General features: G+C 43.6%; 1 protein-coding gene across 1 annotated transcript; it reads right to left on the reverse strand.

Moving 5' to 3' along the window:
* Nucleotides 1–25409: 25409 nt before the first annotated feature.
* On the reverse strand, nt 25410–56735 carry LOC121926904 (MAP3K12 binding inhibitory protein 1). The gene is made up of 9 exons (XM_042460285.1): nt 56538–56735; nt 45980–46099; nt 43996–44217; nt 43804–43900; nt 41373–41438; nt 40297–40446; nt 38267–38364; nt 35690–35728; nt 25410–25451 (listed from the first exon to the last, which is right to left on the reverse strand). Exons 1-9 carry the CDS (start codon nt 56667–56669, stop codon nt 25410–25412), a joined length of 966 nt encoding a protein of 321 aa, XP_042316219.1. The 5' UTR covers nt 56670–56735.
* Between the last annotated feature and the right edge of the window lie 15354 nt (nt 56736–72089).

Genomic DNA, 72089 nt, shown 5'->3' on the forward strand with positions numbered 1-72089 from the left:
TGTCCCTGTATCTGATTGCAAACATGCATTGCTTAGGGTGCACAATAACATCTTTTTTGCTGTGGTCCCAAATTTGAAATCTTCCCCCACCCTACCCCGATAACCTAGCTAAGCCCAGCATACCAGCCTTTGGGAAAGATGATTTAGAAAGAAAATAAAAGGCAAGTGTTTGATTGAAGTGTATTGCTTGGTCAGGATCCATTATGTTATGTTGGTTTGAGTATATTATGTATATTTTAAAGTTATTTGTATGTAGTGTGATTCTTAAAGCTGCTACATTTGGCACTGATTCATTGTAAGAGGCTTTGGGAAGCCAGTCCTTTTGCTTTTGTTAGGTGCAGATTATATATAATATATATTTTCACACTGCTGAAAGCTACTGTTCTGTTTTATAAGAATAGCATTTGCGTTCCTGTATATGAGATACAAAAAGCTATATGTTGTCATGTGATCTTTATTGCCCTAATTAGCACCCTTCTATCACCGTTGGATAATTTCCTCTCTGGTTTATGTCTGCTATTTACAGAAGTTTAGCATTATGTTACAGGAGTCTTAATTGTCTCATCAGTTTTACATGAGATCATTTGTAAGTATCATGCTTGGAACCTATAACATCATGCATCTGCAGTAAGTGTGCATTTATTGAGCACGTACATCTTGGAACCTCACTGAAGGGAAAAAAGACTTATACTTTACGGCAGGTCTTGAATGCACATTTACTGTGAAATAAGTGAATAATAATACTAGGTTATTTTGGAAAGTGTTCTTTTATGCAATCACTGCATTTAATACAATCACAAAATGGCAGCCCAACAGGTGGTCTTTTCATAGTGTTAAGCCACGACAATTGGAACAAAAAGGACACCAGAATCTAATGGTCTTCAGAATTTAAAAAGCTGTTCACTTCCTTTTGTGAATTTTCAGATTTAGCCATGTTCATTATTGTTGAGCCACAAATGCAGGACATTCTTTTTTGACATTTTGCCATAAATAGACATTGACTGAGGCTGACTAGCCAGCTAGTGGTTTTGTCACAGGCTAGCGGAAACGAGCCATTCAACAATGAGTAGGCACTCTTGGTTCTTAAATGGCCGGGAAAAGTACCAGGTTTGACATGCAGCAAATCTAGCAAAGTCTAGGATAACAAAAGTATATTTGACAAAGAATGACGTTTCTTTCTTTTCTTTCCTTTCTACTTTACTTTTCTTTTCTTTTTCTTCCTTCCTTTCTTTCTTTCAGTCTTTTTTTTTTTTTTTTTTTTTTTTGGTGACCAAAAGTAAGTATTTCATTCTGGCCTAATGAAGTTGTAAAGACAATTTGGTGTCACACTGACATCTCTTGAAGGTCTGGAAATATACTCAGGCATTGTGACTTGACCCATTCAAACTGCCTCCTTTGGGAGGATCCATTATTTAAACAGCAATTATGAACTTCATCTTGGGACTAGGAGGGGGAAGATTACCTCAGATCTGTTAGATTTTTAAAAGTGGAGAAAGTACCTTATTACAATGGCCATGCAAGCTATGTTTACTTTGATTCAGGGGGTCTTACTCCTAGATAAGTATATGCATAGCTGTAGTAGACACAATTTTATTTAAAAGAATGGCACAATGGATTGCCCTATAGAATCATAGAATCATAGAGTTGGAAGAGACCACTAGGGCCATCCAGTCCAACCCCCTGCCATGCAGGAAATCCAAATCAAAGCATCCCTGACAGATGGCCATCCAGCCTCTGTTTAAAGACCTCCAAGGAAGGAGACTCTATCACCCTCCGAGGGAGTGCATTCCATTGTCGAACAGCCCTTACTGTCAGGAAGTTCCTCCTAATGTTCAGGTGGAATCTCTTTTCCTGTAGCTTGCATCCATTGTTCCGGGTCCTGTTCTCTGGAGCAGCAGAAAACAAGCTTGCTCCCTCCTCAATATGACATCCTTTCAAATATTTAAACAGGGCTATCATATCACCTCTTAAACTTCTTTTCTCCAGGCTAAACATCCCCAGCTCCCTAAGTCGTTCCTCATAGGGCATGGTTTCCAGACCCTTCACCATTTTTGTCGCCCTCCTTTGGACACGCTCCAGTTTCTCAATGTCCTTTCTGAATTGTGGTGCCCAGAACTGGACACAATATTCTAGGTGGGGCCTGACCAGAGCAGAATACAGTGGCACTATTACTTCTCTTGATCTAGACACTATACTTCTATTGATGCAGCCTAAAATAGCATTGGCCTTTTTAGCTGCCGCATCACACTGTTCACTCATGTTCAACTTGTGGTCTACTTGGACTCCTAGATCCCTTTCACACGTAGTTTCATTCAGCCAGGTGTCACCTATCCTATATCTGTGCATTTTATTTTTCCGCCCTAAGTGCAATACCTTACATTTCTCTGTGTTGAATTTCATTTTGTTAGCTTTGGCCCAGCTTTCTAGTCTATTCAGGTCATTTTGAATCTTGATCCTGTCCTCTGGAGTATTAGCTATTCCCCCTAATTTGGTGTCATCTGCAAATTTGATAAGTATGCTCCCAATTCTGTCATCCAGGTCATTGATAAAGATGTTGAATAGCACTGGGCCCAGGACAGAGCCCTGTGGGACCCCACTGGTCACTTCTCTCCAGGATGAAAAGGAGCCATTGTTGAGCACCCTTTGGGTTTGGCCGGTCAACCAATTACAGATCCATGTAACAGTTCCTTTGTCTAGCCCACATTTTACCAGCTTGTTTGCAAGTATGTCATGGGAAACCTTGTCAAAGGCCTTACTGAAATCAAGATATACTATATCCACAGCATTCCCTTCATCTACCAAGCTGGTAATTTTATCAAAGAAAGAGATTAGGTTTGTCTGGCATGACTTGTTTCTCTGAAACCCATGTTGACTTTTTGTGATTATGGCATTGCCTTCTAGATGTTCACAGACTCTCTGTTTAATGAACTGCTCCAGAATCTTTCCTGGTATTGATGTCAGACTAACTGGACGATAATTGTTGGGATCCTCTTTTTTCCCCTTTTTGAAGATGGGGACAACGTTTGCCCTCCGCCAGTCTGCTGGGATCTCTCCTGTTTTCCAGGAGTTTTCAAAGATTATTGCCAATGGCTCCGATATTACTTTTGCCAGTTCTTTTAATACCCTTGGATGGAGTTCATCTGGTCCCGGAGACTTAAATTCATTTAGATTAATAAGGTGTTCCTCTACTATCTCTTTACTTATTCTGTGCTGAAATTCCCCTATTCTGTCCTCTGCTCCATTATCCTCAGGTTGAGCACCCTTTTCTTTTTCTGAGAAGACTGAGGCAAAGAAGGTGTTGCGTAATTCTGCCTTTTCTCTGTCTTCTGTTAGCATTTTGCCATCTTCTCCACGAAGTGGCCCTACTGTTTCCTTCTTCTTCTTCTTGCTGCGGACATATCCAAAAAAGCCCTTTTTATTGTTCTTAAACTCTCTAGCAAGCCTGAGTTCATTCTGTGCTTTAGCTTTTCTGACTTTACCCCTACACATGCCTGCTATTTCTTTGAATTCCTTTTTTGTGATTTCCCCCTTTTTCCATTTCTTATACATGTTCCGTTTCAAACTTAGCTCCGTTGAAAGTTCCTTAGTCATCCATCCTGGTTTCTTGAGACACCTCCCGTTTTTCTTTCTCACTGGAACTGTTTGAAATTGTGCCTTCAGTATCTCTCTTTTGAGAAACTCCCATCCGTCCTGAACTCCTTTATTTTTTAGTATTTCTGACCATGGAATCGCTCTCAATACTTCTCTAAGTTTACTGAAATCCGCTCTCCTAAAGTCTAGGATGCGTGTCTGACTATGCCTGGCTTCTCCTTTCCACTGTATTACAAACTCCAGGAGAACATGGTCACTTCCACCTAATGATCCCACCACTTGCACCCCATTAACCAAGTCATCCTTGTTGGTTAGGATCAGATCTAAAATAGCTGACCCCTTGTTGCCTCTTCCACCTTTTGGACCATGAAATTGTCTTCCAGGCAAGTGAGGAATTTGCTAGGCCTTGAGGATTTTGCTGAGTTTGACTTCCAGCAAATATCAGGATAGTTGAAGTCGTCCATCACTACTACATCTTTCTTTTCTGATTGTGTGGTCATCTGTTCTAGAAAGATATCATCCAATTCCTCAGTCTGACTTGGGGGTCTGTAGTAGACTCCCACCGTAACATCCTTGTTGTTTCTCTCCCCTTTGATTCTTATCCAGATGCTCTCCACCTGGCTTCCATGATTGATGTCCAGGATCTCTTCACTGGTGTAAATATCTCTGACATATAGTGCTATTCCTCCTCCTTTCTTATTTGGCCTATTTCTCTTAATAAGGTTATACCCCTCTATTTCCACATTCCAATCATGAGACTCATCCCACCAGGTTTCAGTGATGCCTATTATATCATATTTGCTTTGTTGTACTAGGAGTTCGAGTTCATCTTGCTTATTTCCCATGCTCTGTGCATTAGTGTAGAGACATCGCAGACCATGGTTCCCTTTTACTTGCTGCCTGTGCAAGTTTTTTTGCCTCGCACTGTTGGGTCCTTGCACTGTTTGCCTTGTCTCCTCTATGTCAGTTTGACTATTTTCGCCATCCCCTTCGCCTTCCTTAATATTGCCTCCCTTCCCCTTGGAACTCAGTTTAAAGCTCTCCTGATCAAGTTCTTGAGACTGTTGGCAAAAACATTTCTTCCAACTGGCGTGAGATGCAACCCGTCTGTTGCAAGAAGTCCCTCCTCATGGAACCGCAGCCCATGATCGAAGAATCCAAATCCTTCTCGGCGGCACCATCTGCAAAGCCAGTTGTTCACATCCGCGATTTTCCTCTCCCTTCCTGGACCATGCCCTTCAACTGGCAGAAGAGACGAGATGACAACCTGTACATCCATTCCTTTCAGCTTCCTACCAAGCGCCTCGTAATCCCTTTTGATGTTCTGAATGCTGTGTCTTGCAGTATCATTAGTTCCCACGTGGACCAAAAGGAAGGGGTATTGGTCAGAAGGCTTGACCAGTCTTGTCAGCCTCTCTGTCACATCCCGGATCTTTGCACCTGGAAGACAACACACCTCTCGAGACATCTTGTCAGGCCTACAAATCACTGCTTCTGTACCCCTCAGCAAGGAGTCCCCCACTACGACCACACGCCTCCTCCGAGGCTTAGCAGCGACTGTTCCCTCGGATGGGACTCTCAGGCTCCCCTGCTCTGTCCCTGAAGTCTGTCCATGCTGCTCTTCTTCATCCTCCTTGATAAGGGAAAGAGCTTCGAATCGATTCTCTAGCTGCAAGCTCCCCGAACAATTCCTTCTTGGCTTACTTCTCTTTGTGACATTCCTCCAGCTGTCTGCCTCCTCTGTTTGGCAAGTGACCTCTTCCACCCTAGCATCTTCCTCTGCGTGGTACTCATCCAAGATGGTTAGTTCTATTGTGTCCAGAAAGTCCTCTTGTTCCCTAATATGCTGAAGTGTAGCTACTCTGGACTCCAGCTGCTGCACTTTCTCCTCCAAGAGTGCTACCAACTTGCACTTGGTGCATGTGAAGTTGTCCACTTCTGTAGGCAAGAAGAGAAACATCCCACAAGAGTTGCAGGTGACTGCAGCAGATCCCTCGTTGTCCATACTGCAAAGTCTTTAGTAATGAATATAACGGTCAATCTACTGGGAATACTTCTTTAAAGGAATGTACTGGCTGTTATGTTACACTTAAAGGGAAGGTTCTGTTTCAATATCTGATTCTAACCTGATGCCACTTGAGCAGAGTTGCTATCTTAAATCCTTCAACAGGGTTAAATTGGTTTATCTGAGTTGTACTGAGTCCCAGATTGGTGACAATAGCAGGATATTAATCACATAAATAAATATGAAACAAGTGGCACAGATGTTGGTGAACTGATTTGTTTTGGTAAAATATTAAGCACAGCCCCAAGCATTTTCTCATAGGTACAGAATAATAACAATAATCATTCAACTTGCTGAAACCTCTCCAGTCACTCACGGATGGTTATCATCCTCTATCTTTGCAACCATAATAATATAGTGGCTGGAACTATTCCCCTATACAAAAGGTTTATATGGGTGTGGGACTTTTTAGCTTATTAAAAAAACAAGTAAGGTGCAACATGATACACATATATAAAATATATATAAAGTGAAGACCATGCATTGAAGTGCTTCCTCTCTCATCATATTAGAACTTGATGTGAAGGAGAGCCTGATTTTTAGGACATATTTTTAAAAGCTTTTATTCCACAAAGTTGACAAATGCACTTCATCCAAGAAATATTTGCCTAGCTGTCTTTGGAGGCTGTTAAAAAATGGGAGAGGATCATATGATAAATAATTATGAGCAAGGCTGAATAGCTAGACAAACTAGATGTACACATATACATCATGTTTATTTGAATGTAAAATCATACAAGCTATTATATTCTGTTTTACTATGTATGGATGTGAGAGCTGGACAGTTAAGAAAGAAGACAAGAAGAAAATCAATTCATTTGAGATGTGGTGCTGAAGAATCATAGAATCATAGAATTGGAAGAGACCGCAAGAGCCGTCCAGTCCAACCTCCTGCCATGCAGGAAATTTAAATCAAAGTATCCCTGACAGATGGCCATCCAGCCTCTGTTTAAAGACTTCTAAGGAAGGAGACTCCACTACACTCCAAGAGAAGGCTAAGGGAGGTACTTTGTTCAGTTCACATGTTTTCTGATCTGTGCAAATTTGTATCCCTTTTTGTAAAAAAAAAAAAAAATCAAAGTCAAAATTAGATTATGCTCCCAATGCAGAATTTCGTCAATCATGGTGACATTACAAACATTTAACAAGTACTTATACTGAGCTAATTGTTCCACTGTCAAACCGCCCTTACTGTCAGGAAGTTCCTCCTAATGTTGAGGTAGAATCTCTTTTCCTGTAGCTTGCATCCATTGCTCCAGGTCCTAGTCTCTTGAGCAGCAAAAAACAAGTTAACTTCCTCCTCAATATGACATCCCTTCAAGTATTTAAACATGGCTATCATATCACCTTTTAACCTTCTCTTTTCCAGGTTAAACATCAGAGTCCTGAGGATTCCATGGACAGCCAAGAAGACAAACAAATGGGTCCTGGAACAAATCAGACCAGAAATCTCCCTGACAGCCAAGATGACAAAACTTAGACCAGGGGTCGGCAACTTCCGGCCCATGGGCCGGATGCAGCCCACAGAGGCCTTTCAGCCGGCCCCTGCCTGCCCCTGCCGATTGCAGCTTTTCGCTGCTCCCGGGCGCCTCCATTTTATTTCTCAAAATGGCGGTGAAGTCTCGCGCGACCTTCCCCGCCATTTTGAAAAACAAAATGGTGGTGGCCTAGAGGCGAAGTCTCACGCGACCACAAGAAAGGTCGTGCAAGACTTCACCGCCATTGGCGGTGGCCTCTGGGAGGCCCAATGCGGCCGCGGGAGCCCTCAAAGAGGGCTCCAATGGCAGCAGCAGGCCTCTGGGAGGCCCGATGCCTTTGCTGGGGCCCTCCAAGAGGGCTCCGGCGGCAGCAGCAGCCCTCTGGGAGGCCCGTTGCCATCGCTGAAGCCCTCTTGGAGGGCCCCAGCGACGGCAAAAGGGCTGGCAAAGAGGAAGAGGCCTCCAGCGCTGGCGGCCCCCGCCGGCTTTTTTGCCGGCCTCTGATGGGGCCTGGGGCCCAGTCAGGGGCTGGCAAAGATGGGGAAGCCTCCAGCACTGGCGGTCCCCTCCAGCTTTTTGCCGGCCTCTGACGGGGCATGGGGCCCCGTCAAGAGCCGGCAAAGAGGAGGAGGCCTGGCTCCCAGAGGGTGGAAGCTCCGTCCCTGGCACGTGGCTCCACCCCCGGAGGGTGGAAGCTCCACCCCCAGCACCGCACCCCCCCCCCCCCCGGGGGGAAAAACCCCCCCCCCCCCCCCCCCCCCCCAGTTGTCTGATGGACAGCAACCCGGCCCCCTGCTCAAAAAGGTTGCCTACCCTTGATTTAGACTAGTGTACTTTGGAGCAAAGATGGAACAGCAAAAGCCCACTTTGGCTTTTCAGTAAGAACTGCTAGGAATAAAGCATATAAAACAGATATTGTGTGTGAATAAATACACCCCTTCTGTTTAAATAAGGTTACAATATAATATGCTCCTTCAGGACTATGTGTTACTGCTAAATTTATGAATTAGTTTCAGCCTTGTGGAAATACTGCTCATTTATGAATATTTCTTGAATCGTGAATTTAAACTATATGGTCACTTAATTCACTTAATTCAAGAAATGTTTGTATAATTTGTATAAAGAGGAGCTTGGTAGCAGGGTAAAAAAAAACCCAACCATCTTGAAAGTCCTTACTGTTCAAATGAGATAGGTACTGTAATTCTTTTGCTGAAGACATGAGATAATGAAAATGGCAGACTCATGAAAGGCTAAGGGAGGTACTTTGTTCAGTTCACATGTTTTCTGATCTGTGCAAATTTGTATCCTTTTTTTGTAAAAAAAAAATCAAAGTCAAAATTAGATTTTGCTCCCAGTGCAGAATTTCGTCAATCATGGTGACATTACAGACATTTAACAAGTACTTATACTGAGCCAATTGTGTTAATGAAACCATTTCAGAAATTTGACAAAAGATATACAGAGGCATCATTAGGGGATATGGGCTACATTTAGTGCCCACCAAACATCCCTTTTGCCAGAAACAGGCTGTGGCATTCACCTAAATCCCAATAAAATATTGATGTGATAGTGTGAGTGTTCATTTAAATTTTTCTTTAAAACTATGTACATGCAAATACATTTAGGCAGTACTTATGATATTGTTATTTAAAGATATAATTTTAATTGTGCGAGAGGTTTATCCCACAACCATTACCTTTACATTCAGTGATATATGAGAATTAGGATTTATGAGTAACGTTACTACAAAAAAATTTTACTAAGGATTCTGAATGGCGTGGTAAGGGTGCAGGCCAATTGCGTGTGTGTGTGAGAGAGAGAGAGAGAGAGAGAGAGAGAAAGAGAAAGAGAGAGAGAGAGAGAGAGAGAGAGAGAATGACATGGGTTACTATATAAGATGATGCCAACTCTAATGACACCACTACCCTAGTAGCCTTCTTAACAACAAGAATAACAAAAACAGAGCTTAGGAGGCATTACAGATGGTAAGGTGAACAGATCCTTTCTGCCTCTCACATTTAAGTACCTGTGCTCAGTGCTTAAATTACTGTTTTCCTTACCACATAACAAAAGAAAGCAGGGTGGCAGCGAGAGAGAAGTGGCTTTCTCTTTGCCTCTCCATATGCCATCAAAGCACTTCCATTCTCTTCCCAAGGAAGACAGCCATAAAAGTGTCTTTTCTCAGCCTGCAAAAATCTGTTTGGCAAAAGGCACACTTTTATGACCATTTCCCTTTGGAAGGAGAATGGAAGTACTATGACAGCATATGGCGAAGCAAGGACCAGGCCTCTTTTTTCTAGCTGCCTGCTAGCATTCTTTTCATGCGATGAGGCACTTAGCCAGTCTGGACAAGCAGCCAGAATGAACAAGGCAGTGCTGATCCAGAAACCAGATTTCCTTCTTTAGTTAGGCATATTGATACAAGAAGATAGAATAGGGTTAAAGATTCAAGATCATCCAGATCCAAAGTGTTGAGGGCCAGAAGCTGAAGTAGAAGGATAGCTTCTCATGAAGATTTCAACTACTGTTATTTATGTATCTGCACAGAGTTATCTGTATTTCCTCTTTGCTGACTTTTCTTGTGCCAGCTGTATTTTCATTTACTGCAGAGATGAGTCTGTAGCAGCTGATTTAGCCTGGCTGCTAGTTCAGTATTCCCTAATAACTGAACATATTGTGGAAATGGGTAAATAGGCTATAAAGAAGAAGAACAATTAGCAGACAAATATATTGATAAATAATTTACTTGTCTTCTTTGTGTGATTTCTTCACAAATCTATTTTAATCTCCTAACCAAATGAATCGTTCATGCTATTGTTATGTTCCCTTCTATTTGGCATTGAATTAAAAATCAGCACAATAATAGTATAAGCAGCATGCAAATACTTATCAACAGTAGACCATCTGTATTGGACAGAAATCTCTGCCTCAATTAGATGGTCATAAAAAGCAAAACAGATGTGGATGAATCAGTGAGGGGGGGAGCAAAACGGACTGAATGCTGATGTTTGTTGTTCACATACAGACCTTTTCAATACCCCGAGATGGGTAAATTACACTAATTAACCTGTAAAAATTAGATGATTTCTAAATAATAGGTTTTAAACAATGCCTGTTCTTTTCATTGTGGCTCTAAGTGTTTTGCCCATGACAAAGCACTGTTTCATTTGAAGATTTACAAAGGTGATTACCTAACTCATGCTCTTTTCCCTTGCCAATTATTTTCTGCCATACCCACACCCACCTTTCTGGGACAGACAACTCAGATGGCTCTGGAAACAGGAGTGAGGAAGTGAAATTTAAATATCATCTTTTGTTCTTGTGTTGGGAAAGAGTGACTCTTTTACTCTGCTGTTTTATGCATAACTTTTGCAAAGTTTACAGAATAAAGACTAAAGGGAAGATTATTTTACAAGCAAGACATGTTGCAAACTACTGTTGGATTAGGCTTTATCCCAGGCCAGATTAAAATATGCTGAGGCCCTAAACTATGTTAAATTTAAGAAACCCCATAGCATTACAAAGGAATGCTTTTGTACTTTTGTTGTACTGTTCTACAGAACCTGGTTGCTGAGTGAGGACTGAGAGAATTATTCTAGACTAATCCCACCTCTGACACCAAATGTGGGAATCTCAGTTTATATCTCACTGCTGCCTACACCAAATGTGGTTTTTCCACTCTTATGTGAGAATTCCACCCTTTATTCCACCACTGTTTACAACAAGTGTGGGGTTGTCCACTCAATCACATCAGTGCCACCAACTGTGATGATTCCTTTCAGGTAGTCTCACCACTATGGCATAAATTTGGGGTGCTTATACTTAATCCAACAAATGTGAAATCTTCCATAATGTTCACTGAAAAACCTCAGTACGAGGGCTTTCCTGATCTCCACCACTAACATACGTAAGGACTTTGGGACAGTCTAAATACCCTCAAGTTTCCTATGAGTGTTGCCATAGCCCAAATCTAGAAGGCAGCATGAAGATTTATACTGCTTTTATCCCCAACAGGGCGCCACCCTCTCATCTTCAATGCTGACACTGGAGACACTTTGTCTGAAACAAACAGAGAAAACCCCAGCACTCACTCCTCTAAACCAACTAAACACGATAACCTCAGAAATGATCTGGTATATTATAGTGTTTATAGAGTAATCTAAAATGTATATACTGTATGCATCAATATAAGACAAACTTTTAAGTACTGTAAATTGACCAGGTAATGGTATCATGAGGAACATACAGCTCACAATGTGATTATGTAATTATAGGTATATAATAAATAATTCCACAATACAGCCAATTTATCACATATCTAATCTAGCATGAAGATGAGACAATAACATACACAAGATTTGGATGGTTTAAAATAAAGAAGAATGGTATAAAAAACTAAGATGGGATGATGACAGGCTATCTGTTTCTGGGATTTTAAGTGATATGTTTCAACCCAACTTGTCTTTGTCAACCTATGTCCTTCATATATTATATTAGTCTTCTTTGTCGGTCACAGGGACTAAAAGCCTTATCACATGAGAAAGGAAAGCCGAAATGGAACAGGAGAATAGTGGCTTTCTTTGTGCCTTTTTTCATGCTGTTATAGCACTTCCATTCTCTTCCTGAAGGAGACAGCCTTATAAGTGTGTCTTTTGTCATGCTGGAAAAAGCTGTTCAACAAAAGGTATGATTTTACCACCATCTCCCTCAAGAATGAAAACAGTAGTGCTATGACAGTATGAGGAGGGGCATGGAGAAGGCTACTACTCTCCCACTCTGTTTTTGTTTTCTTTTCTCATATGATAAGGCTCTAAGTCTAAACCTATGCCATTAAACATAAATAATATATTACAGTGGTACCCCGGGTTACGAAAATAATCCGTTCCGCGGCGCCCTTCGTAACCCGAAATCTTTCGCAAGCCGAAAAAGCCATAGGCGCTAGCGCTGGAAGCCGCGATTTGGTGCGAAAAAGCGCCGAAAAGCACCAAAATTTTTTTTCGTAAGCCGAAAAAAAAAACGTAACCCGGAACAGTTTTTTTCTATAGAATTTTTTCGTATCCCGGAAATTTCGTAACGCGGTGCTTTCGTATCCCGGGGTACCACTGTATAAACGAAATCCTTCAATCACTAACTGAATGTCTAAAACCCAGCTCTGTCACAATGAAAGTGATCTCAGAGGCCAAAAATGTGTCAAAACAAAAACAAAACTTTATTTACAGATGTTAAACATAAAAGAGTAGATTGTTTAATACATAATACATGGGGCTGCCATTGTAGGGGGTGTTTGTTGTAGTTACGGTTTGGTTTTTTAACATATGTAATTTTATGTTTTTATTTTGACGTTTTAAACTGTTTTAAAAGTTTTATTGTAAAGTTTTTGAAATGTTTCTATTTCTGAGCTGCCTTGGGTCTCTTTCTGGGAGAAAGGCGGTATAAAAATAAAATAAATAATATTTATACAACAGTTGAAACACCACATTCTCTCTTCTCAGGCTAAACCAGACAATTACATGTTACGCCATTCTTTTCTCTCACTCCAACCCTTCTCCAACACTTTCCCCCCTACTCTTCTCAAACCCCAGGCTCAACAGACTCTCCACAACTTCTAACGCTGCCATTCACCCACTGTCCCATGCAAATCTCCATGAATATTCCACCAGTCAGCATCCATCTCCACTCTGTGTGCTCTTCCTCTCTCTCTCCCACCTCCCAGCAGCTACCGATCTCACACTCATACAATGAACCAAGCAACTTTTTATACACCAACTCATGATATCACAAGGATAGCTGGGAGAGCACTATTTGAGCAACAGGTGTCTTCTCAGCTTGCCTCTGTGCTGCACCATTTCCAAAACACTGTTCTTAGCTTAACAATATCTGTTACCATCTCAGAAAGAGCCCTGACACGTAGTTTTGTGAAGTACTTTATATTCTCTGCTAGAGAGTTCTAATGCTGTAGTTCCAGGGGGTGCAATAAAATTTTTGGTGATATACTTAGTCTGTTGTGGTACACAGAACTCTCAAGTGTACTCCTCTGAATTATGAAGCATTCAAGCTTTTTGGTGGAGAATTTTAAGTACCCTAAAAACCAACAGGTCATTCTCAGTCAACAATTGTGGAAAACAAGATAAGATGACAAAACATGAAAAGATGAAAAGATAGATTTCGTATAATTTCAATTTAGAAAATTAAATAAATGAAATAAAGTATACAAGAAGACTTAAGAAACTTAGTAATATTACAAAAATAATATAAGTTAATATATAATACAATAAGGAATGTATAATACAATATGACGTCTGTAATGAAGGAATGTATTTGTCAGCTTGGTTTTCTGTATTTTCATATCTGTATCAAAGTAAGTAAATAAATAAATAAAATGGAAGGGGGAAAAACAATTTGGAGGGAAGAGTTTGAGACACCTGGCTGAAGGAAAAGCTTTTAGACAACATAAGATCTTCCAGAGGACAAAAAGGACAAAATTCCTTTACTGAAAATGTGTTTCATTTTTTCAGTTGATTTTTCATCAACTAAAACCACTTCCCCACCACCCTAGACTCTGGGAGGATGCCTTACATGCCTGGCCTCTTAATGTTACAGTACACCAATCGTTGAGATGTTATGGCACGTATATTGCTGTGTATCGTTTCCTGACTGGAGCCATTTTAATGACCTGATAATGAATTTTGTTGTTAACTTATATTGAGTAATACCAATAAAAGAAAAAGATCTCTGAATTCCATAAGATAAGGTCATGACAGCAGTATCAAAGTGCTATAATTGTGCAATGCAGATCAAATAATAATTCTCCTTCCTAGTTACCATGCTGGCATGTGGTATATCTCAGCGTCATTGCCAAAATTCTTGTTTTGAGATCTCTAGTACTTTTCATGAACCAGGGCAGGGATACACAAAGTGCAATCCCTGGGACCCCAATTTGCAACGCTTCAAGACACCGGAAGCCTTCCAAACTTTCAGAAACCCCACCCCAATTAAAAATGTTTGGAGCTGTGTGGTTTTTTATCCCCAAACTGCCCTAAATAGGCCAAAACTGTGTTCCCCTCCCCAGTCTCTAACCCCTCCACATATTCCCAAACCAACTACCCCAAATGACCCTGGATGTGACTTAATTTCCAGTTATGTCATGTGAATTGGGGCAGCCTGGCAGAGCAGACACAGTGGTAAAAAAACTGTTCCTGCCCCTTCCAGACTCTCCTAGAGCAATGTCCACCTGCACAGCAGTCTGTCTTTCTGTCTTGCTAATCAGGTGAGAAATGAGTTTCCTGCATGGGATTGGGAGAAAACTATTTCAAAATTATCCTTGCCCACCGCTTTCATTTTTATTCCAGATTATTTGCTTAGCATTTAGGAGTGAAACTCTTCAGTGGTGGTGTAATTCCTTAATTAAAACCAAACAAAGAGATCACTTATGATTTATTAAGGGAAAAAATCTATTACTGTTCGAAACAATGTCAGACAGAATAGCGAATGGTTCAAATTTCCTGAACCACTCATATTTCCTGCTGGTGTGAGGGCTGTTCAGAAAGGCACTTCACTTTTTGGTTTATTTATTAAACTCCTGCACTTGGCTATAAGAAATTAGCCTCCTAGAGTTGAACCACTCCTTCCAGGGAAGAACTTGCAACAAAAACAGACATTCCAGCATAAGACAGCAAAATAAAACCAACCAATGTGTTGCATTGCCTGCTAGTTTAGTATTTGGGGAGCTTTTAGATAGTAGAAAATTGATGTGGGTTGATATGGCATGGTTTTTACAAAATATTTGCTAATTTGTGTATTTATGCAGGACATTTTTGAGAGGGAGAGTGTGTTAATCAGGAGCCTATCCCCCTGACCTGCTATAATAGCTTTAAGATGACACTTCATTCGGAGCATATATGGGAAATTAGATGTATATGGTCATTGATGTGTTTTTAAGATTTTATGATATGAGAATGTATTTTAACTAACTGTAATTTTAAATTTGTTGTTATACTCCCGCCTCGATCTGCAGGGAGAGGCGGGATATATATATAAATAAAAACTATTAGTAGTAGTAGTAGTAGTAACTGGATTTATATCCTGCCTTTCTCTGAAAAACACAACTCCAGGCAGATCCAGTAACATTAAATGAAAGCACACCATGACAAGACAGAACAAGATCAATTATTAAAACAGAATTAGACATCCAATTATTTAAAAAATTGAAAGCACAGTTTAAAAGCACTTCACTAAGAAAAGTGCAGCATCCAGCTGTTAATAAGCCCTGTCCTCAGCAGCTGGTCAGTTGCCAAACTCCTGATGTAGTTTTAAAATGCCTTTCCATTTTTTATTCTGAGAGCAAGGACAGGACCAGGCTGATTCCACTTGGTAGGGAGTTTTAGAGTTGGAGAACTGCTATAAAGAAAACCCTCTCTCAAGTTTCCAAGATGTTATACTAGCCATCCTCAACTGGAACCTGTGGATGGACTGGACTATGATTTCCATTGTTGCCAGTCAACTTGGTAGCTGGATATGATGGGAGTTGTAGTTTAATCTGTCCGGAGGATGCCAGAATGGGAAGGCTGATGAGGATTTATAGTCTTAACACATCTGGAGAGCACCAGGTTAGGGAACTTGATTATTTTACTGTGGGGGAAAAGACAATAACCAGACAGTGAGGAATAAGGGACTGAATGTCCTTTTAAACTGTACACACAGGTTACTACATAACAAGGGAAAGAGCGGACTTGTCTGTGAAACGTTCTGTCCTGAAATTCTGCAGTGTTCTTGCTATTCTGTTACAGAGATCAGAACTACCCTTCCCCTTCTCAGGTATCAAAATATACACTTGAAGCGGGAATTAGTAATTATCCTCTTCTCTCCCATCCTCTTTTCTCCCCGGAGCACTGAGTCACTTGTGTACATTCAAACAGAGGATTCCATTATATGTATCAGAGAGAGAAGAGACACTTCTAGGAGGCCTGTTTATAGATACTAACAGGAAAAGCTTCCAAGTCTGTCGTTCATAACAGTCTAAAAATGGAGAGCAGGAGGTATGCGCTGACTTAATTAGAATAGAGCACGCTAGCTGCAAAAACCCTTCATCTGCTGCTCATGGAAAAAAATTGTTGTCAGAGGTGGAAAGTTGTTGAATTTATACACTTATGAATAATAGAGTACACTCAGCCCTCCAAGTCCATGGATTCCTTATCCGTCGATTCCAGCATCCATGGCTTGAAAATATTTTTAAAAATATATAAATTCCAAAAAAATAAACCTTGGTTTTGTCATTTTATATAAGGCACAGCATTTGGTTCCACTAAGGAACCAAGTCCCAGAACAAATCCCAATGGCTATCAAGGGCCCACTGTAATCCTAACCTCCCCAGATGGCGGGGTTAGAAAGCTTTGGGGGATCTATGCTGGTAAGGAGCAGGGTGGCCTGTCCTAGAAGCCTGGTTTACTTTCATGGAAGGTGTGTATGTGTTTATAGCCAAGGACTAAAGGAGGGAAAGTGGGAGGAAAAGAGAAAAACTGGGACATTTTAAAAGAAGCTGAAAAAGTGGGATGACAGAGGATTAGTATGGACTGTCCTTGCTAAACCGGGACATTTAAACCGGCTGGATGAGGGAAAACAAACTCAGTCTGAATCCAGAGAAAATGGAAGTACTAGTGATAGGTTCCCCGGGTCCGGGTGGAGAGATTTGCCATTCTGTCCTGAACGGGGTCATGCTCCCCTTGAAGGACTCGGTTCGCAGCTTGGGCATGCTCCTGGATTTGTCGCTCCAGCTGACATCTCAGGTGGATGCGGCGGTCAGGAGCACTTGTTATCAGCTTCGGCTGATACGCCAGCTGCGTCCCTACCTGGACCGGAGGGACCTTGAAACTGTAGTACATGCTCCGGTAACCTCTCGATTGGATTTCTGTAATGCGTTCTACATGGGGCAACCCTTGTACCAAACCTGGAAGCTAGTTAGTGCAAAATATGGCAGCGAGACTGATCACTGGATGTTCCAGGTCAGACCACATAACACCTATCTTGAAAGATCTCCATTGGCTGCCTATTCGGTTCCAGGCTCAATACAAGGTGTTGGTAATGACCTATAAAGCCCTAAATGGCTTGGGCCTAGGGTACTTGGAGGACTGCCTCTCCCCATATAATCTGCCCCGCACACTCAGGTCGGCAGGGAAGAACTTAATGGAGGTCCCAACTGCACATTATGCGAGGACCTCACAACGTGCCTTTTCTACCTCGGCCCCTAGAATATGGAACAATCTCCCGGACGAGCTCCGCTCCACCACATCTTTAAATCTTTTTAAGAAGAATCTTAAGACCTTCTTCTTCTCCCAAGCCTTCCCCCCATGAGATGTCATTTTATGTTTCACCCCCTCTGTTGATGACCTTGTAATGTTTATGGATTCCCCCACTCAGCAGGCCCTGTTGTTATTATTGTGACTGTTTTTTAAATGCTGTTTTAAATGTTTTTATCTCGGTGTATTTTTATCTAAATCTGTTTGCCGCTTTGATCAATAGTTGGAAAAGCGGGATAGAAATAAACTATTATTATTATTATTATTATTATTATTATTATTATTATGTGCTGAATTCTAAATCCTCTTTTACGCTAAACAATTATAGCACTATGATTCTACTTTAACCATCATGGCCGTGAAATCCTGGGATTTATAGTCTGTTGTGGCACTAGAGCACTGACAGAGAAGGCTAAATTCTCAAAAAACTATATATCCCAGGAATCCAAAGGAAGGTACCATGGCAGTTATAATGGAATCATTGTGTTAAATTGTGCAGCCTAAAAGGGTCTGATATTTGCTGCTCCCTCACCAGCCTGAGGCAGCAGGATCTTGGTAGCTGTAGCAGATTTGAGTCCTTCATTCTGCCACCTCTGAATTAGATTGCCAGCTAATTCATGAAACAGGTTAGCTGGTCAATTGCCTACAGAGTTAACAATATTTGACAATATCACATACTCACTGTATGGGTTTTATTTATGCATGACAAAGACCTGGTCCCTTGTTATGTTGCCCGTTTTCCAAACATTTCTAATCACATTTTTGTAATCATTTTTTTTTGTACTTTATCATTTGTGGCTTCATATTTTCAGTTTATGTAGCTTTGAGGTATTTGCAAAGTCACAAGAAATTTTAAACAATCATCAAAGGTTTATTAAAATGCCTAGGGAAACATGAGAACTAAACCAGCAGTATTACTATAGGAGTTGGGGGAAACAATGCAAATCAAACATTTGGAACTTCAAAGCTTTGTTAGTCCTAATAGTGCATCGAAATGGAACAAGCTCTCGAATCTGGCAAATCACAAGCAGTAATGAATTCTATAAATGTGACAAAGCAAGACAATTAAAGACAATCTAGTCTGCAAAGAAAGTGGTTCTTGAAAGAGAGGTTCATTACTGAATCCCAACAAGCAGGGATGTAGAATTATAGAATTTTAAGAGTTGGAAGGTACCACCAGGGCCATCTGGTCTAACCCCCGCTATGCAGCAACACACAGCTAGAGCACTCCTGAAAGATGCCTATTCAACCTCTGCTTAAAGACCACCAAAAATTATGAGTCCTCCACCATCCAGATGCATTTATTTCACTGTTGAACAGCTCTTACTATAAGAAAGTTTTACTATTTAGGTGAAATCTCTTTTCTTGTAATTTGAATTCACTGTTTTGTGTTGTGGTCTTGTTAGTAGGGGAAAAAAACCTGGTTCCATCTCTACATGACATCCCTTCAGATATTTAGACAGCAATCATGTCACCTTCGTCCCTTTACTGACTGGATCGGGGCCGTGATAACCTCACACCATGGCCCTGATCTGGCCTATGGAGAGCGCAAAAGGGGGCCACAAAAAGTGGCTCCTTTTTGTGCCCTCCAAGGGGCGCCATAGCTGCAGCAGTGTGGCTTTATGATGCCCCTTTAGTGCTGCATCATGTGGATGCAGCACCAGAGGGGCATCATCATAGCATGCGCCATGTGGACTGGCGCACGCCAAAATGGCATCCTGGGGCGAGGTTAGGGCACACAGCATGCAGACACTGCATCCTAACTCTGTCCACAGACAGGCGCTTTGTGCCGGTCTGGATCAGGCCTGTCTATTAATCGTTAAACATACCTAGCTCCCTAAATTGTTCCTCATAAAGCATGGTTTCTAGACCTTTGATGATCTTGGCCACTGTTCCCTGAACACATTATAGCTTGTCAATATCCTTCTTAAACTGTAGTGCCCAGAACTGGGCAAGAATTCAAGATGAGGTCTGACAAAGATAAAATAGAATGGGACTGCAAGTATTACTTACCTTAATCTAAAGTAGACACAATACTCCTATTGATGCAGTCCAGAATTATAGTGGCTTTTTTTTTTTTTTTTTTTTTTTGGCTACTGAACAACACCATAGATTCACGTTTAACTTGTGATCTACTAATACTTCTGATCCTTTTCACATGTACTGCTTTCAAGCCAGGTATCACCCGTTCTATACTAGCGTGTTTTATCTTTTCTCCCTAGATGCAGAACTTTACATTTATCTCTGTTGAAATTCATTTTGTTAGTTGGGGTCCAGTTCTCCAATGCATCAAGGTCATTTTGAACCTTCGAACTCTATGATTCTATGATCCATTTCTGTCCTCTGAGGTATTAGCTACTCCCCCTAATTTGGTGTCATCTGCAAATTTGATAAGTACAGTGGTACCTCGGGTTACGAAATTAATTCGTTCCGCCGCCGCTTTCGTAACCCGAAAAGCCTTCGCAAGCCGAAAACCCATAGGCGCTAATGGGGAAAAGCCGCGATTTCGTGTGAAATAGCGCCGAAAAGCACCAAAATTTTCTTCGTAACCCGAAATAACCTTCGTAACCCGGAACAGTTATTTCCTATGGGATTTTTTCGTATCCCGGAAATTTCGTAACGTGGGTATTTCGTATCCCGGGGTACCACTGTATGCCTTCTATTTCATCATCTAAGCCAGTGGTTCCCAACCTTCCTAATGCCGCGACCCTTTAATACAGTTCCTCATATTGTGGTGACCCAAACCCATGAAATTATTTTCTTTGCTACTTCATAACTGTAATTAAATAGGTGTTTTCCAATGGTCTTAGGCGACACCCATGAAAGGGTCATTCGACCCCCAAAGGGGTCCTGACCCACAGGTTGGGAACCACTGATCTAAGCCATTTATAAAGATGTTAAACAACACTGAGCGCAGGAGGAAATTGAAAGCCGCTCCACTAGTCACTTCTCTCCAGGATGAAGAGCAACCATTCTAGGTTGTCTGTCAACAAGCTATAACAGATACCCTTAACCGTAACAGAATCTAGCCCACAATTAACCAATTTGTTTGCAAGAGCATTATCGAGGACCTTGCCAAAATAGCAGCAATAGCAACAGCAAGTACATTTCTACACTTTTAAGCACTCCCTAAGCAGTTTACAAAGTGTAAGCTAATTGCCTCCCACAATCTGGGTACTTATTTTAGCAACCTCAGAAGGATGCAAGCCTGAGTCGAGCTTGAGCCCTTTTGCTGCTATTGAACTCGCAACCTTATGGTTTGTGAGTGGCTGCAGTACAGGCATTTAACCACTGCACCACCATGGCTCCTTATTGAAATCAAGATAAACTACATCCAAAAGGTGATCTACGAAGCTTGTAACTCTATCAGAAAGAAAGAAAAAGTTTAGTTTGGCATGACTTGTTTTTGAGAAACCTGTACTGGCTCTTAGTAATTACAGCACTTCTTTCTAAATGTCCACACACTGTTGTGAGAGGCTGTTGTGAAGCCTCTGTTAAAAAAGTCATCCTTGAATCCCACAGTAATAAATAACTATCGGCCAGTGTCTAACCTACCATTGCTGGGCAAGGTTTTGGAACGTGTGGTGGCTTCCCAACTCCAGGGGTTTGTGGATGAAATGGATTATCTAGAACCATTTCAATCTGGTTTCAGGCCTGGCTATGAAGCAGAGACAGCCTTGATAGCCTTGGTGGATGATCTACGCAGGGAACTGGACAGGGGGAGTGTGTCCCTGTTGGTTCTCCTGGACCTCTCAGTGGCTTTTGATACCATCAATCATGGTATCCTTCTGGACCGCCTCTCTGGGATGGGGCTGGGAGGCACTGTTCTACAGTGGCTCTATTTCTTCCTGGAGGGCAAACTCAGAAGGTGGTATTGGGGGACTCCTGTTCAACCCCCTGGCCATTGACCTGTGGGGTCCCTCAGGGTTCTGTGTTCTCCCTTATGCTGTTTAGCATATACATGAAACTGCTGGGAGAGGTTGTCCAGAGTTTTGGGTTGCGATGTCATCAAAATGGCTGTAAATGGTGAGGAACACCAGGTATTAAAATGGATCTCTTCTGGTGGGCTTATCCACTGAATTCCATATAAATAGGTTATGATAACTTCTCTTTCTTGACTCTAATTGTTGGCTAATGGAAAAATTGTAATTTTTAGAGAACTACAGTGGTACCCCGGGTTACGAAATTAATTCGTTCCGCGGTTAATTTTCGTAACCCGAAATAACCTTCGTAAGCCGAATCCCTAGGCGCTAATGGAAAAATAGCTCTCTGCTGCCCTCCGGTGGGAAAAATAAGCGCCGCGGTTTTTTCGTAACCCGAAGAAACCTCGAAGCCGAAGCAATAAAAAATCCTATGGGATTTTTTTCGTATCCCGAAAATTCGTAACCGGCGCATTCGTAACCCGGGGTAACCACTGTAATAGGAATTCTGGTAAATTCAGTGTTAGTATTTTTATTTTGATAATGAAATTGTAAAGTGTCTTTAAGTTATAATCCGCCTTGATCATGGAGAGGCAGGAGATAAATAAACTAGATTATATTATTATTATTATATATTATTATTAATTATATGCAGATGACACTCAACTCTACTACTCTACTACTGCTCCTAAACCAGTGTCTGTCTTCAATAATGGACTGGACTGAGGGCAAACTGGTTGAAACTTAATCCAGACAAGACAGATGTGCTCCTGGGTCAGTCAGAAGGCAGATCAGGAAATAGGGATCCAGCCTGTGTTAGATGGGGGTCACACTCCCCCTGAAGACACAGGTTCGCAGTTTGGGAGTCTCTTGAATTCAGCTTTGAACCTGGAGGCCCAGGTCTCTCTGTGTGACCAGGAGTCTTTTGCACATTTAAAACTTGTGCACCAGCTGCACCCGTTCTTGAGAAGCCAGATCTGGCTATGGTGGTACATGCCTTGGTTACATCACATTTGGACTACTGTAATGGGCTCTACATGGGGCGCCTTTGAAAAGTGTTAGGAAAATTTCAGCTGGTTTAAAAGAGCGCTGCCAGGCTGTTAACAGGGGCAGATTACAGAGACCATACAACTCCCCTGTTGAAGCAGCTTCATTGGCTGCCAGTTTGTTTCCAGGCACAATTCAAGGTGCTGGTTATTATCTATAAAGCCAACTACATGGTTCAAGTCCACACTATTTGGGCAGACCGTTTCTCCGGTATGAACTGGCCCGGACTCTGAGATCCTCTGGAGAAGTCCTTCTCTCTGTATCAACACCATCACAAACACGGTTGGTGGGGACGCAAGAGAGGGCCTTCTCGGTGGCTGCCCTAGACTCTGGAAACTCCCTCCCAGGGAGATCAGAATGACTCTCCTTCCCTGATGGTCTTCTGGCCGGCAGGTGAAGACCTACCTGTTCACACAGGCGTTTAAGGAATGCTTTGCTTTAAGGACGGCTGAAATATTATACCATTTAAAATGGTGATACATTTTTTCTCTATATATGTTTATCTTTTTATAATATTGGTTTTAATACTGTAATAATTTAATCCTTTAATGTACTTTTTTTAAAAAATGTTTTTTAGTTGTATTGTTTTTATGCCATGAAGCCGCTCTGACTCCAGTCCGGGGAAAAGAGCGGGATACAAATAACTAAAATAAAAAAATGAATAAATTTAAAGACTATCTAGAACCTTTCCTAGTAATCAACATTAAAACAGGCTGCCTGATATTTGCTTGGGTCCTCATTTTGCCCTTTTGAAATGGGAAGCATTGGATTTTCTTTTAGCTGCTGGGACCTCTCCTGTCCTCCAAGAATTAGACCGAGTTCTCAACCCCCCCCCCCCCAAGGTGTGTGACAGTTTCTCAAAGTGATACTCAACCTTTGGCACTGATTAGCCACCCTCCAAAGAGGAGGTGCCTTGAATGCTTTTCAGTACCCCTTCAGTGTCCGACCGGCATGCAGGAGAGATGAAAAATGAAATCAGAGTCAGTGGTGTGGTGGGGAAGCTGGGCTTGCGTGTGCCCCTGCCCTCTTCTCCTGACTCACAAGCTGGGGGGAGGAGCAGCCATTGTGTATCTGTTTGTAGGAGATATAAAAGAATGACTGAAAACCCAGTTCCCCCCGCAAAAAATCAACAGAGAAGTCTCAGAACCGAGGAAGGTTGAGAGGAGAGCCTCCCTCATAGGCAATACAGAGCTGTGCTGGAGTAGTGTGGAGAAAAGAGGATTTTAAGCTCCTGCCAAGCCTATAAAAGTGCCCATACTGTTTGCAAGTACCTACTTTGTGAAACTGGCTTTCAGCTCAGCCAGCTATTAAAGGTAAATATCATGCAAAACTTGATGTCAACAAAGAACTGCTCTTTTGTAATATTACTCTTTGTTTTTTGTAATTTTTGCATTCAGAAACAAGCACATGCATCATATAAGTATAACTGTTGAGTTTGGTATTGAATTATTGAATAAAAACATTTTAATTTGAACAATGTAATTCCTTATAAAATGTTTAAAGAGGAGTATAAGATATGAAGGAAAATATACACCACTAATAACTAAATATTTTTGATTAATAACCATGTCAAACGGGCCCCCCAACATGCACACGTAGACGTTAACGAGAGCCCAGAGGGAAAAAGGGAGAACCACTGCTCAAGGATTGACAGTGGCTCATAGATTACATCTGCAAGTTCCTTTAGTATTCTTGGATACAGTTCATCCAGCCCCTGGAAACTTGAATTCATTTACAGTTGCTAGGTATTCTTTTAATACGTCTTTACCTATTGTGGACGGTAGTCCCTTGCTGCATTATTGTGTTCCATTTTCACCAGTTATAGCACTGTTTTCCTTTAGGAAAAGACGAGAAGTAAAGAAGTATATACAGTGGACCCTTGTTATACCTGGAGTGTTTGGTTCCAATTCCCCGTGTAAACAAAATCCGGTTATCCTCAAGTCCCATTAAATAAAGGACATAGCACAATGGGTGTGTCCCTTATAAAAAATGGAAAAATCAAGGTAAATTTATACTTTTTTTGAACATTTTCAAACTGTTGTATGCTTGAATCGTTTATAAAAAATCTGATATAGAAAGGGCTGACTGTACTGTATGAGGAAAGGCAGTCCATTAAGTATTTTGGACCTGGAATGTATAAGGAATTTTAAAATAAGAACATCAACCTTGAAATTAGCCTGGAATCCAAACCAGTAATCATGAAATCCCAGTAATAGTGATGCGGTGTTTTAGTGGTGGAGAGTATTCAACTTGTTGCCTCTGACGTTCCCTCACACAGCTTTCATTCTGGCATCTAGTGAAAGGTTCTCATGACAAGAGTGGAGACTTTGGTAATCGAGATTTTCAAAAAGTGACTGTCCGGGCAAACGCACTAAGACTGGCAGGACTATCAGTCTCATTTCATGTGACATGGTCACCTATCAGGTTTATTTCATCCGGAAATTATTCACATATTTCACCTTCACAGGCAACTCTTCCACCCTCAAAGATGACGGTCAATATAAGGAGGCCAATTTAACATACACAAACACTTCATAGTTATTACAAATCATCTTTATTTTCTACATATACTTGGGTTACTTCACAAAGCTACATAAACAATCACAATTTCACTTAACAGTGTCTGGATAAAACTGTATCCCAAGAACAGTCTTCAGATCCATGGACATCACATATAAAATGTAGTATTTTTATGGAGCAAACTGAAGGGTTTTTTGTTTTTATTAACAGCTGTACAGGTGTCCAATACAAGGAAAGCAGTAGTTATAGTGCTATTCAAAAGTTCTTCATTTTGAAGAACAAAGTCACTGGTGTCTATGTTTCCACTACCAATCAGATGAATCACAGGTAATTGGTTAATTTCCTTACCATAGGCCTAAATAAACATACTACTCAGACAGTCCCTAAAAGAGTTTAAGTAAACATGAAGGCTTGCTGAAGGCACATTGCGGTACCAAAGAAGCGGATCAACTACCTTGGGCTCCCTTCATTTGTTTTTTTTCCTCAGCGTGTTTGCTTAAGTGCATTGATCTCTATCAAGCTCAGCCAAAGAATAGTCCTGGTCATTCAGAGAAAAAAAATGAAAGTTTAACATCTTCAGTTTTTCTGCTCTGCCTAAACATTGAGAGTTACAGCTTTTAATAAAAGATGACTTTCCTTCATATGCCAATGGCTACGTGGTTTTTTGTTTGTTAAGAGTCGTTATTTTAAACCACAGTTTTCCTTCATTTCAAAAACAAGTAAACTATTATTTTAATCTTAAACCACCGCCAGGACTGAGATAATCCCTGGTTTCATATTAGAGCCAGGAGTCTAATATTAAATCAAGAGCCCACAATACAATGGGAAATTGGACAGAAAGCGGACACTGAAGAGACCAAGATATTCATTTCTCTATTAATAATCTTTGATTTTTAAGCCAAGCTATCACATCTGAGTCGGTTTCTGTAACAGCAGAAGGGTCAGTTGAAGGGATACTATTAAATGTTTCAGTGCTGCAAAAACAAATGTTTTTGAAGGGGAAATCATGCGAAATCAATTTACTACCTATACTAATAAGTGATAGGTTGATGGAGAACTTATATTGGCAACTTAGAACACTGTTGAAGTATATTCTAAATAAATGTTAACTAGTGGAAATCTCATTTTAGGATAGATTTCAAGGTTATTAGAATATCACCAATCATCACTTCTCTGTGGGTGGAAATCTAACACTTATACTAACATTAGATTCTACATTTTATGTGGGTTGGGCTAGATGTGAGAGAAGAAGTCAGGAAAGGCCCACCACGGTGGCCTCTAGGCACATGTAGTGCCACTGTTTTCCCCAGAAGTCTTTTTCTAATACTTCAGGTCAAGAGAAAAGCCCATTTTTACTTTGGGAACACAGTGTCACACAAACGTGAGTCAATCATCAAATGTCACCAAACCTATGAAAAAGAGTATTTTGTCAGCAATAAACACGGTGGACATATATATAGGCTGGGAGTGGGAAATCATGTTTGCCCTCCCAAATGTAAGTGAACTGTAACCTGATTCCCACAATGTACTGGCATACATAAGACAAAAAAACATGCTGTGGAACAGGGGGTAGAAGTACAGTTCTTACCTGTACGTTGTGCTTCGAGTGGCATCTGCAATACATACAAATGTTTCACTGCGCCTCGCAGTCTGCTCGGAAACCTACTGGAATCACTTGCAGAGCTCACTCTGAACAAATTGAAATTTTGGCGGTAACCCGCCCACCCGTATAAGGCCCCTGCATTCCCGATCTATCCCCAGTTTCGCAATTTTTCCGCCAAGCAGCGATGGAAAGAGCCAATGTGACAGGACAATGAGGGGACGGACGGGTGGGATTGTATGTATTCGCAGATGACCACTCAGAAAAACACCGTACAGGTAAGCAACCGTACTCTTCCGGTCTCGCGAACATACAATGGGTTAGACTACAAGCTAAGGTAGAGGCGGAGGGAGTGTCCTGAAAACCAAAGCTATGGTAAAAAACCAAAGGTATATTATTACAATAAACACCTGAACAACAAAAGGAGTCGTTTTTTGTTCATCACAGAATCAATAGCAATACTTGCTAAAAACCTGAAAGGGAACCAGGTCATGCAAGACCGATCCAATAAGAGTTGTGCAAAGCAAACATCAAACATGCAACAGTGTAAACTTAAATACAAAAAAAATCATGTGCAACTAATGCAAACCCTAGACAACACAACAAGCCCCCCAAAGCGCGTCTCGGATGGCCGGTGTCCCAACCTATAGTTTATAAAGGTTAGAGGTGGGAACAAACAGCTGCCGCAGACTCCTCAAGAGGGAATCCCAACAGGAAGCGGAGGATCTGCATAGCCCTTGTGATGTGAACCGAAACCCTGCAGGGAGAAGGTGCCCAGAAGTTCAAGCAGAGTGGAGGTGCTAGCCAACCCATTTGGAAAAACCTCGCGAGAAACGGCAACCCTTCTTTGTTCCGAGTAGCATTGAAAAAGTCTCTCGGACCACGGAGGCACATTTCTGTCCAGGAAAAACGCGAGCGCACTCCTGACATCAAGAGAGTGCAAAGCGTCGCCTTCATCCGACGTCGATCGGAATGCCAGATGGGCAACACAAATGTCCTGCAACATGTGAAAGTAGACACAACTTAGGCAAAAGTAATTCGTACGGAGGACCACCTTGTCCTTGGGAACCTTAGGATGCTGTCCCTCCGTAAGGCACAGAGTTTCGCCCGACGCGGCAGAGAGGATGGCCACAAGAAAAAGAAACGGTTTCCAAGCAACAGTCTCAAGTTCCATTGGAAAACACCGCGTGGAGCCTATGTGTTCTTAGCTCAAAGGCTTGGATGGAGACGAACAGACCACTCCAAAGTCAAGCGCGTTGGTACAACACGAGGATATAGGTTGCAACAAAACTTTTAAAACTCTTCAACCAAAGGGTCCTTAAAAAAAGACACCCTCCCCCCGAACTGATATTTGGCACAAATGGCGATAGAAGACTTTGAAGGAATGGAAGGGCCACCCCCCATCCAAAAGCCCATCAAAAACTCCAGCACCACTGGAGTGGACACCTTGCAGGAGACACCCTTTTGGTCGGAAGAGGCAAATCTCCCCATTTCAGGGCATAAGAGCGCTGGTGAAGGTTTTCTTGCAGCCAGATCAAACCGTCCTCACCAGACCCGCAGCGGTTAGGGCGGATCATCCAGGCCACCAGCGCAAGGCTCTCGATGTCCGGATGAGAATCCGTCCGCCTGGGTCGAAAACAGGCCGGACGCGGCGAGACGGGAAGCATCTCCCCTAAGAGGGGGAGAAGGATGCGAACACGGTTGTCTCGGCCAACGGGGTGACAAGGACGCGTGGGAGCGGGCCGTTGTCATCTTGGACAAACCACCCTGAGAGGAGAGGAACGAGGAAGGCGTAGAGGAGCTCCCCCGTCCAGAGGAAACGAACGTCTCCGAGGGATCCGTCGAATCGTTTCTGGAGCAGAACTGGGGACATGGCTTCCACTGGTCGCGAAGAGATCTCCGGGGTTCCCACCGGGAAGAGTCCGGACCGTCCGGGATGTAGCCTCAACTCTGGCAACACACCGATGGAGATGCTGAGGCGGCGCCGGTCGTGTCCTCTCCGGGAAGGTGAATGCTGGAGGAGTATGCGCCTCTATGCAACCAGTCCCAGATGCGAGCGTGAGGTCGAGCAGGTCCTGAATGGTGCACCATTTGTTTGATGTAAGTACATCAGGTGGTGTGTCGTCCGAGGAGGGACCAATCTCCCTGAGAAGCGAATCGAACGCCTCAAGGCCTCTCACACTGCGAGCATCTCAAGGCTGATGGAGAGCTTGTTGTGCGACCACCTGTCCTTGACGACAAGGTCAGCAGTGGGGCCCCATCCCTCCAGGGATGCATCTGTGTCAGCGCAAGGGTCGGGGGGATGGAAAGGCATCCGGTGCAGACTGGGGTGGTAGCCACCTCTGAGGGGAAGCGCTAATAGGTCTGGGACCGTGAGCCACTTGAAGGCGGCCTCTAGCGAGAGAAGAAAAGGAGAGGAACCAGATGGAGCGGAACGAAGACGCATCTGCCCAGGAGGGACGAATGTACGTCGAAATAGCCATGTGCCCAGGGCGCTGGACATCTCTGGCTCTTACCCTCCTGTGGAGATGCAAGGCGAGGGAACCAGGGACCCGAAAGCGTCGGAGGAGAAGGCTAAGCAGTTCCGGAGTCGAGGATGGCCACCCGATGAAAACTTGACCTCTGGTTGGTGTGAAGTGGGCTTTTCCCTGTTACCCCAGCCCGAGGAGCGAAAGCTGCAAAGCGAATGAGACTGCCTCCTGTAATTCGTCCTGGGATTCGGCTGCGAACAGCCAAGTCCAGTAAGAAAGACCATGAAGCCCTTCTGATGAGTATGACACACACGGAGGCCATGCACTTCTGAAGACTCGTGGGCCGTGGCCAACCGAACGGAAGCAAGTGTATGGTACGAGACAGCCGACAGCGAAGCGAGGAAATACCTGTGGGACTCCCGATCCAATTGAAATAGGCTCCGTCAGGTCGACAGTCGCAACCACAGGACCTGGTGGAGGAAGAGGCAAAATGGAGGCCAAGGTTACCATTCGGAAAACGACGATAGTCCAAAACAAGTTCACTTGTCTCAATCTAGGAGGGCCTGAAATGCCCCATCCGTTTTTAGGTACAGTGAAGTAATCTGGAAAAAAAGGCCCGAGTGTTGTCGGAGCGGCAAAAGGGAGATTGCCCTTAGCAAGCAATGTGCGCACTTCGTCGAAAGGGTGTCCGAGGGGGAGTGGACTGAAGGCTCCATTGGAGGGAGCCTGGAACCGAAAGGCATAACCCTACGGACGATGTTAAGAAACCCACAGTCCATGTATAGAAGGCCCAAGGTGTTAGCATAGGCCTCAAGATGTCAAAAAAGGATGGGTGAGGAGGACAAGGCGCTGCTCCTTCAGCTCCTTCTTCTTCCCCTGGTCGGTATCCGCAGGGGAACGTTGCGTACCGAGGCGGGAAGTTGCGAGGCCAGAAGGAGGAGAAGACGCGAAGGAAGCGTGCTCTGAGAGCCTTGGTTGGGGGTCGCCGGGAAGTCCCTTGTGACGACCTTCGGCTGCCACGGGCGCTGTCGCTTCGGGAACGAGAAGCGGTGCTGAGGACATCCGTCTTCTTGGCCGCCGCCTTCATCCGAACTTGCGTTCAGGCGGATCGTACGGTCTTCGGCGTGGAAAGGCCATCCCAGCGAAGGCATGTCCCTCGAATGCCGCTCTGACCGTGGGTTGAGAACGAGGCCCTCAGCCATGCGTGGCGCCGAGACCAGGCCCAGACATGGACCTCCCGACAGTCAACATGTTCCTGAAGTGGGATAGCCAGCTTCCGATGGAGTGGCCCCGTCTTTGATCCCACCAGCTGCCTCTGGAGTCACCGGACTCCGGGAAACCAGGGGGGAGATCCGTATCCATAGGGTCTGGATGTAAGGCCCCCATGCAGCGGAATAATCGCGGCCAATTATCCAAGAGCCGATGCCGAATAGCCTTTTGGCCAGTCCGTCTACCTTCTTTGCCTCCGTCGACAGGGAGGTGGCCTGCTCGGAACGACGTGCTGGGCTCCTCAACAATGGCCGATTCGGCCAGGTGTTCGGCCAACCAGAGCAACTCCCGGGGGACCCATATAGCGCCTGGACCGGCGGGAAGGGTGCCGATAGGTGGCCGGAGAGTCCAAGACTTCTTGACGATAGTCTGAGAGAAGCAGGAGAGGCAACTGGGGAGTGGGAACTCTCCAGTACTCGAAACGAACTCCACCGGTCCTCACGTCGTCTTCCTGCGATCAGCTGATCGGGGCCTAATGACTCCGACCACGTGTTCTGTAAAGCCCTGACTCCCGACGGCGAAGCCGGCCTGGTTAATCACTCTGAGGGGAGGCTGAGCCCGAGAGGACAATCCTCTCCGAGGGCGCCCTGAAGGCGGCAAGCGGTTCGTCGTCAGAGTCCAGACGAGAGAGAGGATCATTCAACCGGAACCTGATCTGGGCGGCGAAGTCTACTGAAGGACGGACGCCTGCGGTTGAGGACGCGATCGCCACGTCTACGAGGTGGAGACGGCGACTGTCAACTCTACGGGATGGAGAGGAGTCTCGCGCAGATCGATCTCGGGGACCAACTTGCCTGTTCGGTGTCTGAGGGATGGGGTTTTACCTTGGTAAAACTCCTCAGCCGTCTCCGCAACGGAATGTAGAGCGGGCGCGACTGGCATGTCAAAAAGAGATCCGGGGTCTTCCTGTTTGAGGGGCAAGTCCTCTTCACAATCCGGTTGCGGGATGGAAGGAGAGCGATGCCCCAGGAGCGAGGGGGTTCAGCATCCCCCAGTACCGTGGGTGAGTCCATGGCGGCGGAGGTAGGGCCCGTGACCGAGGCCTCCCTGGTCTAACCGACGTTGGCCTCCTGGCAGGAGACTGGCAAAGGCGGGGCGCGGGCCCGTCTGGAGGGGGAGCGCTCTTTGTCCTTTGGTCTCTCCTTGGAGGACTTAGGCCTTTTTAGAGGCCGAACAACGACAGCCTTGTCACGGGGCCTCTTCTTCTTCCCGGTCTTAGGAGTCCTCCCTCCAAAGGGAAGATGGGTTGCAGGGAGAGCCAAGAGAAAAGCGGCCGCCGCTGATGAGGAAGGCCCCGGTCCCCTTGGATGCCTTGGGAGGATGCAGCGAGGCGAGATGTCCTCTGGCTTGGAAGCCTCCTTCGAACGGGGGCCCCTCCGCTCCCCCCCCTTTGGCTTGGAGGCCCCGTTCGGTACCACCAGCTCCCCGATGGTTTAGGGGGCGCTGGAGGGTTTTGTCGGTGGCACTGGGCGGTTTAAGGCCACGGCCACAATCAGGCGGTGGTGGAAGGGGGCCCAGGCGGACACACACCACGACTGGGAAGAGCTCTCCCGATCACCAAACCATAGGAGACACTTGCTCGAGAGGATGCAGCGGGGGGCCAACCCCCACGCCCCCCCCCCCCCCCCCCCCCAACCCCCCACCCCACCCCCCCCCCCGCACCCCCCCCCCCCCCACCCAACCCCCCCCCCCCCCCCCCCCCCCCCACCCCCCAACCCCCCCCCCCCCCCCACACCCCCCCCCCCCCCCCCCCCCCCCCCCCCCCCCCCCCCCACCCCCCCCCCCCCCCCCCCCCCCACCCCCCCCACCCCACCCCCCCCACCCCAACCCCACCCCACCCCCCCCACCCCCCCCACCACCACCCCCACCCCACCCCCCCCACCCCCACCACACCCACCCCCCCCCCCCCCCCACCAACCCCACCCCCCACCCCCCCCCCCCCCCCCCCCCCACCACCCCCCCCCCCCCCCCCACCCCCCCCCCCCCAACAACAACCCCCCACCCCCACCCCCCCCCACCCCCAGCGCCCCCACACACCCCCAACCCAACCCCCCCCCCCCCACAACACCCCCCCCCCCCCCCCCCCACACCACACCCCACCCCCCCCCCACCACCCCCCCCCCCCCCCACACACCCCCCCCCCCCCCCCAACCCCCAACCCCCCCCCCCCACCCCCCCCACCCCCCCCCCCCCCCCCCCCCCCCCCCACCACCCCCCCCCCACCCCCCACCCCCCCCCCCCCACACCCCCCCCCCCAAACACCCACCCCCACCCCCCACCACCCCGCCCCCCCCCACCCCCCCCCCCCCCCAAAACACCCCACCCACACACCCCCCCCCCCCCCACCCACCCCCCCCCCACCCCCCCCCCCCCCCGCCCCCCCCCCCCCCCCCCCGCCCCCCCCCCCTACACCCACCCCCCCCCCACCCCCCACCCACACCCCCCCCCGCCCCCCCCCCACCCCCCAGCCCCCCCCCCCCCACCACCCCCCCCCCCACCCCCCCCCCAACACCCCACCCCCCCCCCACCCCCCCCCACCACCCCAACCCCCACCCCCCCCCCCCCCCCCACCACACCCACCCCACCCCCCCAACCCCCCCCCCCCCCCCCCCCCCACAACCCCCCACCCCACCCCCCACCCCCCAACACCCCCCCCCCCCCCACCCCCCACCACCCCCGCCCCCGCCCCCCCCCACCCCACCCCAAACCCCCCACCCCCCCCCCCCCCCACCCCCCCCCCCCACCCCCACCACCCCCCCCCCCACCCCCACCCCCCCCACCCCCACACCCCCCCCGCCCCCCACCCCCCACCCCCCCCACCCCCCCCCCACCCACCCCCCCCCCACCCCACCCCCCCCCACCCCACACCCACCCCAAACCCCCCACCCCCACACCCCCCCCCCCCCCCCCCAACCCCCCCAACCCCCCCCCCCCCCCCCCCCCCACCCCCCCCCCAACCCCCCCCCACCCCACCCCCCCCCCCCACACCCCACCCCCCCCACCCCCCACAACCCCCCCCCCCCCACCCCCCCCCCCCCCCCCCCCCCCCCCACCCCCACACACCACCACCCCCCCCCCCCCCCCACCCCCCACCCCCCCCCCCACCCCACCACCAAACAACCACCCCCCCCAACACCCCCCCCCCCACCAACCCCACCACCCCACCCCCCCCCCACCCCCCCCCCCAACCCCCCCCCCCCACACACCCCCACACACCCACCCCCCCCACCCCCCAACACCCCCCCCCCCCCCCCCCCACCCACCCCCCACCCCCCCCCCCCCCCCCACACACCCCAACCCACCCCCCCCACCCCCCCCCCCCCACCCCCCACCCCCCCCCCACCCCCCCCCACCCCCCCCCCACCCCCCCCCCACCCCCACCCCCGCCCCCCCACCCCCCCCCCCCACCCCCCCACACCCACCCCCCCCCACCCCCACCACCCCCCCACTACCCCCCCCCCCCCCCAACCCCCCACCCCCCCAACCCCCCCCCCCCACCCACCCCCCACCCCCCCCCCACCCCCCCCCCCGCCACCCCCCACCCCCCCCCCCCACCCCCCCCCCCCACCCCCCCCCCCCCCACCCACCCCCCCCCCCCCCGCCCCCCCCCCCCCCCACCCCCCACCCCCAACCCCCCCACACCCCCCCCCCCCCCCCCCCCCCACCAACCAACCCCCCCCCAACCAACCCCCCCCCACCCCCCCACCCCCCCCCCCACCCCCCCACCCCCCCCACCGCCCCCCCCCCCCCCCCCACCCCCCCCCCCCCCCCCCACACACCCCCACCCCCCCCCACCCCCCACACCCCCACCCCCCCCCCCCCCACACCCCCCCACCCCCACCCCACCCCCCCCCCCCCCCAACCCCAACCCAACCCCACCCCCACCCCGCCCCCCACCCCCCACCCCACCCCCCCCCCCCCCCCCCCCCCCCCCCCAAACCCCCCCCCCCCCCCCACACCCCCCACCCAACCCCACCCCCCCCCACCACCCCCCCCCCCCCCACCCCCCCCCCCCCCACCCCACCCACCCAACCCCAACAACCCCCCCACCCCCCCCCCCCCCACCCCCCCCCCCCCCCCCACCCACCACCCCCCCACCCCCCCCCCCCACAACACCCCCCCCCCCCCCCCCCCCCCCCCCCGCCCCCCCACCCCCCCCCCCCACAACACCCCAACCCCCCCCCCAACAACCCCCCCCCACCACCCACCCCCCCCCCCACCACCCCCACCCCCCACCCACCCCCCCCCACCCCCCACCACCCCCACCCACCCCCGCCCCACCCACCACCCCCCCCCCCACCCCACACCCCCCCCCCCCCCCCAACCCCCCCCCACCCCCCCGCAACCCACCCACACCCACCACCCCACACCCCACCCCCCCCACCACCACCCCCCCCCCCCACACCCCCCCGCCCCCCCCCCCCACCCCCCCCCCCCCCCCCCCCAACACCCCCCCCCCCCCCCCCCCCACCCCCCCCCCCCCCCCCCCACCCCCCCCCCCTACCCCCCCCCAACACCCCCCCCCCCCCCCCCCACCCCCCCCCCCCCCCCCCCCCCCCCCCCCCCACCCCACCCCCCCGCCCCCACCCCCACCCCCACACAAACCCCACCCCCCCCCCCCACCCCACCACCCCCCCCCCCCCCCCCCCCCCCCCCCCCCCCCCCCCCCCCCCCCCCCCCCCCCAAACACCCCCACCCACCCCCCCCCCCCACCCCCCCCCCCCCCCACACCCCCCCACCCCAACCCCACCCCACCCCCCACCACACCCCCAACCCCCCCCCACCCCCCCCAAAAGAGGCGGGACAAGAAGAGGACCGCGAACCTCTTTACTTGGGCAGCTTTCCCCCCAGGGCAATTCGCCGAAGGAAGCCGGGACGCAACACGGTTTTTCCGGGCCCTGGAAAGAGAGGGATTCTGCAGAGTGCGCAGGAAGCCTTTGTCGTGGCCTTGGACCCAAAGCAAAAGTCAGGCAGGTAGGTGCGGAGCCTGAACGGGCATTTTGCCCTTTGCAAATGTGTCGCAACTCTCTTGAAAGCCGCAGGCATCTCAAAGTCGAAGGAGGCCGAAGGGTCCAAGTTACCAAGGGGCGGAGACCAAAGAATGGTCAGAAAACAATCCGAGTCAAAACGAAAGTTGATTCCTAGCAACAAAGCAAGCGAAGGTTTCCCTCTGAAGCAGCTAGCGCGGCGAAAAAAGGAACTGGGGAAGAATGCGGGAAGGCAGGGGCCTTATACGGGTGGCGGAGTTGACCGCAAAAGTTGCAAATTTGGCAGAGTGGCTCTGCACGTGATTCCAGTAGGTTCACAGCACTGCAGGCCGCAGTGAAACCCATTTGTATGATTCGCAGAGACCACGAAGAAGAAAGGAATGCTGTCTGTCTCAGCCTAACAACCTTGAGGATATGGTCTGTTACACCACCATTTAAGTGCACTTACTTGGTTCTGCTGGATTTTCCTTCTTTTGCCAGACAAATTCTATGAGAAAAAAGGTTATTACTATTATTACACTTGCAAGGAGTAAAATATTTCTATAGAAGGGATAATAGCAGGGATGTGGGAAGTTCAAATCTCTACATGTTGATGGACTACAGTTCCTAGCATTCCTTAACACAGACTATGGTGATACAGCTCATGGGAGTTCCAATCCAATTTCTAAGGCCTGGATTTTTCCAGCCAACAACCTATCAGTATAAGAAATCCTTTCCCCATTGCCAGTGAAAGAAGCAACAACTGAAAGCTTGCTCATCATAAAAGGGAAATGAAGAGCATTTGAAATCTTCCACTTCAATTCAAATGGGGCATTGCAGGAACTGAAAGAAACGTCCATGCACATACATCTGCTGGATGGGGAACAATATGTACAAATGTGTGGTCATATCTGGTTCCCCTATAATGATGATGATGATTTATTGATAGCCTGGCCAATCATGAAGAATCTGGGTGGGATCTAACAGCTGGAACAGGTCTGAGAAGTGAGTAAATGGCCTGTTCTAGATGTGGCTGCACTTCTCTGAAGGAGCAGGTAGGGAGCTTGGGAGTGCCCCTCAATTCATCCCTGTTACTGGAGGCCCAAGTGGATTATGGCACCGAGAGTGCTTGGGAGCAGTTTCTTTTTCTCATTAATTTTTATTTATTTTAAAAACAAAACAAAAATATAAAAAATTTCAGCTACTATACAAACATTCCATAAGACAACTATATACTGAATACATCACATTCTCTACAATACAATAACAAACATAACACTGACTTCCTATGTCTCTGGATTCATGAAGACTTGATTCACTTACTTTTGTCTTCTGATTTTTGTTATCTGCTTGAAACTCGAACAGTGGCCCATTTTCATAATTCAGAAAGTGAGATTCATCTTATTTAACATCAGCACCTTCATCTTTGTTATTTCTGCCAACTGTCTTTGCAATACAACCAGAGCCATTGGTTCTCTACATCTTTCATATCATTTAGATAACTGGTTAATTTATCAAGTTCCCTCATTTCTAGTAGTTTAACAGTCATCTATTGATAGATTTATTTTTATTTTTCCAATTCTGTGCAAGTAGAATTCTTGCTGAGGTTACTATGTAAATCATTAATTTCCAATATCTTTTTTCATCATGTGGCTGCATTACCCTGAAGGAGCAGGTATGTAGCTTGGGAGTGCTCCTCAATCCATCCCTGTTACTGGAGGCCCAAGCGGACTCTGGGGCTCAGAGTTCTTGGCACCAGCTTCAACTGGTGCACCAGTTATGGCCTTTCATGAACAGAGATCAAGTAGCCACACTAGTCCATACACTGGTAATCTTCCAATTAGACTACTGTAATGCACTTTATGTGGGACTGCTCTTGAAGAAATCTTGGAAGCTGTGGCTAGTGCAAAATGTAGCAGCTCGACTGCTGACTGGAATATCACATAGACAGTATGTAACACAAGTCTTAAAAGAACATTGCTGGCTGCTAATATGTTTCCAGTCTGAATTCAAGGTGCACATGATGACATTTAAAGCCCCAAATGGCTTGGGTCCTCAATACGTAAAGGAGTGATTCGCATCACATATGCCTGCCCAAGGATTAAGATCTGCTGCCAGGGAAGGGGGTCCTCCATATCTCATCAGTGAGGTCAATACATTGTGTTGGGACATGGACAGGGCCTTCTCAGCCATGCCACCCCAACTGTGGAATGTTCTCCCCTTGAAGGCCAAAACATTCTTGTCATTTAGGTACCATTTTAAAACTTGGTAGTTTGCCAAAGCCTATGGGCCTTATTAATTCAACCCAAGACTATTATTGATAATTTCAAAAATTTTAATTTAAGAAAATCTGTTTTTAACTGATTATATTGTTTAATATATTTTAAAATTAATTAACCTGTTTTAATGCTATTTTGTAAGATGTCCTGAGGTCTTCTGATACAGGATGGGGTATAGCAACATGATAATTTTGTGCCAAACAATACTGTACAGTTGTATCATAGTAAGCATTTAATAATTTTTGTGTTCCTAAAATAACAAACTTGTAATGAATAGTAGTAACACTTTCCCCCCCAACCCTCCCTCCAAATCTCCTTGGAAAATAAATCAAAACTTTGTCTCCATATCCCCATGGTTTCTGGAACATGCATCACACAAATGACCAGTGGCATTTCAGGAACATGCATCATACAAATGACCAGTGGCATTTCAACCTTTCTGAAAGGATCTGGTGCATGCAAGAGAAAAATATTTGGACCAGTGGAAGAGGAAAAACATGGTGCAAAACAATTTAAAATCCTAAGCTATCTTCCCTCAAAATGTCCTATAAATTCTCCAGAACTTCACAATCTGCTGTCAGATCAGTTTTTCTTGATTGAGATTATCATGCTGTGACTGAGAAGGGACAATCATGAAAAACTGTTGGTTGCAACAGAAGCAGTTTCCTTTACTACAGAAACATGCAGTAAACACACACACAGAGGAGGGAGGGAGATTCAGGAGGTATCTTATTCAGAACAAGAGACCTAGACTAAAGGTTACTCACCATAGCCTGAAAATATTCAGGAGACATCCCTTCCAGTTCAAGAATTTTATCTTCAAGCTTTTTTATCCTTTGATAAATGTCTTTAGGCACTGGTCTGCCTGCATTACAATTCATATTTAAAAATCAGAAAAAGCATCAGAAAAGCAAACATAGCTATGAGAATTTGAAAAAAAAAAAAAGGAAAATCTTATTGGGTTATTTTAATTTATTTTTGGAGCCAAGATGTGGTCAAAACAAAGTGTGGGTGGGGAACACATGATGACATATCAATGCTCTGGTGAAACAGGCTACTTAGATCCTGCTTGGAAGGTCATCCAAGTACAGTATGGATCAAGGGCTACAAATACAAATGTAAAAAGTTATTTGTTTACTTATTTAACAAGGTTACAAGTCTAAGACAGTGATTCTCAGTCTTTGGTCTTAGAAGTCCTAGCCAGCTTGCGAAAGGGTCAAAGATTCTAGGAGTTAAAATATGATGGATCAAAGAGTGAGAGCCCCATATTTAATAAAATAACACACAAGAGAAAGGGAATGGGGAGGGAAGAGGGGAAAAATAAGTTCAGCAACAGCTACATCCTGATATATGGAAGTATGTCTGGTGCTCAGCTGCTTTGTTCAGTAGACATCTGTTTAGTATTTTGCTTTGATGAAAATCAAAGTAAGAAAATAAAAATTCCTACTCTCCATGTAAGTTCTTACTTTCTGAAAACATGATTTCCCATAGTTAATCAAAGCAGATTTAATTAAATGAGTGGGTAATCTAGATTGATTTCAGATAAATGAACTTGCATAATCACCTCTGAGATTTCCTTGTCTAAGAAAATTCTATGGAATTCATGTGGGCTTGATAAGTCAACAGGCAACTTGGAAGGCACACACACGATCTACACTGATCAGAAATCATGTGTGGCATCCTTGGTTACATTAAATTCTTGGTAGTTTTCCTTCTGAAAATTATGTGCACATATTGTGGCCTATTGCTTCAAAATACAGGTGTGCTGCAATGAAACTGAAGCCTGACTAGTAGGGCAAAAAACCAAATTCATTTAGTTTTACAGGCTTTGGCCGGTTACATACTGGCAGTTGGGACGTCCAGAGGACGTCCCATTTTAAAAAAGGGGCGTCTCTTCTAGACGCCCCTGAGTCTAGTACGGACTGTGTCCGTACAATATGGCACCGGCCTTTCTACATGGCCGGCGCCATATTGACGTATCGGACGCCGAGCGTCCGAACGTTGCACGGCCCTAATGACGTCACGAATGCGCCCTTGGCGCTTTGCGACGTCATCAGTGCGCCGCAGAAAGAAGCTCCGAAATGTCCGAAATGGAGCTTCTTTTTTGCTCCGTGCGGGAGCCGCGCGGTTTAGCTGCTGCGGCTCCCGCGTGGAGCCTATGTGTTCTTAAGAATCAAAGTGAGATAAATATTTTTCATATCCGATTTTCACAAGAGTCTTACAAGTTAAATATACTTTGCATTGTATAGATTAGGAAAAGAAGTGAGCAATAACCTTGTGACACTACACAGCAAGCCCATGAAGGAGCTGTATGTCTCTGCAATCAAACACAGCCTGCCTAAGCAACCTTTCTGGAAAGAAGTGAATAAAAACAATGAGTGTGCCAGACAAGGAAGAAAATAAGTGGTTCACAATCCTTTTAATATGAACATTTCTAATGAACAAGCTGAAAGAAGTCAATCTTCCTAAGATTATAGAAGAACAAGATTATGAAAATGTTACTTTTTTGGACTACATCTTTTATGAAAGGGATTCCTAGAGGTAGCAATGGTGGTGGTTACAGAATGGGACAGCAATACAGAAAGATGCAGAGCATAGAACTTATCTAACCTATGAATTATGTCCATCAGGATTAAAAATTGGAATCAATTTCTCATGTTTCTCCATTTCTGGAGACTTGATGTATAAAAAGCAAGGAGCAGAGTATGAGGGATATGTTGAATTTATTATTTTGCTACTTTCTTACAATGAAAGAATCACAGTATAGAGTTCAAATATAAACTGACAGCACACAAACCTGTTTGTAACCTTAGGTGAGTCTCAATGTTTTGTAGTCTCTCTTCTACAGCTTGATTCCCACAATCTCGGGAGAGAGTGCTTTTATGACTGGACCCATAAGCGCTTTCACTTCTAGTCTGTGGGCCATAGGTATTTACAACCCGAGAAACTAGGGATTTAAAAACTGCAAATAAAGTATCTATACATATAAAATTAATAAGAACATTTGTCAAGTGCAAATATTTTACAGTGCAGTATCCTATTTTTACGTATAAGTCTCACTTGTTTTTCAAGTTAGTAAAAACTGTTGTAGTAAATAATAAACATAATAACAACAATAATAGATCAAGGTAGGAAACAACAATGGATTAGACACATAATGCCAGTTAAAAGAACTTATCATGCTAAACAGTCTCAGCCTATGCTTTATCACCAACATAAAACTGCAGTAAACCATATTCTATTGTATGGGTTTCATACAGTTAACTTCTGTAGTCTTCACACTTACTTTTCCTTCTTTATTTAAGTACTCCTGTTCTTCGTACACTTCATCTTGGGAAGAATAAACATCTCCATCCTATGCTTCTTTCCACTGCTCTTATCAGACGTACTACAGATGATTCCATGTTATAGTCTAATACTCCACTCACTATAAACTGCATGGCAGAACGCATTTTCAAATTAGTTTCTATAAAGTACTAGATGGTCTTGAACAGTGTGTAGATTCTAAAAGAATTTGTCATGCTCAGCTTAATAGATAAGATTCACCTGTTGTTCACTCCTAAGAACACTACCTAACAGGAGTACCAGATTCACAGAGTCTACAGCCCAAACAAAGCAGTTTACACTTAATTCTCCAGCTGACTATTCTCACTAAGAGAACATAAAGGTAATGCCTAATTTTTTTATGTAGAACTGGGTTATTTAATTACAATCTTTCTAAGCACTGGTTAATATTAATTTAATTAAATCTTTCTGTTGACCAGTACCATCTTCAGTTACTAACGCTAGAAGAAATATATACAAAGTATACAGATAAATGAAATAAGTCATTTATTAATTACAGTGATAGCTATTATAAAAAGTAGCACTTACCCTTCACATGACTTTTGAATCCTGGGTAGGGCGTGAACACTGCATCAGTCCTAGCACAGCTGTTTTCTAAGGAATTTTTGTAAAAGTGATCCTTAGTACAGACATTTAAGATGCCTAAAATTCATTCCAGACTTTCACAAAGTAGGCCTTTGACCTTAGCCTGGAATTTAAATAGATGTTGCAAGGGAAATTCACCGAGATTTTTCAAAAGATATCTACTTCAAGATAAGGATTTTGTGAAAAGATTATAGAGACAATTTTTTTTAGCAAAATGCTAAGAAAAAAACTTTGACAAAAGAGCAATTTATTTTCATCACATCTTTCTACACTAAATTTTATTCAGACTGTGTCCCAGTAAACAATTACATATCATAAGGTATAAAATCATGAAATACAAAACAAGAAAATAAAAATATCCAGAGGGGCAAATTAGGAATTGGCTGGAATTAAGCAATCTCCACTACCAACTGAAAGGCAAACAGTGAAGAGGCCAAGCTGCTCCATGAAAAATCTTCCTAGTCTAAGAAAACCAGAGCTCAGTTCCTGCAAAACCTTATTAGACTTTATATGACACTTTTTCCCAATCAATGATGGAGATAAAGGCTGATAAAGCTTCTGGTGGGCAAAGAGAAAACCTCCATAAATTGGATTAGACCCACATGTCAAAGGTACTTCCCTTAGTTTATACCAGACTTTTCCAACTTGGCAATCTTCATTTATTTCACTGTCCAACTTCCGTTATCTCTGACTACTGTTTATAATCTATGAGGCAGATGGGAGTTGCAGTCCAAAACACCTGAAGCAAACATGCTGGGGGAAGCTGTCCTAGACTTTACAGAGACTCAAGAGGGTGAAAATGTTATCAGGTCTTATCCCTTACTGTCTCTGTAACATATTCTATGCTTTGTATGAACTTGTTTTGCTTCTATGTTCACCATAAATACATTGTGAGGCTGAATGGCAGATTGGGGAAACTACTCAACAACTGTTATCTTCAATATCACATGGCAGAAAGAGCTGGATGAATAGTTCCTTGAGAGCATGCAGCTCTTGCAATATACAAGAATAAATTTTTAGAGCAATGGTCATATAATAGCTGAACTGCTTGTAGAGTACATTTGAATTTTATGCCCACAGGTTTATGAACTGTTCATACGAACATCTATATATATTTATTGCTCTTATAACGTCTACTTTTTATGCCCACTTATTTGTAAGTTTCTGTGTCTAAGCACTTGCTCCTTTTTACAAAATTAGAATCTTGAAACAATTTTTCACTATGCAACTAGGCCTGTTCAACAATGATGATTCTCTCATTCCCTAAGTTACACACGTGTCATGTAGTTTGGCTTTTTTATTAAAAAGAAACCAGAACTAGGGAGTTTTATACTGTCAGTCTCTTTCTTTTCTTGTCCATGATATCAAATAATGTAAAATCAATGTCCTATAATTAGCACTGCTGCATCTTAGATTAGTGTTTCTACAATGTTTAATTTGCATAAACCAAAAGTATCAAACCTAATATTAAATGTTATCAACTTAAAAATGTATGTTTTCCTTCAAGTTTTAGAATTTCAAAGTAATTACTGAGACCTAGATATCATAAAAGCAGAAAACATGAGGTTATTTCCAAGTAACTACATTTAATGTGATGAGCAAAAATCAGTTAGTGAAAAAACAGATTTGTGCAAAGGGAAATATAATAATTGGTTTTATAGAGTCACTGTGAGAAGAGCATCCCAGGCATGAGCAACTCCTCCCATCACCCTCAAAATACTTTTCCATAGCAAGTTTAAGAGTACAACTCTATAAATATCTACTCTCAAGTATCTCCCATTCAGCCTAATCGAGCTTACTGTCAATTAGGCAAGCAAAGAATTGTCTCCTGAATCACATTTTTATTTAAGAGGTGGAGATTACAAATCAGTTACCCTACACTATTCCATTATAGTCCTCAGAAATACTCTAGATTTAGAAAAACAATCATACAGTTTGGCCCTCCATATCTCACACACACACACACACACACACACACACACACCCCAAAAAGCAAACTTTGATTTTGACGTTTTTGTATAAGGGACCCCATTTCTCTATGCCACTGTATTTAACAGGACTTGGGCATCTGTGGATTTTGGTACCCACAGGGGTCCTGGAGCCAAATATCAGTGAATGCCAAGGGCCCACTGTATGCAAAAGCTTTTTCAGGGTCACTAGATTTTTTATCAGTGGTTGTTGATCAGGGCATTCTAGAAGTAAATATTTTAGAAATGAAAATCTCTAAATTTTGCTTAACCAGTATGTTTTACATTGTTGACAATCTGACTAGGCTTGATTTTCAATAACTTGGAAAAATAGCTGTTCAAAACTAGGGAGGCATGCAATCATGCTTAAAAGACTAAGGAAATTAAAGCTCAACTGGATAAGCTACCTTGATTACAATCAATAACATTGCAAAATTCTCTGACGTTGTTTTCATTGATCTCAGCTTGCTTCCTTTCAATGAAGGCCAATATTCGTCTTTCAATCTGTAGGCAACAGAACTTATATTTAGTTTTTGTTATAGCCATTCAAAATGAAAGAATAGTGTAAACTAAAATAGGTGGTGTCCCAAGTCACTTACCTCAGCTTTTCCAGCTTTTATCTGGACTACTTCTGGATCAAAATCAACATGAGTTATTTTCAGGTTGTCAGAACCACAGGCTGTCTGCTTCACTTCTATCTGCACATCTTTATCCATTACATTTGAATTAATTTCACACTGTCTGCATTCTGTCTTATTGGAATCATCAGTGGGTGTGGTATTTTCTGTTTTAATCAAAGACTGGAGTTTCTCTATAAATGGCTAGGCAAGGGAGAAAGAGAGAAGACTCAAACTGACAGAATACCTTTTTTATTTTCTTAAAAATAATTGTAAATACCATATGCCAACATATTTTCAAATCAAATTAGAATTAAAATACTGCATCTCCAAGTATCTTCCCCTTTTCATCAATTCATTTTACTGATCTGTACATTAAAAATACCCCTTTTTGTGGGTCCAGATTACCTGAGCAAATCTCTGTGTTATTCATATGCTGCGTACCAAATTAAAGCAGAAGACTTTAACAGAATTCCACTTAATTTACATGTCATTTTAATGTGTATTCAGAACTTTAAAGCTTAAGTATTTTTGCTCCTTAACAGGATAGGTAAGACTCTCGTTTTGTTAAATCTCTTTCTTTAACACTACATCATGGGGAACATCTCCACTTGAAACAGCAGTGACCCAAAAGGTATGAGAAAACACAAACACTGAGCTCCAGATCATTCATTTCCCCCAAACAGCCCATATTCAAAGAAGCAAAATAAATTCTCCTTATTCTCTATTTTTTTTAAAAGGTACTTCAGCTCTTCATATTTAACATACAAACCAACAAATACAGAAAAAGACACAAGGAAGCTAATGGGTGACACTGGATTACATTTTTGAAATTATGTGCATTAAAACAAGCCAAATAATGAGCTCACAAAAACAGTACATGCAAAGTATGTAACAGTAAAAAACTATAAAATGACAAACACATCAACAATTCTTCCAAGCAGCCTGGGTGTTGTAACTATAGGCTATTGCTACACTATTACTAGAGAGAGAAACACTTCAATTGGTACTATTAAATGACAAGGTAAAGTTCTCAAACTACAGAAGCGGTTTTTCATGTTGTGAAGAAAGGCACAAGAGACTTTTCTGTGCTTGTTGTCCAAAAAGGTCTTCCGCTTTTTACATTTAATTTAAGTTTATATTTAAAGTTAGAATGACAATATAATCATTAGGATGACAATGTATAATCAATTGCAAAATCCTCCTATACAAACCCTGCAAGAACATATGGGAGCTGAACCTAGAATATTCTTATATTCTTTCTTTCTTTCTTTCTTTCTTTCTTTCACCAATGAGGTTTGCATAGTCAATGCTGCTAACAGCTTACACCCTAATTAAATAGGGAAGCAATTCAATTACAGATGTATTCTCATTGTTTGTTCTAGCAACTGATCTGACACCAAGAAATGATGCAAGTAGTGCAACATAACATTAATAAAGATTTAATGTCAAATGAGTGATATAACATCGCAACTGGTTACTTCACGAGATGAAATATTAAATGTCTAACAAGTTACTTAAACAAAATCTGTGCGGGAAATACGGTTAATTGCAGACACACACACCAGGATGTATCCTGCTGGGATAATGCCACTTCTTGATCCACAGAAAGCACTCCACAACCGCAGAACTCACCCAACGCATGGAATCATTATCATAGCATGACACACACCTGCCGTGTTATTGCTTAATTATAACCTACCACAGATGGAAATGTACTGCATTTACAATGGAAGAGCAGAAATCAACGGGACTACCTTGTGAAATCTACTTAACCCAGGGTAACTTGTAATGCTATTCTCCCAACTCTTCCAGATAGCAGGGTGTGTGTGTTGCTGTTTTTTAGCTCTTTAGGAAGCACAGCAGAACCATTTTCTTGTATAATAGCATAAAGATGAAGTTTTTTGCTTTTAAGGATAAATTTGAGCAACTGGGTTATTAAAAGTACCCAAGAAAAAACATTTACCTGTAATGCTGAAATATGCTGCTGAAGAGCACTAAAGAGCAGCACAGGCTGAACTGGTGATGCTGCTTGAAGCTTGCTCCAGTCAATGTTAATTTTCACCACATCTTCTCCAAGATTAATCTTCAAAAGCCAAATAAATCAAATCACATGAGACTCCAATGTAAATGCCTTGGCAACCACATATAAAGATTAAGATTTAAATTTAGATTTAAATCAGGGTTTCCCTTTAGTAAGACTGAAGGACAACATTGTTGGATTAGACCAACAGTTTATCAGAGCTAGTAGCTTGCTTCTCACAGTGCCCAAATTGAACCTCATGGGTAGCCCATACCAGACATTAAGCACAATAGACACAGGGCTTAGAAATGTTCCACTGGCCATACTGGATAAGGAATTCTGGAAGTTAGTCCAAAAAACAAACTTCTAAGCTCTAGTTCATCCTCTTTGCCTATCCAGAAATGCACTACAACTGCTAGAATCTTTTAATGCTGTCTGGGAGGTGATCTGGGAGCTATAAATCTGAAAAGAAAAAAAAGGAAATATTTCCAAGCTTTGGGTAACCATCTCTGGCTGTTACTTCCCAGCAACTAGTATTCAGTCATATATTGCTTTTGTGCTTAGCAGTTTTGTACAATCATTTTTGCTGGCATCCAGAGATTAGCTTTTTCCAATCTGATATCATTCAACTATGTTGGATTATTGTTCCCATCATTTCTAGCCACATGACCATTCAGATTTCTAATGGATACCCTAAAGAGAAAGCATAATACACACCCACAATCTGGCACAGTGGCATTCTTCCCCCACCACGTTTCTGGTTGTGGGAGAAGAATATTTTTACACAAGAATAAGTCACAAATCTTTTAGTAAACTGGACTTCCCACAGGCTTCTGGTATTATGATTGCCCTCTAAAACAAGTGTGTATTCCTCACACACTTCTCTTTAGAATGAAAATTATGTACTCAAACACACCGCCATCAAATCTGGCAGCAAAGGCTCTGGGTATTTTTAAAGTTGGTCACATATTCCCCATTCCTGCTGCTGAACCTTCAGAGTTCATTTTGTTCTAAATTTAAATATAAAGTTAAATTCAATGTTCATAGTGCCTCTGAGCATGAAACAGGATCTGATAACCAATCCATATCGCTTAGCATAAATCATCTCTATCAACCATTAAGAAGCCACCAAATAAAGCACAAGATTTAAAATGAGGTAGATGTACTGGTGTAGTTTCATGCACCCACTACATATTCAAGATGGACTATAATGACCTCCATATCAGTATGAAGCAGGGAAGGGAGGAAGGCAATTCAATCAGATGTCCAATTCCTATAATGATTATAGTATATTTTATTTAATGTTGTGAGCCACTTTAGAAACTCTGGTCAAAAGGTGGGCAAGTGTTTCAGGTGGCATGCAGAGCTGTGTGAGCAGGGCATTTTACATTCAGAGACTAAAAAGTTTCTGTGAGCATGAGTCTCCTATGAAAACAGATTTACCCAAAATTGTCAGCATGGCAGTGGAGTATTAGTAGTAAATACTGTAGTGTCAGTCTAAGAAAATACCAATTTGTATCCCATTTCAAGTCATGAAATTCACTTGGACCAGCTGCTCTCTGTCAGACTAACCTATTTAGAAGATTACTGCAAGGACAAAATGAGAACCATGCACGCTAAGGTAAGCCTCTGAAATAAAGAGGAGGAAATAAAATAATAAATAAACATAATAGAGCAACAAGGCAGTGATCTACAGCTTCCCACTGGTTTCAATAAAATGTGCTTGCTTTCACAGTCAGATTGAAGAGATCTTTATGCAATTATAATTTATTGATAATTTGATGAAGATGAGATTAATTTTCACCTTTTCCTGTTTCTTTCCCCCCCCACCTCTATCCTTTTTGCACCAAGAATCTTGACTGTTCTTAACAAAGGTATTGCCCAACTGTAGAATTTTATAGTTTTAAGATACTATGCAGAGTGAAAGCGATTTTTCAAAAGGACATCCACCAGTTCCCTTTCCTTTCCAGATAAAAACCCTATACAGTGGACCCTTGTTATATGCTGGGGTTTGGTTCCAAGATGCCCCGTGTATAACAAAATCCGTGTATGCTCAAGTCCCATTAAATATAATAACATAGTAAAATGGTGTCCCTTATAAAAAATGGAAAATCAAGGTTTGATATTTGAAATTTATACTTTTTTGGAACATTTTCAAACTGTGGATGCTTGAATCCGTGTATTAAAAAATCCGTGTATAAGAAGGGCCGACTGTACTTTATATAGTACTGTACTTTTAGGGTACTGTCCTATACAATTGATCTAGGTGTAATTTTTGCCAAGTTCACTGGGACTTACATCTGAGTGAAAATACCTATGCCACCACTTTTGACAATGATTTTCATCTTTATTGAATTTTTATTTATCTTTCTCTTTATTCAACCATTAAGCAATGCTCTAATAAAGTCATCCTAGCAATGAGAGGTTGAGGTTAGAATATGGCCAAGACCACAGAATAAACCCAAAACAGAGATGAGGATTTGAATATGCATTTTTCAGGTCGAAATCCAACTGTTTATCCATTGAAGAAAACATTGCTTCAAACAACCTGACAACTAGTTTCCAGTCATCTCATTTCCAGCTCCTAGATGTACTTATCAAAGATGAATCTTAGATTGTTTACTGACTGTGACCAATTCTGTTTCCTCCTTGAATTTCTTTGATCAAACTACTTGAAAATATAGCTATTGAATCTTTTAATTATCTGTCACTGTAACAAATGCAAAGGATTCTTGAGTCTTCTCCCCTTCTCCAACTTTTCAACTTACTTTTAAAACTTTGGGCACTAGACATTATCCTGTACTCCAGCAGACTTCTTACTGGCAGTGCAGCTAAAAGTAAACAAACCATCTACTCCTAAATCAATATGTGCTTATCGTTAATTGAAACACATGTAAAGATTCAAGGATACAAGAGAAGATTTTGAGGATGGGACTGTGTTTTCCACACTTTGTCTAGCTTAATAGTGTAGGCTTCTTGAGGGCTTTCATAAGCCAAGACTTAAAACAAGGGATTCTTATCTTTCCAAGTAAAGGCTATAAAATTACAAACTTACATGTGTGGTTGTGTATATGTACCTGCGCATATAAAAACTTGAACTCATGTGTTAACAGATGGTAATTACAATGTGCAAATGTTTACCAAAATTTTTTATCCCCTTCCTTAAAATATACAGTAAACTAATTTGGGACTCAATCCTTTAAGTATCTCAAGGATTTGAATATTTGTATATTCTTTTCCAATGAGTTATTGGGCATCTGCCAGTCACACATTTTCTGCTACCACACAATTCAAAATTAAGATTTTAAATTATTTTTAAAAGTGAAGGAATGAAATGATACAATCTCATATTTATATGGTTTAACAAACTTGTGAACTTATGTTACACACTGGTAACTAGTCTGTTAAAATCACAGAGAAAATGGTAGCAAACATATGCCATGAGGCTGCAATCGTAAATGATAAACCAAATGTGAGCGCAGTCATTAAAAGATCCAAAGAGTAAAACACGCTACTTGAAATCCTATTAATTATGTCCAGAAATAATCCTCACTACATCAGCAATTGCCAATAAAATCATGGTAGATGTTCTTATCCACTGTCCAGTTGGCTCTGATGTATGGTAATCTTATGAATGAGCTCCAGACACTACCAAAAACCCTGGTCATTTACAACCCAACTCAGGTCTTGCAAACTCAGAGCTCTGGCTACCCTGATTGGGTCTTTACCTTCTATCTTCAAATTTACCAAATATTAATCATCTTCTCCGATGTGTCATGCTGTCTCATGTTATGTCCTAAGTACAATAGTCTCAGTGTACTCACGTGGCCTTATAAGGAGAGCTCAGGCTTGGTTTGATCTCAGACCCATTACTTTGCCTTTTTGACAGTCTCTGATACAGTGGGCTTTTAGACGACTGTGACCCACCCACCCCCATGGATACCAAAATCTTTGGATGCTCAAACGCCATTATAAATAATAGCATACTGAAATTGGGTCCCTTCTCTAAAACAGGAAAATCAAGGTTTGCTTTTTGGAATTAATATTTTTTTGAATATTTTCAAGGTATGGATGGTTGAATCTATGGATAAAGAATCCATGAGTATGGAGGTCCAACTGTATGTATTAAACATTCCCTCAATATTACAATTCCAATGAGTTGATCTTCTTCCTGCCATCTTTCTCCATTGCCTAGATTTTACATGCATACAGAAATCAGAAATAGATGATCCTATTTCACCTCCTCTGAACAAATCTTGCCATGAAAACATACATACATACACACACACACACACACACACACACACACACACTGTGTGACGCTGGGTAGGGAGGAGTGTGTATTGTTCTGTTGTTGATGGCAGGGCCTCAGGGTGGGAGGATATGCAAAGGGGATCCATCCAAGTTTTCATCTTTTTCTCATGTCTTGACTATATGTTCCATTTTGACTGATGACTGAGCCAAAGTATGAAAAAAATTAAGAATTCCAATGTCTTCATTATGTATATTAAAGTTATATAAATCACCTGTGGTCTCTTTTTTAAAAATGTTTTCTAAATAATTGACTGTAACCCTGATTTTGTAGTTCATTTCTTAAGTTTCATGATTCCAAATCCTTGTTATTTTCTAACAATAATGTGGTGACATCTGCATTTCTTTTAAAGCAATCCATAATTTTTCATTTTTGTTTTTTTGTTTTTACACAGTCAAAGGCTCTCATACACATAAAGTACTGACTGGTTTTCTTCTGAAGTTCTTCGGTGTACTCCTTTAGAGAATGTGTGTTTGAAATATGATTTTGAGTGCCTTTTCATTTTATGACTCCTGGACATCTAGCATTTCACATTCTATATATATATTAGATATTTGTCATAAAATCTGAAGCAATCACTTTGCTTGTGTGGAATAGTCCCATGACTACTACAATCCTAATGTCCCATTTTTGGGGGACTGAAATGCATACTAAACATTTCCAGTCTATGGGCCATTGTTTTTTCTTCTTCTATATTTGTTGGCAGATTTGTGTTACACTGTGGATGATTTTTTTACACTGTGAAACCAACAGTTGTATTGTTATAACTTTTCCTAGTGCTTTATCCAAAGTGCTTTCACTTCACTTTCTTCATCACCTTTTCCTTCTATACTCATCTTCATCAGAAACTTCTACTTTGAAGTAATCAGTTATTCGTTCATTTTTTTAATATAATTCTTCAGTGTATCACTTCTGTCATCTTTTTATTTTATCCTGATCATATAATGTATTCCCCATTAATCATTCAGGATTGATATCCTTAAATTTGCCTTTGGCTTCTCTTAGAATAGAATCACAGAGTTGGAAGAGACTGCAAGGGCCACCCAGTCCAACCTCTGCCATGCAGGAACTCTCAATCAAAGCATCCAATCTCTGTTTAAAGACTCCCAAAGAAGGAGACTCCACACTCTCCAAAGGAGTGTGTTCCACTGCCGAACAGCCCTTACTGTAAGGAAGTTCCTCCAAATGTTGAGGTGCAATCTCTTTTCCTGTAGCTTGCATCCATTGTTCCGGGTCCTGTTTGCTCCCTCCTCAATACGACATCCCTTCAAATATTTAAACAAGGCTATCATATCACCTCTTAACTTTCTCTTCTCCGGGCTAAACATACCTAACTCCCTAAGTCCCTCCTCACAGGGCATGGTTTCCAGACCCTTCATCATTTTACTCGCCCTCCACTGGACACGCTCCAGCTTCTCAATATTCTTTTTGAATTGTGGTGCCCAGAATTTGACACATTATTCCAGGTAAGGCCAAAGCAGGATAGAGTGGCACTATTACTTCCCTTAATCTAGACACTATATTTCTATTAATGCAGCCTAGAGTTGCATTGGCCTTTTTAGCTGCTGTATCACACTGTTGACCCATGTTCCTTTTCTGCTGCCTTCCATTTCTTTACATTGATTATTATAACAGTTCTCTTTATCTCTTTCTACAGATTTCTGAACAGTCAGGTGTAGGTTTCTGACCCTATTTCTGTTACCTTTACTTTTAATCTATCCTTTAACTGTTTGAAAAGTTGCATAAATCATTCAGTTAGGCTTTTCTTTCCATTTGGCTACAGATAGTCTTTTTGCTTTCTTCCTTTGCAATGTCTCTGGTTTCAGTCACAAATTCTTCTGATTTATAACTCATTAGGTTCAGTAGTATACATTTATTATTTACACATCTTCATATTCTCTATGAATAATCTTTAGATTGTGTTTTACCAGTATGATTGATTTAGTGTACTTTTTTTAGCTTTACACAATTTTTTTAATATTAGAAGTTCATGGTTTGAGCCACAATCTTTTTCCTGATATTGTTTCTGCATTAAAAATAGAACTTCTCCATTTTCTGCTTCCTATTCTACAGTCTATTTGAATTCTGTAATGGCCATTCAATGATATCCATATAGAGTTGTCTATTCAAATCTCTTAAAAAGTATTCCCAACAACAGCAACAAAACCTGGTGGCTTCAGAAAATTGATCAATTATTCTCCTGCTTTTTGATTCTAGGCCATCAGTGTCTGGTTCTACTTTGCTTCTTCCCTTTGAATTCCAGTCACCTATGATTAACATGTCTGATCAATTTCTTCTTGGATACCTCAACAGAATGTATTGATTTCTGTTTCTTCTGCCTCTATAGTTGGAAGTATAAACATTTATTATGACTGTATCGACAGGTGTTCCATTAAGTCTTTCAGAAATTATTTGGTCAGACTTTGCATTATATGTCTTTACTCCTTTTACTGCATCATATAGTATTAATGCCACCCCATTTCTTCATAGTTGGTCATTCCCTGGATAAAACACTATGTAATTATCTGAATGAGAATTCCTATCCACTTCAGTTTACTCACACCAACTACTATTCTAATGTTTATATGTTCCATTTTTTTGTACAATTCCTAGCTTCCTCGATTCATGCTTCTCACATTTCATGCTCTTATATACACATGATGCAACTTTGGACTTTCCTTTCTAGCACAGTTGGGCTACAAGACTGGTACAACAACAACAACCCCTTGAGATACACACCGACTTACTGCTTTAAAAGCAGCTCAAACCCCAGAGAAGAAAAAGCAGGAAGAAAGCACTCGAAACACAGGCCAGATTTGATTTATTTTTTAATAAAAAAGAGACTTTTGTAAGGCTTGGCCATGTAAACCCACTGGGTTACCCTGGGCAGGTCACAATCTCTCGGCCTCAGAGGAATGCAATGGCAAACCCCCTCTGAACAAATCTTGCCAAGAAAACCCCATGAAGCCTTAAGGTCACTGTAAGTCAGAAATAACTTGAAAGCAGACAACAACAACAAATGGCAATCCAAAATTCTTGACAGTTTACTGAAAACTACCCAAATATCCATTCTTCGGTCCCAATTTGATCTGGCCATGTAAACTCACTGTGTGACCCTGGGCAAGTCACACTCTCTCAGCCTCAAGAGAAGGCAATGGCAAAACCCCTGTGAAGAAACCTTGCCAAGGAAACCCCATGATAGGTCCACCTCAGGGTCCCCTTACGTCAGAAACGACTTGAAGGCACACAACAAGAGCAACAACAACAACAAAGTAAGGCAGGTCTGCGGCATCTTTGAAAAGGGAGACACTTTAAACCCCAAGAGACCCATTGTTTTCATAGGAGGTTCATGCTCACAGAAAGCCACTGCTGTCGCAGCTTCTTTAAGCAAACGATATGGCTTCTCTTCTCTCTCCCAGAGTGACCAGAAATGTCCTCATTGTAAAAGGGGATAAATTTGAGGATCCTTCCTGGGCAAGAAGGCTGAAATAGAGGACACATCCAGGAAAAGGAGGATGCCTGGCCACCCTGCTCTTCTTCCCCCTCCCCCACAACCAAGTAAGCTTTGTCTTTCGCAAACAATGCGGCTTCTCTTTCCCAGCAAAAGAGGACAAGGCACCGTGAGATGTAGGACACTGGAGGAAAACATAGTACGGGACCAAATAAAAGCTAAAAAACAGCCATATAAATATAAAATCCATGCTTCTTATGTGGAGGGGTCTTGTAACACCTTTGAAACTCACTGAATGAAAGAAATTGGCAGCATGAGCTTTCCTAGGCTTAAAGTCCATTTCCTCAGATGCTTTTGGTGGAGTGAAAGCCAGGCACAGACATTTATTTGCCATTGGTATGTGAAGATGTCAATTCAAATTGCAAATCCTTAGCAAATGGAAATGAAGTAGAAGGTCCACTTTTAATACACAAAAGGATTTGCAATTTGAACTGACATCCTCATATACCAATGGCATATATATGTCTGTGCCTGGCTTCCACTCCACCAAATGCATCTGAAGAAGTAGACTTTAGTCTAGGAAAGCTCATGCTGCCAACTTCTTCCTTTCAGTTAGTCTCCAAGAGGGTACAAGATCTCTTTACATACTGATTTTCCAGACTAACACAGCTATATCTTTGACTATCAGAAATCTACCATCCTAAGCCAAAACACAGCCCTAAACCTGCTGGAGGTTATCTGAGCTCCATCACCTGCTGGAATGTAGTAGTAAACTTTGGTATTTTAATATATTAAGTACAGCAGCAGCATGTGATTCAATAGATACCTGGGACAGAATCCCAGTAAGGTTTTCTGAAGGATAAGATGCAAAAGGATAAGAAACACAGAGAAGTTAAACACGTGAAAAAAATATTTGTATGTAAAGAGATCTTGTAAAGAGGTTGGCAACATGAGCTCTCACAGACTTCAGTCTACTCCCTCAGATGCATTTGGAGCAATGCAGGGAGGGCTTATTTTCCATTCTACCAAATGCATCTGAAGAAGTAGACTGAACTTCTTTCTTTCAGTTAGTCTCCAAGGTGCTACAAGATCTCTCTATAGACTAATAGGGCTATATCTTTGAAGGTCAAAAATCTGTATGTAAAGAGATCTTGTGGTACCTTTGAGACTCACTGAAAGAGAGAGATGTTGGCAGCATGAGCTTTCCTAGACTTCAGTCTACTCCCTCAGATGCATTTTGATCAAAGTCTAGGAAAGCTCATGCTGCCAATTTCTTTTTTCCAGTTAGTCAACATCTTTATTAATGGTTTGGAGGACAAAATTGGGGGCATACTTATCAAATTTGCAGATGACACCAAATTAGGAGTAGCTAATACTCCAGAAGACAGGATCAAGATTCAAAATGACCTGAACAGATTAGAAAACTGGGCCAAAGCTAACAAAATGAAATTCAACACAGAGAAATGCAAGGTACTGCACTTAGGGCAGAAAAATAAAATGCACAAATATAGGATTGGGGACACCTGGCTGAATAAAACTACGTTGAAAGGGATCTTGGAGTCCAAGTAGACCATAAGTTGAATATGAGTCAACAGTGTGATGCGGCAGCTAACAAGGCCAATGCGATTTTAGGCTGCATCAATAGAAGTATAGTATCTAGATCCAGGGAAGTAATAGTGCCACTGTATTCTGCTCTGGTCAGGCCTCACCTGGAATATTGTGTCCAGTTCTGGGCACCACAATTTAAAAAGGATGTTGAGAAACTGGAGCGTGTCCAGAGGAGGGCGACTAAAATGGTGAAGGGTCTGGAAACCATGCCCTATGAGGAAAGACCCAGGGAGCTGGGGATGTTTAGCCTGGAGAAGAGAAGGTTAAGAGGTGATATGATAGCCCTGCTTAAATACTTGAAGGGATGTCATATTAAGGAGGGAGCCAGCTTGTTTTCTGCTGCTCCAGAGAAAAGGACCCGGAGCAATGGATGCAAGCTACAGGAAAAGAGATTCCACCTCAACATTAGGAGGAATTTCCTGACAGTAACGGCTGTTCAACAGTGGAACAAACTCCCTCAGAGTGTAGTGGAGTCTCCTTCCTTGGAGGTCTTCAAACAGAGGCTGGATGGCCATCTGTCGGGGATGCTTTGATTGTGATTTCCTGCATGGCAGAATAAAGGGGTTGGACTGGATGGCCCTTGTGACCTCTTCCAACTCTATGATTCTAGTCTCAAAGGTGCTACAAGACTTCTCTATGAACTTCTTCCTTCCAGTTAGCCTCGAGAGTGACAAGATCTCTCTATATGCTGATTACACAGACCAGGGCTAGATCTTTGGATGTTTCCTTCCACTTAGAGTCCAAGGGGTTAGGTTAAGATCTCTTTCCAGACTGATCCCACAGAGTAACAGGGCTAGATCTTTGAATCCTTCCTTCCAGCCTCAAAAGGGCCACAAGACCTCTCTACATATGATTCTACAGAGGAACCTGGCTATGTCTTTGAATCCTTCTTCTCAGTTACAGTACTCTCGAAGGGGCTACATAAGACCTCTCCACGTACTGATCCCACCGACTAACACGGCTATAATATATCTTTGAATCCCTGCTTCTTAGGCGCTCTCGAAAGGGGAGGAAATCCCGAGCCTCCTCCTGGGCTGGAAGGCTGAAGTGGAGGACGCCTGGCCTCTCCGGACACAGCAAGCCAGCTCCGTCTTCCTCCTCGTCCGCCCCTTTCCCTCCCGCCCACTCACCTGCCCCACCAACTCCGGCAGCAGGCGAAGGGAGTCTCTCAGGAGCTCTCCCACCGGCTCTTCGGAAGAGCCCGCCACCGGGGCAGAGACCTCGGCTTCCATGACGCTCTGCTCTTCGACGGCTGCCGCCATGACAGGCACCCGGCGCCACAACAACACTCGTCGCGCCAGCAACCGGGCCTCTCCCCCGCCCTTCGGGAGACGTCGCGCAGGGATGACGTAAGCGCTCCCCTCGCCGTTTGTTTTTCCTGCCCCGCCCCTTTTCCCCGCCCCCGAGGCGCGTGACTGACACCACCATCTATCGAGGGAAAGCTCGGGGGCTGAGCTTTTGCGCCTGCGCAGTTCGGTCGTTGTGACGAAAGCAAAGAGAGAGGAGTGTGTTTACTTTCTCTCAGGCTGCATCTGCACTGCAGCAATAGTCCAGTTTGACACCCTTTAGCCTGAGGAATTGCCCAAAGGGGAGATTAAATCTAAGTGACGTTGCAGCTGGGATGTGGGCTATCAAATTTAAAGTCCAAAACACACTGCAGAAATAATCCAGTTTGAGACCGCTTCAACTGCCCTGGCTCAGTGCTATTAGGGAATCCTGGGAACTGTAGTTTGTTGTGGCACCAGAGCTAGCTCTCTCTCTCTCTGACAGAGAAGGCTAAATGTCTCACAAAACTTCAGTTCCCAGAATTACCTAACAGTGAGCCAGGGCTTTGAAAGAGGTGTCAAACTGGATTATTTCTGCAGTGTGTTTTGGCCCAAGGCGAACCTATCAGGGTTTTCCTGGCAAGATTTGTTCAGAGGAGTGTTTCCTTGGTTCCTTTGAGTCTGAGAGAATGTGAGACACCCAACACACTCCCATGGCCATAGATTTGGACCCTGTTCTCCAGAGTTGTAATCCAACAATGCAGAACATCATTAGTTTCGCTCAGGACCTGGTCACTGTATCTTAATGGGGGATGCAGCTACTCCTTTTTGTAGTATAACTGTAAATCTTTGGTTACTTTTATACTATGAAAAGTTACATGGTGCAGGGATGTGCCATCATTAAACAGTGGAAGAAGTGGTCATAGTGGGGGACTCCTTGCTGAGGGGTACAGAAGCAGTGATTTGTAGGCCTGACAAGATGTCTCGAGAGGTGTGTTGTCTTCCAGGTGCAAAGATCCGGGATGTGACAGAGAGGCTGACAAGACTGGTCAAGCCTACTGACCAATACCCCTTCCTTTTGGTCCACGTGGGAACTAATGATACTGCAAGACACAGCATTCAGAACATCAAAAGGGATTACGAGGTGCTTGGTAGGAAGCTGAAAGGAATGGATGTACAGGTTGTCATCTCGTCTCTTCTGCCAGTTGAAGGGCATGGTCCAGGAAGGGAGAGGAAAATAGCGGATGTGAACAACTGGCTTCGCAGATGGTGCCGCCGAGAAGGATTTGGATTCTTCGATCATGGGCTGCGGTTCCATGAGGAGGGACTTCTTGCAACGGACGGGTTGCATCTCACGCCAGTTGGAAGAAATGTTTTTGCCAACAGTCTCAAGAACTTGATCAGGAGAGCTTTAAACTGAGTTCCAAGGGGAAGGGAGGCAATATTAAGGAAGGCGAAGGGGATGGCGAAAATAGTCAAACTGACATAGAGGAGACAAGGCAAACAGTGCAAGGACCCAACAGTGTGAGGCAAAAAAACTTGCACAGGCAGCAAGTAAAAGGGAACCATGGTCTGCGATGTCTCTACACTAATGCACAGAGCATGGGAAATAAGCAAGATGAACTCGAACTCCTAGTACAACAAAGCAAATATGATATAATAGGCATCACTGAAACCTGGTGGGATGAGTCTCATGATTGGAATGTGGAAATAGAGGGGTATAACCTTATTAAGAGAAATAGGCCAAATAAGAAAGGAGGAGGAATAGCACTATATGTCAGAGATATTTACACCAGTGAAGAGATCCTGGACATCAATCATGGAAGCCAGGTGGAGAGCATCTGGATAAGAATCAAAGGGGAGAGAAACAACAAGGATGTTACGGTGGGAGTCTACTACAGACCCCCAAGTCAGACTGAGGAATTGGATGATATCTTTCTAGAACAGATGACCACACAGTCAGAAAAGAGAGATGTAGTAGTGATGGGCGACTTCAACTATCCTGATATTTGCTGGAAGTCAAACTCAGCAAAATCCTCAAGGCCTAGCAAATTCCTCACTTGCCTGGAAGACAATTTCATGGTCCAAAAGGTGGAAGAGGCAACAAGGGGGTCAGCTATTTTAGATCTGATCCTAACCAACAAGGATGACTTGGTTAATGGGGTGCAAGTCGTGGGATCATTAGGTGGAAGTGACCATGTTCTCCTGGAGTTTGTAATACAGTGGAAAGGAGAAGCCAGGCATAGTCAGACACGCATCCTAGACTTTAGGAGAGCGGATTTCAGTAAACTTAGAAAAATATTGAGGGCGATTCCATGGTCAGAAATACTAAAAGATAAAGGAGTTCAGGACGGATGGGACTTTCTCAAAAGGGAGATACTGAAGGCACAATTTCAAACAGCTCCAGTGAGAAATAAAAACGGGAGGTGTCTCAAGAAGCCAGGATGGATGACTAAGGAACTTTCAACGAAGCTAAGTTTGAAACGGAACATGTATAAGAAATGGAAAAAGGGGGAAATCACAAAAAAGGAATTCAAAGAAATAGCAGGCATGTGTAGGGGTAAAGTCAGAAAAGCTAAAGCACAGAATGAACTCAGGCTTGCTAGAGAGTTTAAGAACAATAAAAAGGGCTTTTTTGGATATGTCCGCAGCAAGAGGAAGAAGAAGGAAACAGTAGGACCACTTCGTGGAGAAGATGGCAAAATGCTAACAGAAGACAGAGAAAAGGCAGAATTACTCAACACCTTCTTTGCCTCAGTCTTCTCAGAAAAAGAAAAGGGTGCTCAACCTGAGGATAATGGAGCAGAGGACAGAATAGGGGAATTTCAGCACAGAATAAGTAAAGAGATAGTAGAGGAACACCTTATTAATCTAAATGAATTTAAGTCTCCGGGACCAGATGAACTCCATCCAAGGGTATTAAAAGAACTGGCAAAAGTAATATCGGAGCCATTGGCAATAATCTTTGAAAAGTCCTGGAAAACATGAGATCTCAGCAGACTGGCGGAGGGCAAACGTTGTCCCCATCTTCAAAAAGGGGGAAAAAGAGGATCCCAACAATTATCGTCCAATTAGTCTGACATCAGTACTAGGAAAGATTCTGGAGCAGATCATTAAACAGAGAGTCTGTGAACATCTAGAAGGCAATGCCATAATCACAAAAAGTCAACATGGGTTTCAGAGAAACAAGTCATGCCAGACAAACCTAATCTCTTTCTTTGATAAAATTACCAGCTTGGTAGATGAAGGGAATGCTGTGGATATAGTATATCTTGATTTCACTAAAGCCTTTGACAAGGTTTCCCATGACATACTTGCAAACAAGCTGGTAAAATGTGGGCTAGACAAAGGAACTGTTACATGGATCTGTAATTGGTTGACCGGCCGAACCCAAAGGGTGCTCAACAATGGCTCCTTTTCATCCTGGAGAGAAGTGACCAGTGGGGTCCCACAGGGCTCTGTCCTGGGCCCAGTGCTATTCAACATCTTTATCAATGACCTGGATGACAGAATTGGGAGCATACTTATCAAATTGCAAATGACCAAATTAGGGGGAATAGCTAATACCCCAGAGGACAGGATCAAGATTCAAAATGACCTGAATAGACTAGAAAGCTGGGCCAAAGCTAACAAAATTAAATTCAACACGGAGAAATGTAAGGTATTGCACTTAGGGCGGAAAAATAAAATGCACAGATATAGGATGGGTGACACCTGGCTGAATGAAACTATGTGTGAAAGGGATCTAGGAGTCCAAGTAGACCACAAGTTGAACATGAGTGAACAGTGTGATGCGGCAGCTAAAAAGGCCAATGCTATTTTAGGCTGCATCAATAGAAGTATAGTGTCTAGATCAAGAGAAGTAATAGTCCCACTGTATTCTGCTCTGGTCAGGCCCCACCTGGAATATTGTGTCCAGTTCTGGGCGCCACAATTCAGAAAGGACATTGAGAAACTGGAGCGTGTCCAAAGGAGGGCGACAAAAATGGTGAAGGGTCTGGAAACCTTGCCCTATGAGGAACGACTTAGGGAACTGGGGATGTTTAGCCTGGAGAAAAGAAGGTTAAGAGGTGATATGATCGCCCTGTTTAAATATTTGAAAGAATGTCATATTGAAGAGGGAGCAAGCTTGTTTTCTGCTGCTCCAGAGAACAGGACCCGGAACAATGGATGCAAGCTACAGGAAAAGAGATTCCACCTCAACATTAGGAGGAACTTCCTGACAGTAAGGGCTGTTCGACAGTGGAATGCACTCCCTCGGAGGGTGATAGAGTCTCCTTCCTTGGAGGTCTTTAAACAGAGGCTGGACGGCCATCTGTCAGGGATGCTTTGATTTGGATTTCCTGCATGGCAGGGGGTTGGACTGGATGGCCCTAGTGGTCTCTTCCAACTCTACGATTCTATGATTCTATGATTCTAAGAGTATCACCATGGAGCTCCTGCTCTCAGCAACTTATAACATGCAAAAGTAATAGTTCAGTGGCTTTTGAGAAACATGAAAACAAAGTTGCCACTCAAAAACTGTTAATTATAATACTAAATACTCTTTTAACGTAACTTGCCAAGCTTTGCAATGATTATAAATAAATCTGAGCTCAGTGGTCCCTCCACATCCGCTGGAGTTAGAGGCGAAGGCTCCCCGTGAATGTGGAAAAAACCACAAATAAAAAAACATTATTCTTCTTACCAAAGAGAACACTTGTCTAGGAATCTCCATGTCCTCCAGTGCAACTCTGTGGTCAGCACCTGCCAGGAGTTGATCATAGACTCATGCTGGAAGACTTGAAGGATTTTCTCTAGGAACTTCTATGTTCTTCAGCACAACTCCATGGTCAACGTCTGCCAGAGGTGCACCAAGAGGTTCCCTGAGAGAACATATTAATCAAATCCACAAATAATCAGAACTGCAAAAATCAAAGCCGCAAATGTGGAGGGCCAACTATAATAACTCTCACATTCTTTACAAGGTTGGTTACCAAATATATATACCTGTGTGAGAATTGAGGTCTGCAGAAGGGCCCTAATCTGTGTCCGACCAATGTGGGCAAGTCAAAGTGGGAGGGCATGAGAGAACCCTGATCGTGGTATACTCTCTCCTGGAGGTTTGACTCATAGAATCATTGAGTTGGAAGAGACCGCAAGGGTCATCCAGTCCAACCTGCCATGCAGGAACTCACAATCAAAGCATCCTCAACAGATGCCCATCCAGCCTCTGTTTAAAGACCTCCAAGGAAGAAGACTCCACTACACTCCGAGGGAGTGTGTTCCACTGTTGAACAGTCCTTACTGTCAGGAAGTTCCTCCTAATGTTGAGGTGGAATCTCTTTTCCTGGAGCTTGCACCCATTGTTCCAGGTCCTAGTCTTTAGGATCAAACATTGATCAGAAGGGGGGCACTTTCCTAATGCACCTTGCCACCATTCATCACACCTACCTCCCACCTCAATTCTTCTGCAGTAGGGCATTTGCTGATTTGCTCAAACACTGCCCTACTGCAGAAGAATTGAGGTGGAAGGTAGGTGTGATGAATGGTGGCAAGGTGCATTAGGACAGTGCCCCATGGTATATCAGGCTGCCAGCCTATGTAGATGTTTCCCTTCAATGGATGAGATGTCTTAGCATTGCAGAATCCCCATACCGTTGTGCCATATTTCCCCATTTTAATAGGTATATCCTGTCAGAATGGGCCACATTTTGCCACCTGCTCTAGTGGCAGTAGATAAATCGGTCATTCTTAATTTTCCTTTTCTGTTCACTGCCTGAATATTTATATGAAATTCTCATTAAGATTCCAAATTTCTCAACAATCTCATTTTTGGCATTCTAGGCATGGAACATAGCAAGTGGCTACAAGAATAGTTGTCCTGTTGACAAAAATCCCCTGTTCCTACACATACATATATCTGAACTGTCTGCTGAGAAGCAGATATAATTTCTTGAAAGAATCTAAATTGATGAAGTCTTTAGTAGCACTTTTATCTATTTGCTAACTGCATTTGTGGTGTGATGGAGGATATTTACATAAAGCCAGAGGTGAGGCTAATTCTCAAAAAATCTAGAGGCAACTATTCCACTCTCAGACACCATATTCCTTTTGTCCTTATTATTTCATCTTAAACAGGTTGCAAGTCTAGATGGAAATTCTTTTTCTGCTATCTCCTTTTTAGAAGAAAATAAAAGTCTTCTTATATATCTTCAAAAAGTCAAAATGGAAACATCCCATTATTTCAGGCTGTGGAACTCCCTTCCACAAGAGGTTTCGCCATCTCTCCCCCCCCCCCCCAGCTACTTTTCCACCAGCAGGCAAAGACCTTATTATTTAGAAAGGAATTTGTTTTTTTAGTTTGTTGTGACAAATGGAGCTTTTATAGAGGTGTTCCTGTTTTGTTATGTTTTAATGTGAAACTGTTTTAACTTGTGTTTTTTAAACAGAGCTGTTGTTTAATTGTGACTTTTGTATTAACAGTGTTTCAGTTGTGCTGTGTTTTTAAATGGTTGTAAACTGCTTTGGCTTCTGTCCTGGGAGAAAAAAAAATCTAAATAAAATTAAATAATTTTAATTGATCTTTCATTTTTGTAACTAAGGATGGGATTCTTTATGTTTTAAAGGTTAGGGATTTCTTTAAAATTGTCCATGATCTGGAAATATTTGAACTAATTTTAAACTCAAATAATCTGAAGAGGGACCCCAAGATTGCTTCAGCTGTTGTTTGACATAGAAAAATGAGGGTCCAGTTAGGAAGCATTCCTTATATGGATATACAGTAGGCCATTGGATACTTTATCCTGTGGATACCAAAAACAGTGGAAGCTCAAGTCCCATTAAATACAATGGGTTGGTAAAATGGTGTCCCTTATATAAAATGGCTTTTTTTTGGGGGGGGGGGATATTTTCAAGTTGTGTATGGTTGAATCCCTGGATGTAGAATCCATGGATATGGAGGGCCAACTGAACCAAAGATTATAAATTCACATGGTCTGAGTACCAGACTATTTACTGTACAGAAGAATTCATTTCTCTAGCATTGGTAGGGTGATAGAGGGCTGGGTTACTGTAACATTTGCCACACTTCAACATTGGGGGATATGTGTCAGCAAGTCTACCTATCAGCCAAACCACACCTCATCTTCCCAATAATGTAATGCAAGTATTTGTAACATTACATAGTTTGGCATGACTGGGTAGAGAGTGCTGTAATTGCAGTCTCTCATCTGGAATACTGGAATACTGTTTATCTTTCATGAGAGGACAAAGTATTTATTTAATGTTCTACCTTTCTCTCGACAGGAGACCCAAAGCAGCTCACAACATAAATTAAAACAAAATCTATGACTAAACTAATTCACCCTCTAGGAATCAGAAGGTATCTGTGTATTAATTTCTAGGTATAGTGGTCCAATCGCTTTCTAACTGGTATAGCTAATTCCCCAGAATGAGGCTTACTTACTTGTGGTGACAAATATTTGTCCATGCTGCTCTGTTAGATGTTTGGTAACACATTATAATTATAATCTAAACTCCTGGGACTTTTCAGTATTCTCACCTTGATGGTACCCAGCTGTTATTATTTATATTAGTTGAATGAGAATTTGTTTTTTCTGTAACACTGTGTTGCTACAGTACTATTAAGGGGCTCTGTGGTTAAGTCACTGACGCTGATGAATGCAAGGTCAGCAATTTGAAACCAAAGCATCACATGACGGAGTGATATCCCATCTCTAATCCCAGCTTCTGACAAGCTAGCAATTTGAAAGCATGTAAAAGTGCAAATAGATAAATAGGTACCACTTTGATGGGAAGGTAACAGCTGGCCCCATGACCACAGAGTCGTCTTTGACAGTGCTGGCTCCTTGGCTTAGTAGCAGAGATGAGCACTGCCCCTACAATCAGACACGACTTGACAATCTTTTCAAAGGGGAAACCTTTATCTTTACCTTTACCTTAGCACTGTATTGAGGCAGAACTCCTGGTGTGTACTCATTTTAAAAGTGGTCAGGCAGTGCACTCAACTGGGCAATAGCCTGTCATCTTGCACCTCTGGCCAAGCAGCAATGAATTAAACCCCTGAGGATTGAGGATGAAGAAACACAAGTTCAGTTGCAGGCCATTGTTCCTCAGATGTCTTCACTCCCCAACAGCCTTCATTTCCCCTAAAACCCTTTATTATGTGTCTCAAACTGGCTCGCAATAGTTAAAAAGAAATAAGAGACAATTCATTCCCTAAGTCTTGCTGATACTCAAGGAAACGTGGAAGTGGAAGACACTCAAGGGAAAGTGGAAGTGGAAGAAGTAGAGAAATCACCTGAACCGTGTCAGGACAAAACGGTGACTTGTAAGCAGGAATTTTGATCATGCTTACAACCTAGGGCCAACTTGATCTTTCGAAGGCAGCCTAGCTAACACCCTGTTTCCTCTTATTTGTGGTTTCTCCCCTGGTTTCTGCTGTCCTTTGCCCTTTCAACAGCATTCTTTTTAGCCGGGAGGTGGGAAAACAAACACCCTGCAGCTGCTACTTCTCTGAGTGATGGATGGGCAGGCTAGGTTTTACTGTGCCATGACAGTCTTGCTGGGAAGCAAGGAAAGCAACCTCTTCCTTGGTCTCCTGGTTGAGGGCAAAATATGCTACTCTTCCGTGCTGCAATGCCAGAGATATTTTCTAGAAAGTTAACAGCTAACTATATTCAGAACTAGGTTCATTGCTATTTCTATATTATATTAATTTATTAATGTGCATACTATAGGCTCACAGAGAGCTAAATATTTGACAAACAAGTCCCACCTTTAATTCTTCTTTTCATTCATTCTTTCAGTTCATACTCTCTCATGGGATAGGAGACTGAAGAAGGCTGCTTATTATTGTTGTGGTGATGGTGGTTGATGTGTGTCTTCAAGTCATTTCTGACTCATGGCAACCCTAAGTTGAACCTATCATGGGGTTTTCTGGGACTGAGAGTGCTTGACTCACTCCAGGTCCCCAGTTGGTTTCCATGGCTGAGCAGGGAATTGAACTCTGATTTGCAGAATCGTAGTCCAGCCACTACACCATGCTGGCTCTAAGGTGTTTTACAATAATTTAAAATAAAAAGCTTAGCTAAAATCTTACATTACAAAGGTTTTAAAAAACAAACAGTTCTACTAAAAGAACATAGGACTTTATCACATAAGGCTGCCAACACCTTAACACACAATGCTGTGTCTGTCCTGTAGCTGCTACACCTTCCATCTATTCCTGGAGCACTCCTTTTCATTAATGGGCAAAACCAGTCAATGCCCCTGTATCATGCTGCTTTTCCATTATTGATTGACATGTGATAAAGGCCATCCATTGCAGTTCTGATATGAAGGCAATCACGTAGTGTGGATGGGCATGATTCTGTTCCTCTCCCCTCTCCCCCTGACTATTCCCAAACGGGCTATTTTTCTCTCCTCCCTCCATTTATTTCCTTTTCTCTTCTTTTTCTTAACCAATTGCTTTGACTGTGCAGTTGAATACACACACACACACACACACACACACACACGGGGTGTGTGTGTGCCAGGAAGGGCATAGGACAGGAGGCAGGGTTGGGAAGGCCAGCATCAGGAAGACAGAGCCTGGCACTTTTGAAGAGCTGTGCGAAAATGACTGTCCACAAAGGTAAAGTCTAGTGAAAAAGAGATACAGTATAAGGTACATTTAAAACATAGTTGAGAACATACAAGATAAAAACACACCACACCACTTTCAACCACTGTTCTGCCATGTGATTAAAAAAATCAACAGTCTTCATAAATAGAAAGGTCTTAGTCTTCTGGTGGAAAAAGAACAGGGAGGGGGTTAGGTGGACCTCCCATGGAAGAGAGTTCCTAGGAGCAGCTATTGAGAAAGCTCTCTATTGAGTCCTCAACTCAATGTTTCTGTGATGGTGATGGGATGAAGAGAAAGCCCTCCCCAAAGATTTTAAGGCTGAGGCCAGCTTGTATAAGGAGAAACAGTCTTTTAGATAGTCTGGACCCAAACTGAACAGTTGTTCTATAGCTGGCAGGCAAAGACATTTGTATTCAAGCAGGCTTTTAATATATAACCATATCAGGAAGGCTTTTATACTGGATTTGTCGTCTAGTTATGTTTTCAACTTTTGTATGTTTTATGTCATTTTATTCTGTTTTAAGCTAGTTTATTATAATTATTTTAACAGTTTTGTTGTGAAAAAATTTAAATGATTTTATCTGTGAACCATCCTGGGTCCCTTTCTGGGAGAATGGTGGCAAAGAAATGAAAATAAATAAATAAATAAATAAATAAATAAATAAATAAATAAATTACAAACCAACTTTGAAACTTGGGTGAATTTCAAAAGCAATTTACAATGTGATACAGGAGGGTGAGGTTAGCAGGTAAGCATAGAGGCATTCTACTTGATGAATTCTGCCTAGGTTTGCAGCTTTTGGTCAAGATCCAAACCACTAATGAAGTTCATGTTCTGTGGTTCCATCACAAAACGTTATTTTTTTTTTAAAACTGCTGATTCCATTTCATTTTATAAATTGCTTTTGAAATGCTCCTCAACAGTGATTCATTAATAGTATGCCCATACTGCACAGAAATGTCCATACACTTAAAGTAAATGGTAAAAGCTTTGCCACATCCTAGTTAAATTAGAAATTTTCCATAACCAAAATGATTAACATTTGTATGTTTTATGCAACTTTTTAATTATTTACGTAATTTCATACTATTTTAGCTAGTTGATTTTAATTGTTTTTAAATTGTTATTGTAAAGTTTTTAAATGGTTTTATCTGTCAGCCACCTTGGGTCCCTTTCTGAGAGCAAAGCAGGAAAGAAATGACATAAATAAATATAAACAAATAATAACATAACCTGTTTTTTTTTCTTTTAGCAAATTCATTAAAGTTGATATTTTCAGTTTACCAGCATACATAAAAGTGGTCGCTGAAAGGATCTGAACGTATCTAGGTCCTGGCTTGCTCTATACATTTTTTGTTGGGGGAAAGAACCAAGAGAAGGTGAGATACAATCTGTACATACATTGAACTATCTGCAGAGCATACAGATCATGTGATCTGAGTTCAACATGTTAAAAATATTGTATGAACTATCTCTCTGATGAGAGCCCAGAATGGCAGAAAGATTAAGCTGAAGTTATGATTGGATTTGTGAATTCTATGCTGTTTTTATAGCTTAGCCATTCGTTTTGAGGTTTCCTTTATACCCTTTCTATTTTTATGCATGCAGCCAAAAAGATGGACATCTGACAGGCCATAATAGACTGCTCCTTTCCCAGGTATCGCCTCCTTGTTTCCTTTATCTGTGAATAGGAAATGGCTTAAAGGCACCTGTGTTATGAAGGTCCCAGGGGCAGCTGCCTGGCTAGTGAATGCCTGATTATGTGTTAACATGCTTTGTCAGATATTGGCAGAATCTGTTCTCTTCTTTTGCCTTTTCAGCAAGGGTGCCATTGACAGACTGACTACCCATTTATAGAAATGTTGTCCATCAAACTGTGAGGAAGGACAATGGTGTTTTTCTGTGGCCAGTGACTGTGGGAAACTTTTCTCTGGCTATTCAGGCAATTTTTCTAGCTTGTTCTGAAGAGGAGAGACTGATGAGTGCAAAAAGTACAATTAAGCAAAGCCAGACTTCAATTGAAGGCTGTAGTGTAGTCTGCTGTTCTCATTTTTTTTATTTGGGGAGGGGGTGAAATCTATGGGTTTTCACTTTGCTGTGTGGCATTCAGCAGGGGGCTATTACAATCCTATTTTTTTTTCCTGGACCACCTAATTCTAAGTAAAAATTAAATGTAATGGGAGCTACTTGGAATTGTGAATATTTTAAAGCATAATTCCCACAGAAGGGATTCGACCTAAACTGCAGTGAGCATCAGTTCACTAATTATAGCTGCATTTATATTACAGCAGGTGTCAGATGCAGTCATCTCAATAAAGTCTACATAATACTCGGGGTGGGGGATAACAAAAGCTTTTCTTTGAATGTGAGTACTAATTTCAGCTAGGTGTCATATGAACGCTGATACTTCTCCTCGGCAATAACAAGGACTCCACAGCACTCAGAAATGCATTTTGCTTCTACATGAATTGACACTGTAAAGTACTTGCTAGTCAGACTTGGCAGATGTCAGTTGTTAATGCCAGCATTGCAGAGGTTAGAATATAATACAAAGAGTCTTATGTAAATACTTTTAGATGATGGGGTGGTTTGGAAAAGAAGTCTGAACACTGTTCCTGCTCACTTAACCTCTAAAGAGGCTGTAGAAGAAGATCTTCATTTCCTTTAGATCTTCTTTTATTTGCAGAAGATCACTGTAGATCTGCCACACCTCAGGGTCAAATGCCAAGAACTACTAGGAGAGATGTGGCAAACAGTTGTGTTAAAATTCACTGTTGCTCTTCCTATCTATATATTAGTTATAGACTGGTGAGAAGAAAGGACAGCAGCTTGTTTATGGCTTAACATTGCATTGTTCTTCAGTTCCAGTCAACATCTTGCAAGACATGTTGGCTCTAGATGAAAAAGTGTAGCCTATCATATTTTCCTATCGTTCTCATGGGTTTGGACCAAGCAATGCTACTGTTTTACAATGAGTAAAAACAGTGGGGTTATGCAAGATGGGTATACATAAGGTGTGAGGGTACAACACATTTCCCCCTGATCTCTTAGAGACTCATTCCTTGTTTTTTGAGCACACCCATATTCCAGCACTCCATTAAGTTTTGGCATTATTTATTTATTTATATCCTGCTTTTCTCCCAATAGAGGGACTCCAGGTGGCTAACAACAAATTTAAAACAGTACAAATTAAAAACAATACAAAAGCATTAAAATGTAGATACAGTTTTAAAAATAATTAAACCATTTCAAAAAGTTAAACAAATTACACGTTAAAAAATAAAATGTATTTTTTTAAAAAAAAAAACCTCCAAACCTTAAAATCTGAATTACACAGTAGGAGCAGTGGTTAAATGCCTGTACTGCAGCCACTCATTCACAAACCATAAAGGTGTGAGCAAATTGCCAGTAAAAGGGCTCAAGCTCGACTCTGGCTTGCATCCTTCAAAGGTCACTAAAATGAGTACCCAGATTGTTGGGGGCAATTAGCCTACACATTGTAAACTGCTTAGGGAGTGCTTAAGTGCATTGATAAGCAGTATAGAAATGTACTTGCTATTGCTATTTAAAAGCCCAACTTATCTGCCACTGGAAAGAGAGCAGAGATGATGCCATCCTGGCCTCTCAAGTGAGGGAATTCCAGACCCTGGGAGCAGCCACTGAGAAAGAAGGCCCTCTCCCTGGCTCCCATCAAATGAGCTTGAGAGGGTGGTGTCAGGGTCCCCTTTCTTTGGTCCTGCTGCCATGATGTTGGGTTAGTGTATAGTTAGATAGAGCTTGAAAATAGAATGTTAATATGTAGCTTGTTAGCATTATCAGCTGGTGATGGTTCTCAAGACTGGAGAATCTGGGGAGGAGGTGGAGATGGGCACCCAAAGTCACTTACTCTGGGAATGGAATGTGTGGCGGCAGAGGTGATATTGGAGAGCTGGTTGTAAGACCCTCAGTCTGAACAAAGAATGTCTTCCTGTGCTTATCTATGATGTTTATCACACTATGCTCTTAAAGAGGTACTATTCCAGTGCTCTTAAAGAGGTACTATTCCAGTGTGACTCCTCTAGCAGCCTCCTGTTGCATGCTGGGATTGGCAGTTTTAAGGAGCTGAACTTCTCTGCCTGAGAATTCTAAATACCCCTCCTTAAAACTGCCAATCCCAGCATGCAACAGGAGGCAGCTAGAGGAGTCACACTGGAATAGTACCTCTTTAAGAGCTCGTCTGATAAACACCTATGTCAATAAACTCTTTCTTGTTAATCTATGAAGCCTGGTTATTGAGTCAAGAGGGCATCACAGTGGGTGGTTTAGTCTGACAGGTCCAATATGGGATGCTTGGGAGCAATTGTTTCGACTGCTCTGGTCATTTCCCCATTCCAGAGATCAACCAGGGCTTCAGCTCAATCCATACAGATCCATAAACCTCCTGGGGAAGACCATCTAAATGGGACTCCAACCCCTCAGAGGTTCTGAGTCCTAGAAGGTCTAAACTTGACCAAGAAGTGACCTCTCCATGACAACAGAACAGCAGAAAACTCCCTCGTTTCCAAATCATCATCATATCCTTGTGTCCAGAAAACAAGGTCTAGAGTGTGCCTAGAAGTATAAGTGGGGCCAGATACCACTTGGGACAGACCCATAGTTGTCCTGATGGACAGGAGGGCCTGAGCCACTCCTAACACAGTAAATCCAGCATGGATGTTGAAGTGTCCAGCAACATAAGCCATGGATACTCCAACACCACCCTGAGACTAGCCCAGCTAGCTCAGGAAGGGAAATTATTGAGCAATGGTGTGGGAGGTATGCCAACAGAATCCCTAATCTGTCCCATCTACCCACCTTTAAATAAATAGTGGCACAGTAGTTAAATGTTGGTACTGCAGCCACTGACTCACAAACCACAAGGTTATAAATTCAATCCCAGCCAGGGGCTCAGGTCAACTCAGCCTAGCATCCTTTCTAACTGGAAGCAGATCAGAACCCTGCTGTCTGCATAGCCTGCTCCCAAGGAGTTGGACTATCCCTGGCTCCTTTTTGCTCCAGTCCTAAGGACTGGAGCATGGCTTTGATGTGGCTTCCAGCCTCTTTGGAGGCATGCATAATTTAATCAGCCTTTCAGCAAAGTGGCTGGAAGCCACTTTATTTGGCCTGTCTGTTTCACCCCTAAATCAGATGAAGAGGTGACAACTGCCTGAAGGTCACCTAATGAACTTAGGTGCTGTGCAGACCTGCCATTAAGGCTGGCCTGGGGGCAGAGTCAGGGCATGGCATCTATATGATGCATGCACCAACTCCGGCCCCATGGAGGCATGACTCCATGCACTGCTCCACACAGTATGCAGCATCACGGCGCTCCTCTGGTGCTGCATCCACACAACGCAGCACCAAAGGAGCGCCTTAAAGCTGCAGTGCTGCAGCTATCGCACCCTTTCCAGGGCGCAAAAAGGAGCCGCTTTTTGCAGCTCCTTTTTGCCCCCTGGAAAGGCCAGATTGGGGAGAGCTGTTGCCATGGTCCTGATCTGGTGAAGATGGAAGTGGCTGCAGGCTGCCCCTTAGGGGCAGTCTGCACAGCCTCTCATAGAGGTAAAGACCAATAAAGGCTTTTGGGGGTATGTCCACAGCAAAAGGAAGAAGAAGGAAATTGTAGGGCCACTGCATGGAGAAAATAGCAAAATGCTAACGGGACAGAGAAAAGGCAGAATTACTCAACACCTTGTTTGCTTCAGTCTCCTCAGAAAAGGAAAAGGGTAGTCAGCCTGAGGCAAATGGAGCACAGGACACAATAGGGGAAATT

This window comes from Sceloporus undulatus, chromosome 1, assembly GCF_019175285.1.
Source record: "Sceloporus undulatus isolate JIND9_A2432 ecotype Alabama chromosome 1, SceUnd_v1.1, whole genome shotgun sequence".
Taxonomy (NCBI): domain Eukaryota; kingdom Metazoa; phylum Chordata; class Lepidosauria; order Squamata; family Phrynosomatidae; genus Sceloporus; species Sceloporus undulatus.

What these genes read in the sequence shown, in the direction of transcription:
- LOC121926904 (XM_042460285.1), bottom strand. Translation starts at nt 56,669, where the DNA reads ATGGCGGCAGCCGTCGAAGAGCAGAGCGTCATGGAAGCCGAGGTCTCT. An exon ending in AGCATATTTCAGCATTACAG is followed by an intron (nt 44,218 to 45,979) that starts GTAAATGTTTTT and finishes TCCCTTGCCTAG; the next exon opens with CCATTTATAGAGAAACTCCA. An exon ending in TCACCTAAGGTTACAAACAG is followed by an intron (nt 38,365 to 40,296) that starts GTTTGTGTGCTG and finishes ATTGTAATGCAG; the next exon opens with GCAGACCAGTGCCTAAAGAC.